This window comes from Glycine max, chromosome 17 (genome assembly GCF_000004515.6).
Source record: "Glycine max cultivar Williams 82 chromosome 17, Glycine_max_v4.0, whole genome shotgun sequence".
Lineage (NCBI taxonomy): Eukaryota > Viridiplantae > Streptophyta > Magnoliopsida > Fabales > Fabaceae > Glycine > Glycine max.
The window spans coordinates 11,912,051-11,969,709 of NC_038253.2; the positions used below are offsets into that span (position 1 = coordinate 11,912,051).

The 57,659-nt window shown below is 30.9% G+C and overlaps 4 protein-coding genes across 7 annotated transcripts; 1 reads left to right on the plus strand and 3 right to left on the minus strand.

Moving 5' to 3' along the window:
- Positions 1-7,442: 7,442 nt before the first annotated feature.
- Positions 7,443-15,335, minus strand: LOC100816564 (ubiquitin carboxyl-terminal hydrolase isozyme L3-like). Its single transcript, NM_001255682.2, is given in 9 exon segments — positions 7,443-7,693; positions 12,763-12,839; positions 13,103-13,151; positions 13,836-13,910; positions 14,039-14,097; positions 14,197-14,302; positions 14,708-14,746; positions 14,863-14,994; positions 15,207-15,335. Coding segments are annotated over 9 exon segments (711 nt in total). The 5' UTR covers positions 15,282-15,335; the 3' UTR covers positions 7,443-7,594.
- A 1,407-nt stretch (positions 15,336-16,742) lies between these two features.
- LOC100306241 (probable enoyl-CoA hydratase 2, mitochondrial) lies at positions 16,743-20,440 on the minus strand. The gene is made up of 8 exons (XM_003549887.4): positions 19,971-20,440; positions 19,710-19,879; positions 19,380-19,454; positions 18,837-18,927; positions 18,664-18,715; positions 18,284-18,387; positions 17,792-17,868; positions 16,743-17,218 (listed from the first exon to the last, which is right to left on the minus strand). Exons 1-8 carry the CDS (start codon positions 20,167-20,169, stop codon positions 17,042-17,044), a joined length of 945 nt encoding a protein of 314 aa, XP_003549935.1. The 5' UTR covers positions 20,170-20,440; the 3' UTR covers positions 16,743-17,041.
- Positions 20,441-26,139: 5,699 nt separating this feature from the next.
- On the plus strand, positions 26,140-42,268 carry LOC100818157 (AUGMIN subunit 3). Of its 4 annotated transcripts, none has more exons than XM_014769963.3 (19): positions 26,140-26,413; positions 26,526-26,562; positions 26,640-26,743; positions 26,818-27,013; positions 27,248-27,314; positions 27,753-27,856; positions 29,534-29,618; positions 30,182-30,239; positions 30,762-30,893; positions 32,148-32,217; positions 32,975-33,032; positions 33,149-33,204; positions 35,178-35,330; positions 36,989-37,100; positions 37,214-37,361; positions 38,341-38,416; positions 40,691-40,786; positions 41,683-41,823; positions 41,942-42,268. In XM_014769963.3, the coding sequence occupies exons 1-18, from the start codon at positions 26,238-26,240 to the stop codon at positions 41,812-41,814; spliced, it is 1,860 nt and encodes a 619-aa protein (XP_014625449.1). In that variant the 5' UTR covers positions 26,140-26,237; the 3' UTR covers positions 41,815-41,823; positions 41,942-42,268. The 4 variants fall into 4 exon arrangements, with proteins under 4 accessions (XP_014625449.1, XP_014625448.1, XP_040867142.1 ...); XM_014769962.3 differs by having other exon boundaries at positions 26,141-26,413; positions 41,959-42,268; XM_041011208.1 differs by having other exon boundaries at positions 26,141-26,413; positions 30,185-30,239.
- A 2,729-nt stretch (positions 42,269-44,997) lies between these two features.
- On the minus strand, positions 44,998-48,393 carry LOC106796630 (WAT1-related protein At3g30340). Its single transcript, XM_014769524.1, has 6 exons — positions 48,212-48,393; positions 47,537-47,559; positions 46,834-46,978; positions 45,823-46,226; positions 45,482-45,629; positions 44,998-45,202 (listed from the first exon to the last, which is right to left on the minus strand). Exons 1-6 carry the CDS (start codon positions 48,391-48,393, stop codon positions 44,998-45,000), a joined length of 1,107 nt encoding a protein of 368 aa, XP_014625010.1.
- Positions 48,394-57,659: the final 9,266 nt, after the last annotated feature.

Consider the following 57,659-nt stretch of genomic DNA (forward strand, 5'->3'; position numbering starts at 1 on the left):
TTAAAACTCAAGATCACTTATCTTCTTCATTATTAGATTTCTTTTAAGAGTGGAGACAGTTTACGTTATTGCTAGTTTTAGTTAATTCTTTTCCTTCATCTTTTTGTTTTTATATTTTGATGGATAAAAAAATTAAGGCTTGTGGTTTTCTCCCCCTTCATCACTTACAATTTCTCAAAGTTTCAACTTTTAATCAAATTCAATCATGGAAAATATCTTTAGATTCCTCTATAATCATTGTTGTAAGCCCAGATATATGGTGATTTTGAATTGTGTGGATTATAACATTTCTAATTGGCAACTTTTTGGCGGCTTACACATTACAACACTTCACACAACTTTCCTAAGGTTGACCACTAATGGCCGGTCTCTCTAGGCTGATCTCTCCAAGTAGAGATAACGAAATGGACCCAAACCCTATGGGCACCCGCAAAATATCCACAAGCGGAGAGGATAATTACCTGCTTATTGAAGCTGAAAATGGGAACAGGTATTTACCCATAAATTTTTGCAGGGATGGGTGTGGGTACGAGTACTATAGTACCACCCCGCCTTGTCCTGCACATCTCATATATATTATATATTAATGTAATTAAAATATGTTAAATAAATAATTTTTATTATACATATACTTTTATGTAAAAACAAAGTTATATTTTTTCCAATTCAATTGATATTTTAAATTCATGGTTCATGCTTTCCAATTCAAGTGTTGATGTTATAATTGAGATTATTTGACTAGGGATGTGTCATATTGATTTTATTTCATATAAGCACTTTTATGTTGAGACGGATGAATACAATCATGGTTTTGGTTTGTAAATTTCATATTAACACTTTTATGTTGAGGTCAATATTATCCATATGCTTTCAAATGTCATTTTGGTGTTGGATTGACTCGTAAATCTTGAATATTGTTTTGTGTAGAAGGATCATATTAGTTTTAACATACATTTTATTATATTTGCTTAACTCTATTTAAAAATATTGAATTATTATTTATTTTTATGTATAAATTTATGACTTTGTGATAGGTCTTTGAGAATATTGTCATCACATGATATTCAAGTTTAATTAGAGTTTTTGTTAAGCAATCATAACATTAAATTTAAGAATTTCTTTGTTGGATAATTATCTTTTTAATGTTATTTATTTATGACTTGAATGTTTGGAGAAATCATGTTATGCTTATTTTTTTTTAATATTATGTGTGAAGGTTTTTAATGTTATGTTTAGAATATTTAAAAGTGAATTTTCAATTTATTTATAATAATTTTTTATTTTTTAATTGATATATATTTTTTGATTCATTAACTTTATACATTAGTAAATTGTGAGTCACATGTACAAATACAAATATAGATGGATAAGTATCCAATAATATAAAAATAGGAATTAAAGTTGTTATCCACGTAAATATAGATCAGATATAAATATTTTTTAAAACAGAGATATAATAACGGGTACTATAAAATCCTTTTCATCATCATCCTTATCTTTAAAGGCTGAAATTCTTTAGGACAAACGCTAGGTCAGTCTCGATAAGAACAAACATTTGCTTATTAACTCTTTAAAAATATATAAGGTAAGATGAAGTTAAAATTGACAAAACACAAATGGTTTAAATACAATTTTGTTTTTCTCAACGGGACAAATATGTTTTCTTTTATTAGATACGCATTACTTTAACATTAACGGGACAACAAAAAGTAAGCTACAAGATGAAAAACAAGTAATAACGTGGGATTTCCTGTGTAAGAAAAGTTGAGTCCATAGTTATATTATATTCAAAAAAAGTGTTTCAATGTTGAATTATTGGTAACACGACATTATTATATTTTTCGTAGAAATGAAAGAGAGGAAGACGCCTAGGAAAAAAATACACATTATTTTTTAAAGTTAGGATTCTTATAATAATTAAGATTCTTCAGTTATAATATTATAAATGCTTTTAATATTTTGAAGAACATAGGGCACCATGTAGTTCATACTTTACTAATAAATTATAGTTAATCTCTGCATTATACATAAAACAAGAAAATAACGTTTTATTTGGTTTTTAAAATGGAAACATGGTGCCCCACAGCCCCCATACATGATACACCCCTACACTCGCCATCACGGTTTTAAACAATTATGAATTAATTGACCGATCACATGATTTTGAATAGAAGCTAAAAAGTATCTAAAAATATTTGAATTTATACAAAAATGCATTCGTAATTAATTTAAATAAGTAAAAAATATATAAATAAATTTAACTCAGGATAAAAAAAATCTAAATTTAAAAATATATATTAAGTATTTAATATTTCAGGCAAAAAAATTAATATGAAATTTTTTGAAAGTTAATCAAAGATTGAAATTTGAGAAGAAAAATTATATTTAAAAACAATCAATAATTTGAGAATGATTGAAATGGGATCTATTACGATTATGACAAATATTTTTCTTTTTAAAAACGATAAACACTTATATTGAATGCTTACACAGTTGTTGTAGTTGTATTCAACAATATACATGAATTAATCATTGTAAATATTTTAATACTTAAATATGAGTTTTATAGATAAAAAATGATTACATGATTTTGAATTGGATGAAAATACGACAAGACAACTATAAATAGTAAACTAGTAATCCTTGATCACGCACTCCGTTGGATGAAAGTTCACCCCGTATTATACCCATAAAGATATCCATTAAGTTGGTATTTATAAATTTTGTAAATATTTGTGGGTATCCACCAATATTTATCTATTTCCTTTATTAGTAAAGGGGGCTACCACCATAGGACTGGTGTTCTTTTTAAAATATAGATTTTAAATCAAAGTATAAATTAAATTAAATTAAAAAAAATAAAACCATATATTTATGGTAAAAACAAATAATTTTGAAATATACTTATCCTAAAAATAAGTTATCGAAGAATGCATGCTATGATATTCTCTCTGACACTTTTTTTTTTCTCTTTTTCATATACTTCCTCCGATTAAAATTCATTAAATATCACTAATTTTAGTAGATTTTATTTTTTTAATTAATATTTATCTCTCCTGATTTATATTAATGAAAAATAAAACCTATTAAAATTAGTTATTTTAAAAAAAATATCAAAAAGAAAAGAAAGTATCAGAAAGAAAATGTCTTAACATTTCCTCAAAATTCATAATATATATATATATATATATATATATATATATATATATATATATATATAATTAAGAATATTTAAGCAATTCTAAATTACGAGACGGGTACCTGTAGGTATTATCTAACCCCACTTTTTTAATAAATAGCTATAAATGAATCTATTTATTATACTCATAGATATTTGTTGAACTATCCATTTTTATAGTGAATTTTATTCATAATCATTTGCAAGTACATTTGTTTTTTTTTTTTTTACCGAGGATGTTTACGGGCCAGCTTGGGTTAAGTTTCCTTAAACTCATTACTCAACCTAATTAAAATCATATGGGTGGGATTAGATTGGTTTAAGAAAGTTAATTTTTAATTTGTTCTTATTCTCTTTTATTGAACAGATTCAAGAATACTCTATGAATATAGAAAGACGGGTTTAATTTGGACTTAGTTTAGCATGTTTTACATTAATTACGTGTATATAGTTGAATAATGTGTTTACAGTAATAATATAATGAATGATGCGGATGTTTTGTAAGATTTTTAAGGAATTATAAGTTTTTTTGACTAACTTTTAATTTATGTTTTTTATAAAAATAAATTTATTTGGGGTACGAGTTTAATTTGATAAACTATTTGAAATAATTTAAGAAAAACAAATTAACTTTTTTTTCAATATATTCTTATTATTCTATTTAAAATTTCATTTTTTTTTCCTTTTATTCAATTATAAAGAAAAATATTTTTTTATTTTTTATTTGAAATTTTACACTTCAAATGCTATTTTGACTTTCCAAAAAAGTTAGTACATAAAAGTAAAACAACTCTTCCTTTGTTCAAGTTCAACGTTCATTGGCGTCAGAAAACATTAATTTGGAACAAATAATTGAGGGTGTTGGGAGTTCAATTCAAACATGTATGCTTGGGTCTCAGTATTCAGTAACGTTATTTCACATTTGTTTATGCATGCTAGCATGTACTATATGAAAAAGTAAAAGTTAGAGATGGAAAATGTTGCTTCACTAACAACTTAAGAAAACAACACTTACTAGCGCAAACACGTGAAAATGACACGTGTTAAAACATACAGTACTAACACCAATATTCAATCACAATTTTTGTTTTCTTAATTCCTATGGCACCAATAAGTTATAAGTGACTTCACATTGCACTGTTTAGAAAGAATAAAGTATCTCTTTGAAAACTGTGACATATCGAAATTACTAGTAGAATTATTCATGAGATGAGGTTTGCGTCAACCGCCAAAGCACCGCACGTGGGCTCCTACGACACAGTAATTGTCTTGTTGCAGCTTATCCTCAACCTTAGACTTTCAAACTTTGACCTTGACTTTTCTCCTATGAATTATCAACGATTCTTAAAGCACAAAGGAACACTTCTCTTATATTAAAAAAGTCGTAGGAGAGAAAGCTGAAGACAACAATAAGCTATTCAATAATTTCCACCCAGCACATATTAACATGTACACACACACTGTGAGTATCCGAGAGCAGTGCTTAGAGTTAGAGTAGCTTTAAAGTATTAAGAATAATAATTAAGAATGGATTATCAATAGTATTTTAAAAACTAAAAAGGGTTTGCTTAAAAAAAAAAGGGTTGTGCATGCTAGTAGCCGCCTCTCATGTGAAGTAATGTGAGATCAATTAATCATTTCCAAATCCAACGGTGCAGACCCATGTCCAACAAAATTGATCTGGTCTGACCAAGACATAACAGAGAGTCTAGTTTCTAGACTCAGAATATTGAGCGGTTGCGAAATATGCCCATATCCTTGATTTGAGGAATCAAGCATGCAAGCCACGTCTCCTAACTAATGTGTCTAGGTTTATGCCATTATTGTGTAAAGAAGACGTACCTCGTTTGCCATGATGCTTAATATATATGGAATCTTTTAACACTAAAAAATAAAGGTTCCCCATATTTAGTTAAAAATGAAAATATTTCTACACAGGATATATATATATATATATATATACCTTTATACTAATTAAGAGGAAGTGTTTTTTCATTAATAATGATCTTATTTAATTTAAACAAGATTATCTTGTGTTTGTCACTTATAATGGTCTTATTTGATTTGAACCTAATAGTCTTTAGTGGAAACTAAAAAGTATATGTAATTAATTTCAAACAAAAACAAGAAAACAGAAAAAAAAAATTAAAGATATTAATTTTTGAATAAATGAGAATAAAAGTTTCACATAATAACATATGGAAACAAAAGTTTCTCATGATAACTAATAGTAAAAATTATTAACTTTCTTGTAGTTATTAACAGTAAATATATTAGTATACAAATTTTTGTATTGTTATCAACTAATTAAAATTCATATTGGATACAACTTTTAAGATAACTATATAAAAGTTAATAATTTTATTATGATTAAATGATAATATAAAATCATTTTTCATTGGAAGGTCATAGACTATTTTTATTTTTTTATCTATAAAAATTAAAATCAAGTACTAGAAAGTCTACATCAACTCACTCGAACTGTTTTTAATCAACTAACTAATCGCAAGTTTAATTTTAATTTTAATATATATATACACACACACCAAGTTTTGCGTAAGACTACACTTAAACGTACAGTTGACGATTTTGTTTTAAATCCGTACAAGCTGCGAGTTATTAAGATCAATTCTTAAACTGAAATTTGTATATTCAACACTACTAAGAAGTCATGTAGAATATAAAAAAATCGTTAAATTATGCTTTATTTTTTTAATAAAATATTTCATACAACTTATACACCAATCAAGGAAATTTTTTTTACAAAGCTTTTATAAAATACATAAAAAAATAAAGGATTTATCACGTCATAAATGCAATTTTTAAGTAAATAAGAGTATTTGCAGGAATATAATAAGATAGAAAAATTATTCTTAACATGAAATATAAAACAGAACTCGTCTGTTGTGTGTTGTTTCTTAAAGGGAAAAAAGTGTCATTCTTTTTGTCATTTCACACTTTTTTGGGGTCAAAATATCATTAATTGATGCCCAACTATTCTTACAAAAGCATAGAATACTACACAAATAGCGTCCCAACAATGCACAGCAAATGAACAATAACAATTCAGACAGACATGCTAAAAGCTAAATAGCTACTCATATTAGCAATTCTAAGAAATAAACATGACAGAGCTCTTAACTTTTCTTCAATTTCTTTTCCTTTGTTATTCTTTCTGGATTAGCACTTGTTCAGCAACAACCCAAGTCAAATCAACACGATCCAAAATAATCGACAACCAATCTGAGTAAATTAGTGTTGTGCTAAGGAGCTAACTTAAAGACAAGAAATTTGAGTAGAGCAGTGCTACCTAATGAAACTCTAAAAGTTTGGATACTATTGCAAAAGATGGCTCTAACAAAATTATTTTGAACAGCTAAAGTGTGTTGGAAATGAGTATAAGCCTCTAAGGGGCACCATTGAGAAACGAACAAACTGAAAAGTGAAGCGACTAAAAGGAAATGGTGGCTAGAGGAAGAGGGGCGATAGTAGTGAAGAAAGAAAAAAGGAAAGAAAACAAAAACTCATTAAGAAAATAAAAGACCCATCTAAAATGGGAAAGGACTCTCCCATGGAGAGGGTGGCCCTTGAAGTGGGCGACAACACTGAGGATTTGCACTCTGGTAGGTTTGAAGAACAGACAGGTCAAGTGTTAAAATGTTATAACTAAAATTTTAAATTTTTAACAGGTCAGGTGTTAAAATGTTATAACTTAAATTTTGAGAAAATGATACAGTTCAAATTATAAAATTTTATAAAAATATGATTTTCAAATTTATTATTGAAAAATAATGTCATGGTTCTATAAGGATGATTTGTTTTTCTTTATTTTTTTTTATTAAATATGTTAAGGTTCGATAAGGATGATTCCTTTTCTTTATTTATTTTCTATTTGTTGGAAATAAAGCAGCAAAGAAATTACCCTAAGTGAAGCTAGAAAAGGAGAGGGGATGTTCTTTTTGTTTACCTTTCTTCTTTTTTCCCTTAATCTTTTAAACAAATCAACCCACCTCCAACGCAGACGGGTTAGATGGTTATTGTTTTCAAACCATCTAAAGTGAGGCAGGTTGACCGAACCATCTTTTATGGGTCAGAACATCAACCTGTTTTACCATACTATAATAAATTTTGCTCTCAACATTTATCGCACGGTTATGCTTGCTTGAATTATTTTTTATTAAAAAAAATTAAAATCAAAACGCCAGTTAACCCAACTTTTAGCTCAGTTTGTTCTTTTAGCTCAAAGTTACTCGCACTGCATCTATTTGAAACGAAAAATGCTCAACCTGATATGCCACTGACTGAAAATAAAAATCCGAGCATACAAACATACAGGGAAAGTGAATAAAGCTGCATGGATGACTGGGGATTATACTGCAGATAACTTCAAGAATTACTTCACCCAAATAGACTGCCTTAATGTCCATCCTTGGATTTCTTTGATATTGCAATGACATTGAAGTTGAGAGAACCTGGATTTTTCTGAATCATGCTCTGGATGACTTTAGCTGCATCCTGTTGTAAATTAAGATATAAACAATTAAAAATAGCAATGTAATGAAAGAAACATGCAAAGTGAAAGAGATAGTAAACCCAGCAACTTCAGACATGATCAAATAACCAAGACAAGGGTTGAAAATGAAAGAAAAAGGCATATACAAGCCAGTGAAGGCGATGAACTATAGTGCCAAAAAGTAGGGTGCCTGTTGGCAGAAACAAGGGCGTTTGTGTTGAATTTGAAGTGATGGGCAAGTAAATTTACTTGAAAGTTGAAACCAAACTTCAATTTAGAAATAGAACGTAATACAATTGAGAAGTGCGATACAGTGTGGGGCGCTTATGCGTATAATGGGTGCCACGCACCCTAAGCAAGCACTGCTATCTCACAAACCCTCTCACGCACACAAATGAACAGCACCCAAATCCTATATTCATAGGGGCGTATGCCAGTATAAATAGGCAGAAACTCCATTCACTAGTTACTAATGGTGGTGATAAAATATATCCCGATGCTTGGAGAAATATGGTGACAGTTATAGCATCTAATACACTCCAGATTTATGCTAGTAAGAGGAGGAATAAATTGACATTCTTAACAGACTATATAAGTGACTAAAGATAGTGTCGAGATAGACTACATAAGTGGGAATCAATCCTCATCTTACAAATCGATTTTGTAGGATTGAGTTGAGCTCATAACTAACTTTCTGACAAGGTATTATCAAAGTTTATCCTAGATCCATTAATAAGCCTCCCGTGTTTGTCATGCTACATGCAGATAGTCTTGAGCATGAGGAAGGGTGTTAGAAAAGTCACCTAAATTGTGGTCACTCCTAGATAGAGGGGTGAATTGAAATTCCCACATGACAGGTAGTCGTGGGCAAAAGGAGGACATGTAGGATTGAATTAGGCTCATAACTTACTTTCTAACACCCACATCAACTTTTCTTGATAAAATGATAATCAGCTCTACCTGCTTTGTCATGGCATGAAACACCAGATTCTCTACTAAACAAATTGTCAACTAATTATTGTAATATAACTCCATCCCACAGTCAGTCAATTGATGTAGATCTTGTAGTGATTGCATAGGCCACATACACTCTTGAGCCATAATTGCCTGCTTCATTCTTCACTTCTGTACTTGACAGAGATACAGTGGGTTGTACCTTACTACACCAAGATATTACTCCTAAGAGGAGTCCTAATAAAACCTCATCTACTATTAGTTAAAATTTATTGGAAATTATAAAATCATGAGTGTGTTGATTCAACATAGTACATTGGATATTAAGGTGTGTCAAGAGTACCTTTAATTATTATATACTCCCTCTATTCCAAAATAATAGTCTCCCTAGGTTATTTCACACAAATAAAAATAAATAAATAGATAGATGAAAGAGAGTACTAATTTTACAGAATTAACCTTATATCATCATTAATTTATTTATAGATTTTGTTGTCCACCATTAATATAATAAGTGATATAAGTGAAAAAAAGTAATTAATGTTACATTGTAAAGCTAAAATGACAATTATTTTGAGACAATTTTTTTTTCTTACATGACAATTATAATGGGATGGAGGGAGTATTATACAAGAAATGTGCAAACTACAAGGTCTTAGGATATTGCAATGCTAATTACGCTAAAGAATCATTAAATAAGGACAGAGGCCTACACATTTTTGGGATTTCTAATAAACTCTAGCCAATAATAGAAAGTGTGTTCAAGATGGTGCATTAGAGAGTGTGTAGCTAGCATTTTTCTTACTCCTAATTCCAAGTTAAACATATATCCCATCATTGATCAACAATTATCCTGGTCACCAGTGTAATTAGCATTGCAATATCCTACGACCTTATATTTTGCACATTTCTTGTATAATACAATATAATAATTAAAAGTACTCTTGAGTCTTGACACACCTCAATATCCAATGTACTATGTTGTATCAACGTAAGGTAGATTAAACTACCCACTAATTCTTTGTAGGTACATCATAACATCCTCCAAAACTTTTCCTTTTGCTGAGCATAGTCAAGCATCAACCTCTATCAATGACAAGATTGGCTTGCAATCCAATACAGCATATTTCTCTAATAGGTCTAGGGATCATTTCTACTAGCAAACAAATAGCATGTCAATGGTTCTTTGAACCTTAAGTCCTAGAAAGCGCTTCTAAATCTACTAGCTAGCAAATAAATAACATGTCAATGGTTCTTTGAACCTCTAGTCCTAGAAAGTGCTTCTAAATCTCCAAACTCCTACATTAGAAGAGTACAAATAAATCACCTTTTATTTGAAGGACTTCCTCTTAGTCATCTATAGTGATAATGATACCATTCACATACACTAAAACTTATCTTATTATCCCGTGCTCTCATAAACAAGCTTGAGTCATGCAATTGAATAGTCACATTGTAATACAAGTTTAATTTTTCCATGCCATGCTCTTGATGCTTGCTTTAATCTATATGGTGCTTTCTTGAACTTGTATACATAAGTGAACCTTGCTCTCAGTATAACACCCCCCCCCCCCCCCCCTTTGTTCCATGTATATTTCCTAATCTAGCCCACTATTAAGAAATAAATTCTTGCATAAGCCAAAGCCTCCAAGACTTATTAATTGTGTGATAATAACACACACTAATTATTTTAGCCATTGAACTACATTTCTTGTCATAGTCCCACTTGTATTATGAAAATCCTCATGCCACTAAATGGGCCTTGTATCTCTCTACTGATCCATTTGGACAACTCTTCACCTTGTATACCCATTTACAAGAAATGGGCTGCACTCCTTTAGATCAAGGCCCTATTTCCCAGGTTAATTCTATTTTAATGCATCAATCTCATCTTCTGTTTTATCTATCCACTCCTTTGACAATGTTGCTTCTTCATATGTACTTGGCCTTTTCACATTATTATCTTTAACAATGCTACATTAGAATATTATGGATTTGACTTTCAAATCCTAGTAGATCTACCCTAGTTGTGATCCCCATCAAATTCCTCTATTTGACTTGGTCTCTCCTTTGGAGACCTAGTGTGTACTCCTGTCTGCCAATGGCTTTTCCTTTTATCTGGAGATCTTGCTCTGATAGAAAGAATGTAAATAAGATGATTATGGGCTAATTACATGATGTACATTATTATGTAACTATGGTATTTAGGATAATTGTAAATCTTTATTTTCATTACTCTCAGCATATATAAGTCTTTTCTGGGTATTTCAAACACATGGATTCCATCATATGCCTCGTTTCTCTCCTCTCACAACATGGTATCAGAGCAATGAATTAGAGAAGGAACTTGCATAGTTAAGAGAACGAATCAGACAACTATTACTACAACACCAACCTGAAGTTCTTCACCATTTTGGGGTGATGTGTTGTGCCTACTACTTGTTATCTTTTCAACCAGATGCTTTCTTCTGTTATTCACAACAAATGCCTCACTCTGTTTTATTTCCTTACAGATCACTCAACCTCTTTCCTCCTTAAGTCTTTGGTCCTAAATGCTTTATTCATAATCTCAATCCAGGTTTGATAAACTCTTGGTCACACTCACATTTAGAGAGTAGAGAGAAATTGGAAGCAAAAATCCAACAACAATGAATTTCTATTAGACAGGGGATAGGGCCGAAGGTTGGCAGGGAATTTGATATACTAGACATCAAGAAATGCAGGACAAGAGACATTGAAGGGTTTGCAAATTCTACTTGGGCTAGATCAACTAAAGTTAGTAAGTCCACAATTGGGTATGGGGAAACCTTGTTACATGGAGAAGAAAAATACAATCAATTGAGGCAAGGAGGAGCATTGAAGCTGACTTCATGGAAATCTTAAAAGGATTATGTCAATGAAATTGGATTGACTCCAAAAGTCCTAAAATTCTCTAGAGAAGGTCCTATTGGAGCTATGTAGTGACACTGAATCAGCAACAAGCATAGTTCACAATCCTGTCCAGCATGACCCAACAAAACATGTCAAAATTGATTGAAATTTTATCAAAAATGAAATTATTTCAGGGGTTATCAATATCTTCTACATTCCCACAGGACACCATAATGCGGACTTATTCACCATATCATAGACAACACCTGTGTTTGAATTCTTATTTGGCGAGCTAGAAATGATTAATATTCTTATTTCACCCAGGAGACCCAGGTTTGTTTCCCGGCAATGGAACCAAAATGTTAGATAATCGGAAAAAATAGAAGTGCAATACAAAAATATGGAGAACATGTCACTGGTATTGATCAACACTGAACCACCTCTACAACTGCAGGGTGATGAAAATACAATTCCAGGACCTCACAAAGAAAGAGAAAACCCTCAATAGCTACCAGCAAGTCTGCCAAAATAACTGCCCCCTCACAACCTCATTCCACCTTCCTAAAAACACCTCCTTCTCCCCCACTCATGACATGAGGGCCCTATAACTAATTTCCCTCTACACAGCATCCCCTTTTTTCTTTCTTCTCTCATACTCTCTCAGCCCCTTAGTCATATTGCTCCCACATCCATAAGCCCACTATGTTCAGGCACAACAAACCTGCCCAATTCTTTTGGGCTAACAACCGGGTCGAGGGGGAGTGTTGGAGAGGATCTTGGTCATTGTAGGAGGTAGCACTTAATGCAAGTAGCTGTAAGTAAATGTTGTATAGTTATTGTAATCTGTTGATTGTATCCGGATTGATAGGTACTGTAGGTTAGGAGTAAATTCCTAGCTCTTTTGTTTTACCTTCTATGATTAGGGTAGCTTTAGCCTATTTTGTGTAAATTCTGTATTCTCAGAAAAGCAATAAGTAAGATTTCTTTCTAAAGCCTCTTTTTCACTAACTTTACAAACTCAAAATTTAAAGCATTAACTATCTGTAATTTTTTTTCTGAAAGATGGGTGCTCCAATGCCAGAACCGCTTACCTACACAATTGTGGTCATTGTTTCTTCATCCATCATTTAAATTCAAAAGTGACAACAGAACTACTTGCATTTGCAAACCATATCAGATCCTTTTTGCTAAATGCATGTATTTAAGGAACACTACAACTATAGCCTTAACATGTAAAGATATTTACCCTCAACAAAGTACTTGGTGAGGATGGACCATGAGATATTGGTCCTGACTTTCTTCCATCAAGCTCATACAGTTCACCTGCATATTATACAATTGCAGAGAAATTAATTAGATAAAATTTAGGCAAGTGCAAAAGTAGAAGAACAACAAATTAATCTAGACATGAATATGATCCCGGATAGTTTAGTTTTATCCTTTTTATATAGGTGGTTTATGATTTAGATATTTAGGCTGCTTACTATATTGTGGTCGTTGACACAATTACATCTTGGTATATTGTTTTTCTCTTTTTACAAACACCGCACAATCAAAAAAAGTAATCAGTTATATGAAGAAATTACCATCCACACAAGCAAAGCAGATGAAATGAGTGTCCACATTATCTGATGCCTGCATTATACATATTTTTTAAAAAAATTGTAAGGAAAAAAGGAAACAATTTCGTTGTTGTAGGGGTAGGGGTAGGGGATTGTTATCTATGTTTACAATACTATCCAAGTTTTGCCACATTATGGACTGGATTTGCTATATTACTACCAACTTATGTAATTCACTTTGAAAATTTTAGAATTGCAGGTACTCCTACTTTGGCTCATAAAAGTAAATTCCTGTCTGTAAATCATGCAACTTCAATGAAGAAAAATCCAAGTAGGAAGCAGGGTTTGACACCAATGGGTTGGTATCTTTGCATAATTTTATATCTCCTGCGAAGTTAAATGGTCATTTGTTTGTGATATGTTTGCAAAGAAACTTCTTTGTAAAACTCAGTTGTGTAACAACTTAAATTTGAACATTGGGTCAAATCTCTAGTAAAAAAGGCCAAATCTAAATCCCAGGATTACTCATCATAAAAGAACCTACAAATAAAAACGATTTTATATAAAAGACCCTGCTTAAGTATCAGTTTATCATATCCAAAGAATAATGATAACAACAAACAACTAACCAGATTTTCAAGATAAGAAAGCCAAACTAAACCTTTCATCACTACATCCGTTATCTGTTTCACCAATACATCACATCATAATGCCTCCCCCAATTTACTGTTGCTTTAAATTTAATAAATAAAAGTACCACTGTATCACCAGCAGTGGCGGCTACTGAATGAGCAACTTCCATCTCTCTGTCATTCTCAAGAAATACAGCCCGCTGCAAGATACAAAAGTTAGAAAATGCCAAATGAGCATTATATTTAGCTGACCAATAGTGTCAGTTGCTTGCATTTATGAAATATGAGAAAGAAATAGAGGAGGCTTGGGTAGGAAGAAATAAATAACCTGCAATGGATCCATGCTTGCAGTAGATTTAAAGAACTTATCAAAGAATGAACCCTCAACTGGTAACAACAAAAGCAACACAAACTGAATGAAATTTAATGGTTGATACACTAAAAACTTTAACTGAGGCCGTGTGAATTGAATTGTTGAAAACCTACCAAGCTTGACTTCAGAGGTTATGTTCCCAAGTGCATGAAGCAGCCCTATTGTACCACAAGCATTACCCACGGTTTGCTTCATGAAATATACTTTACTGCTATAATCCTACACCAGAACAACAACAAAAATTCCTACTCAATGCATGCAGTTAAATAATCAATTAAAAGATATATGCTTACCAAAAATTCAGATTTATTGGACATTGTCTAATAAAAGTGTCAATTAAGCTTGTAAAACGGTCCTATAATTAATAATTAATAATTAATTATATTAATATAGGAGATATATGGCGGGTTAGATGGTTAAGAGAGAAGGGAAGAGGGGAAAGCTCATGGTTCGATCCTCTCCACTAACAAAAACTAACATTCTAACGAAATTAACATTTGGCGATAAAAAAAATTAATAATATCAGTACACTACAGTCAAACAGAATGCACAATTCTTTGAATCAGGGAAAACGAATAGTCACAGATAAATTAAAAGATTCCATAAATAGATATATCCACTCACCTTTTTTACGTTTTCCTGTTGCAACCTTTCTTCTTCAGACTGTTAAGAGATAATGAAACTTTCACAAAATCAGAAGCAACATATATGAATATGACATGACAGTAAAAATAAATAAAAATTAAAAAAAAAACTCACATGTTTCGTGAAAAACTAACCTTCGCGGTAATTGGATAAAGAAAAAGCACGGCGAGAACTGGCTTGGGAACCATTTCCAGAAGCTCTTCATCTAAGCCAAACACATCACCGCACTCTGCCTCATCCACTGGAAGGCCAAGACCCCAAAGGAACTGCAATTCACCGAAAACACTTAGAAATTATTCATTGCATGCAACCAAATAAAATAAAAGAAAAAAATTGTAAATCCAGAATGAAAGTGAGAGAAAATTCTTTTGCAGAATTTGTTAATATTATTATACGAGTATGTGTTGAATCGATACACGATCATCAACATTGAAACAATTTTGTTTGGTGTATGATGAAGAAAGAGGAGAACGAATACCTGGTTCATGACGTCAGGGTTAGCTTCGAGAGGAAGCCACCTTTTCGCAGAAGGGCGTTCGTCTAAAGTGGCCATTCTAGTTTCTTTCAAGTTCCAAACTCACTCTCAACCAAGAGTCAAATCTAAGATGGCACGGCAGTGAAATGAAGTCACTATATATAGCTGAATTGCGTGGGCCTTACTGGACCTTTACAAAGCCTATAGGTCTATGATATTTACACCTCCATTTGCACCACCTATCTTGTATTTAATAAAGATTAATTAACTTTTTAATCCTCAAACTATGGATTTTTGAATTTTTAGTCCCTAAATTATTTTTTTAAAATTTGATTCCTAAATAATTTTTCATTATTATAAATAGTTCATGTCTTTAATGTCTTCTTTTAAGTCATAAAACAAGACAGATTAAATGTCATGTTTATGTCACACAAGTTTTATTATATTAAGATAAATAATCAAAATATTATATTATTAAAATGCAAAAGAGAAAGAAAAGAGTTATTGTTGAATCCTAACGCTTCAAGTATCCATGAACATACAACAACCACTCATGAGAAGATCTGCCTGTGGAGCATTAATTCATCCTCTTCATTTATAATTTATGGTGATATTCATGACCATTAAAGTAAACAACTCAACACTTAACAGAGATTATTAACAATTATGACTATTTATAATAACAAAAAATTCTTTAGGGATGAATTTTTCTTAAAGAATAGTTTAGAGACAAAACAAATTCAAACCTCCCATAATTTCAAGACTAAAAACTTAACTAACCCATTTAATAATAACTGTATGGACACACAATATGGACCTAGTAGTCATAGATTCATAGTTCCGTCTGGTTGAGAAAGCGAACATCAGCTTCTCTTTCCTTTTTCTAGCTTTTTTGGGCCATCATGTTTGTTCTTGATATTTTTTGCAAAAATTTAAATGAAAAATGAAAGCAATTTCAAATTAATAGTAAAATTTAAATGTTAACTATAATAAAGGCCCAAAGACCTAGTTATATTAATATTTTAATTAATCGTAAATTTTTTTTTTCTAACCTGGTTGATAAAACTTCTTAAAATTTCTTCACCCTAAAATTACTATTTTCACTGAACTCAACCATTCAAATACAAAATAAAAATATAAAATAATGTCAACCTCATAATACAAATTAATTGGCATATTGCTGCCTAATGCCTGTCTAGCCAAAAATACAAACGGGTTGTATAATGCCTTTCCAGACAAGCTACAAGTTTATGTTTAGTTGTTTCGAACAAAAATTAATTTCAGCCATAATCTTGGGAGCAAAAGCAATTGTTGTTTGAAACAACTAAACATCATCAGCCTCCCTCAAAACAGAGTCACATTGTATTTCCCTCAAATGTGATACTGAAGTTGCCCAATGCTTTTCCAGACAAGCTACAAGTTGATAGCTTTATCAACCATCAACTATTGAACAGTAATATACAGGTTCTTAAGGGTTGCTTGATTATCCAAGGGGACTTTTATTCTTTACATTGAATCACCACAAGTTTATACTCCAAGTTCCCAAACAGATTAATTTATTGCCGGAAAACATCAAAAGAAAATGTTGAATCTTTACAACAATAATATAAATGATGAAAAAAAGCTCAAAGCCAGTGTCTCAAGGTGCATGATTTTGGAGACACTTTTCAGCTTCAGAAATGACTGAACTCAAAGGGGTAGAGATTGTCCCCGGCAAATTGTAGTGAAAATTCCTCATCTGGGAAGTTGACTCCAGGCTCAGATGACTCTAATCTACATGATAGACTTCCGCTCTAGCAACATAGAGACCCAATCTGGAAGTGCAAAAGACCACTCCTTTACTCACCAGTATAGCTCGGTTTCCGCTTCTCAGCAAACGCAGCCAAGCCTTCTAATCGATCTTTAGTATTCAAGACCTGATCATAGCAATCTTCTTCCAATTCCAAAGCTGATGTTAGATCAGTCTCAACTCCCTCATTAATAGCTCTTTTAGCCATTCTTAAAGCTACAGGACCCTGTTACAAGTTTAGTGTAACTGAATAACATGGAAGAACAATAGTGACAGCTAGCTTTATAAAAAAAAAAATCATGTTTTCAATATAGAGGAGGGTTATTTTATTTGGAAAATTCACACCTAAATGTAATTTCACTTTACAGTATCCAAGAAACTCCATTTGACATAAATTTTAGGCTAACATTCTCAAATACAAAATATTGTTCAATAAATATTTCTTCCAAAATACATTCTAAATTTCTAATCATAAGTTTTTTTGGACAAATAACCAAAATGTTCTCTTGATTTGCAAAATTAGATGGATCATAGGGATCAAATGCACCAACTGAATCATTTGTGGGTCTTCGCACAGGAAGTAAAGTTTTTAGTAATGTACTTATAACATAAGCTATCTTTTTCATTTTCTTAATAGATCAACTTCTTCAAATGAACAAAGTGAAAACTCAATTTAAAAATATTGGTTGCTGCCATTTATACATGGACATTCAATGGCACAAAAGGCCCAATTCCGGCGTTTCTTATAGTCATAAACCACAGTGTATCAGTTTCAGAATGATATAACCCAGGGAGATACCTTCTGATTGATATCATGAGCAATTGCAAGTGCTTTTGAATAAGCTTCACCAGCAGGAACACAGTAATTGACTAGACCTGTATCAATGAATTTTTAGGCAGCCAATCCATATATTATTTGTTAAGGAAGAAAAAAAGAGATTATGTGAAAAGAAACAGCAAGAAATTAGTTTTTTTTTTTCTGGCAAAAAAATCATATTTGTTATTGTATTGAAAGTTGCACAACAGTGGTAAAGTTTATCTTTGCTTTCCTGAAGTTCAACAGGAGATACCACCATAGAGTTGGCAATGAACTCCCAAAACAAATGAAGTTTGATAGACACACTATAACTTTATAAAGTCTTGAATATTTTTTTCAAGTGAAATTATGAGTTCACAGGAACAACGAGCATACATCATGCGTTCTCAAGATGCTCCTCCTGTACATCTCAGCACCTGATGATGTTTTTACTAATTAGAGAAAAAAAGTGATCTAAGTGACTAATCAGCATACCCAAGGACAGTGCCTCTTTGCCATCAATCTTTCGACCAGTAAATATAATATCCTTTGCTATTGCTTTTCCAACCAATCTAGGCAGTCGCTGAGTTCCACCTGCCCTGTATTAACAATAACAAGAATATCGGGCTGACCTCATTGCACATGTTCATAAAATTAAACAACAATTCAACTCCACCCTTAGATTTTCATAGGAGACCCCCCTGAACCAGTTCTATCAAATTTATATTTGTCTACATATTTTAGATATATTCTTCACAACCTATCTTGAAATTTAATCTTTTTTTATTATTCAATAGAAGACCTGAAGAGATCCATGGCTGAAATAGACAGCATTAAAGATACAATATGCTAAACAAAATTAGTGTGCAGCATACCCAGGGATTATTGCAAGTCCTGTCTCTGGCAAACCCATCAGAGCATTTTCTCCTATTCCATGAAAGAAGAAACAAGTAGAGAAAAAGTCTAATACTTTCATCGCACAGAAGCGTTCAAACAATCCTACAAACAATTAGAATCCAATTTACAAAAATACTTCATATTTAACTACCGCAAATTCGAATATCACATGCAAGAGCCATTTCAAGTCCACCACCAAGAGCTACTCCTTCAATAACAGCAATAGTTGGAACACGAACATCCTGAATAAAGAAACAAACAGTATAATAGTTTCAAGGAGCAGTAGGCAATAGAATGGGAAAATAGAGATGCTGTGACAAGCATGAAGTACATGCTGTACAGCCAGAGCAAAGAACATGAAAGAGTCCACTTAGAGATTTTCCATCACCAATATTTCTTACTACCACATGGAAGCAACAAAAAAGTTAGGTCAGATCATGAGCTAAATACCCCCTGCCCCCCAGTCCCAAATAATAACAACAATAAGAAAGCAGCAGCACCAGAAAAGAATGTGAAACAGAATAGAACAAAACACCAAAACCTATTTCATATGATGCTTCATCTATCATAAGTCATAACTTCATAACCTTATGTTGATAAGTACACAAATATATGAATGTAATCCAATAAACACAAAATACTAATATGTAATCCAATAAATACACAAGTGTCATGAATGGTGTGAACTAACAACCTCTAGAAATGAGAATGTGGAGCGAAGAGATTTCACAAAAATCTTAGCCTCTGACTGACTCATGGCCCTGCGCTCCTGCAATCCAATAAACACATAACCTTTAAAAGCAGGGATGACGACTTTGCTTCAAGAGCATAACAAGTAAAATTAAATCCACACTAGCTTACCAAAAAAGCAAGAACCCATTAGAAAATGCATCAAATTATGTCCAACTATCATGCTTTTAAAATGTTTGGTTTATGATCACAGTCACCATAGAACAAAATATACTAAACACCCGACCCCTTTTCCTTAAAGATTAAATAAAAAATACGAAATTTAACAATTAACCTTTAAATCAGCCCCAGCACAAAATACCCCAGGAACTGAACTGCTGATCATAGCAACATTAGCGTAAGATTTCTGATTAATCAACTCAAACGCTTGGTTTAGGCCTCGCAGCATCTCTTTCCCTATAGCATTTTTGGATTCAGGCCTGTCCAAGCTAATTTCAACGATCCCTGTTAAAATAAACGAAATCAAATCTCGAATAAAATGAGTTAATCAATCATAGCGATGATGAATGGAGTGAAAAAATAAATAAAAAATTACCAGAATCAGGGCCATTGAGTTTGTGAAGCTTGACGAATTCAGAAGCGGAAGAGTCAAGAATAAGAGTTCTATGGGTCTGGTGCTGATAGTGATACTGATGATGTGTGATGAGAATGAGAGTGAGATAGGGTTTGGAAGTTTTGACGTAGGAGCTGCTGCTGCTGCACACGGACCGAGTCAACACTCTCAAAGCGCACATTTTTTTTTCTTTTTGGTGAATGGTAGTTCAGTTCTGCTCTGTTTCTTCGGTGGGAGATGATCGACTTCTTCAGACAAGAAGAAGAAAATCACTGTCTCTTACTCTTTGCAACTTTGGTGTTTAATGGAGCCAATATCACCCTGCTAGAGCTAGTTTGCTTTCACGTAGTATCACCTTGAAATGCCGATGATTTGTTTTGATGGGGTGATTTTAGGAAGAAATGGAGTGAGAGGAAGTCAAATAGGATAGAGATGAAATGTTTCCTTCAGGAGTGCTAATACTCTTTAATCTATCCTATTAAATACATTTTTTATAAATTAAAATTTTATAAAATTAAAAAAAAAAATATAATGTGAGATCCATCTAAAATTAATTTTATCTCTTTTCTAAAATAAATATCATCTTTCTTTTTGGTTTGAAATGAAAGTAATTTGTTCCTTAAAACCAACGTTTTCATTTCATTCTTTTTTACTATTGGAACAGTTGCTTCAAATGAAAATTTATTTGAGTTTTAAATAAGCTGAAATGTAATGTTAGTCGTTTTATTTTTTAAAATTTTTAATTTTGGTTTTTATATTTATTATAAAAAAAATATTTAGTTTTCACTTTTATAAAATCTATCATTTAATTCATTTTATGAAATTAAAATCTTAACTTTAAGAGATTAAAGTTAAATATAACATAAATTAAACAAATAATTATGTATCATCTCACTAAATTATCTCACTAAATTAAGATACCATATCTCTTGTGATAAAATATTTCTTTTGAGTCATCTGTCTAAATAAATCTTTCCTAGTTAGTACCCAAGCTCCTCACCGGGTGTCATGGGTCTTACCCTCAAAAACTAAAGCTATTAAAATAAACTTTGATATTGTTGTGAGAGCTAATACATGTATCAATTTGGTTTGCATAGACTAATTTGGGATTTGCTTGGTTGATGCTACAAAAATGGCAGCTCAAAGGGTCTGTCCAAAATTTGTAGAAGCTTGATCAATGAGGTGAGCCCTTCATATTGCAAGACATTTTTACTTTCAATCTTTTGTCATGGAGAACTAAGGGCCCTTCAAAGGAATGTCCTATTTTGAGGACATTGTTGAGGATTGTAAATGCCTTAGTAAAGGGATTCTTCGGTTTAAGTTATTGTTTGTAAAAAGATAGGAGAACTAAATAACTTATAGTTTAGTCAATGTGACTTTTGAGTTTAGGTGGAATTTTAGGACTAGTGAATGGCCTCCTCCTTTTGGATGTAGATAATCTCTATTTTGAATGAAATCCAAAGTCTTTCCATACAAAACTGGTGTGTAGGAAAAAAGGAAAGATAAGTTCTCACCCAATGTAATAGGAAGTATGAGTCAAATAAACAAAGACAAATGTTAAGTGCTAATTAATGTTCTTAAGATATTAATTGAAGAATTAAAAAAGAGGAAGATTTTTATTGGGGTGTGTAAAATTGTGTTGTGCATAATATTTTTTATTCTTTTCTATAATTTCCACAATCAACATTTTCTTCTTTTAGTTCTTCAAATAATATTCTAAGGACACTGATTAATAAGACACATAAATAAATTAAAATAAGATACTAACGAGTCATTAGTTCAAGTTGTATTGGACTTGATCCCCTTAAACAAAGTTTCGGGTTCGAGTCTTGTAGATGGAAAAACATGATTGAGAGTAGATATTCTGTATCAATAATATGATTACAAAAAAATTTAGAATAAGATACTATACCATTAATATTAAGGCTATGTTTGGCAAAACTAATTGAAAGTTGGAAAGCTAACTAATACCTAAAAAGCTAAGCTTATTAATTAAAACGTTCGATAAAATTAGTTGTTGAAGTAGTTGAAAAATATAAAATGACATAAAAATAATAATATCATAATTTATTTTAAAAAGGTAACAAGAAAAATAAATAAATATACCGAGAATAAATGTGTAAAAAATATATAAAAAAGTTAGAGATTATGTTCGACAAAGCTAGCTGAAGCTAACTGGAAGCTCGAGAGCTAGTTAGAAGCTGAAGAGTTAACTGAAAGTTGAAAAACTAATTTATTAAATTAGAAGTGTTCGATAAAACTAATTGTTAGAATAATTGAAAAGTAAAAAATGACAAAAATAAACATATTTATATTCTACTATTTTATGTTACATTTTTTTCCATGTTAAGTATTATATTGTTAATCTTATATTATTTCTTAAAATATTTTTAATCATGTTTAAAATAATATAAGAAAATACACTTAAGTAGACATTATACTTTTATAATGTTAATTAGTATAATAGTTAAAATAAATTATCTAATATAAAATTATTCAAAAAATAATAGACAAATATAATGTTGAAATAATAAATTAAATATTATAAGTGGTATATGGATTAAAATAAATATTGTAACATAAACAAATATAAAAAATAATAACATACAAAAATAAACAGGTCATTCATCATTAAAAATGTCTTGATTTATAATGCTAAATAATAAAAATAAATAGTATAATCATTAAATTAAGAATATAATATAAAAATTATCCAAAACATAGTACACCAAATTACAAGACATAAGCCTATTTTGTTTATGAGACAAAAGGGATTATCATTACAAGACATAAGACATAAGACATGATAACCAAATTACATAAATAATGCCTTGCAAAAAGAATGAATTACCCTACACCACTAAACTCATAACTTACGGAAAATAAACAAATCTAAGCAAATAATACCTTCACTAAAAGCAACCCTTATTACGTTACAATACAAGAGTACAACTATAATTAATCTAGGTTTAATTAATCATTTAGTCTCTATAGTTTTTAAACTTATCAATTTTAGTCCCTATAGTTAATAAGTGATTTTTTTAGTTCCTGTAGTTTATCATTTAATTTCCAATAGGTTCCTACCGCTAAAATTGTTTAACACCGTTAAATTATTGTTGCCGATCATCCTTCCCCGAGCTCCCTCTCTTTCGGGAGGCCCCCGCCTTGCAATGGATACTGCACTTGCACCCCCACCCTCACCGCCGCCCGCTGCAAAATCGGCGTCGCCGTCAACCTCTCCGACACATGCAAAGGCGAGAAATGGAGAGGAAGTTTTTGACGGTACGGTGTATGGCGGGATTTTTTGTTTGAGACATAACACTCAACAATGATGACAAATGTTTTGTTTCTTTGCATCCCTGTCGCCGCTCCCTTCCATCTCATTTTCATCATAGATCTATTCTTTCAACGCCGACAACAATGGTTGCAACCACCCCTCAACCACGTATAAACCTCGAGTCCTTATTTGATTCCAACGGCAACAACAACCACAGGTTCAGATTCATCATTGTTGAGTGTTATGTCTCAAACGGAAAATTCCACCGTACACCGTGCCGTCAAAACCTTCCTCTCCATTTCTCACCTTTGCATGTGTTAGAGAGGTCGACGGTGACACCGATTTTGCCGCAGGCGCCAGTGGTGACTAGTGAGGGTGGGGGTGGAAGTGTAGTATCCGTTGCAAGGCGGGTGCCTCTTGGAAGAGAAGGAGCTCCAGGGAAGGACGACCGGCAACAATAATTTAACGGCAGGGACCTATCGAGAATTAAATGGTAAACTACATGGACTAAAAAAGTCACTTATTAACTATAGGGACTAAATAAGTAATTAAACCATTAATTTATGAAAGTTTGAATAATTGCAAAAAAAATCAAGAATAAAGGATAAATATTAAACAAAACCTATCAAAGCACAATTGTAATCAACCCCTATGTTTCTTTTTATTGTTTTCCTTTTTTTACTCATCCATACCGGGAAATTTTACAATCAAAATATTATAAAGAGAACCTATCCAAGCATTATTCGAGGAGTGAAAAAAAATTAAAAATACTATTACATGGAGAAAAAGGGTTAGTGTGCAAGTTGTGAAACAAAATGGGAGGTCTTCACGTTGGAGGAAAAAAAGAGACGAAAAACATATGAATAAGTAAAAAAAACAATAAAATCCTGATTTATTTAAAAAGTAAAGACGAAATTTGATAAAAATGCATTAAAGATAAAAAAGAAGAAAATATAAAAACCTAGAAGCTAGTGTTTTAAAAAATGTTACTTCAAGGAATGTTTCAAAAAAAAGCTACTAAGAAGATATTTAAAAAAAATTGCTTACCAAATAGTGAAAGGAACATTTCACCTAGTAAAAGAAGTTACAAACTAACTCAAATATCTTGTTGAACATAACATAAGTTAGTTAATTCTAACAACACATCTTTGTTATTGATTGAAATGCACAAAAAATTACAAATTTATATGGGTCTCATTTCTCATTTAATGGTCACCTTCTTATTTTATAATTTTGATAGAGATTAGTGGTTAAGAGAAAAATGGAAAAGAAAAGAAAATCATATATAAAATTTTAAAAAAGAAAAATCTATTTCTCAATTCAATTTTTGAGAGGCTAACTTTGAAATGCCATAAACGAAGCCATAGCCTATAACCATTGAGCTGAACCAGAACTCCACAAGCTTCATCTTTGGCCAAGAACCAGGGCTGTGTATAAGAATTTTGGGCCCTAGGCACAATTTTTTTAAAAAGACTTGATATTACATAAATGTATTAACTTTATAGCTTTTTTAATCTCAAAATTATTTATTAAAATTTTATAATCAATAAATTATATTATTTTACTCTCAATAGATACAATGACTAATTCATTCAATTCTATCCTATAATATTATTGATTTTAGATAAGAGTTAAACAGTTAAAAAAAACTTTTTCTTGCAGTGTTATCAATTGTTACATGTGAAATTTTTTTTGAAGTCTATAAGTAATTGTTTTAAACATTATTGTGACTATTAATACATTGACATGCAGAAAGACACACGTGCAAGTGACATACACACAAGCAGAATCACAAGCAAGTACATAATGCATATATGCACAAAATCTCGTGCACATCACAAGCATTTATAGAAATAGATGCATACACAAAATTGTACATACACGCACACGGCATTGCACACATAGGCAATGGGAAGATAAATTAGGTTAATTTTTTTTTGTATTATATTATTTCTTACTAATAAATAACTTTCATCATGTGAAAAAATAAATTGGTATTGTATCATTTTCAATAATATAAATAAATTAACAAAGTTTCCAATATAAATTTTTAAGTAAACGAAAAAGTTTTCCCTCCAAAATTTACCTGTGATATGATTTAGTTATATATATATAAAACAAACAATTAAAAAATTTGAGGCCTAAGGCAACAGCCTAGATGGCCTAGCCTTGTACATGGCCCTCCCAACAACACACCTCTTCATTTTGCTTATCATCTTCAAAGTAAGCCCTTTTGAAGCAAATTCTTTGAAATTGAAAGAAATTCTTATTAAAGTGGACTTCTATTTTGGCTATGAGTTTCTAATCAAATTGAAACTTCAATCAAGATACCCACTTACACTCCAAATTGAAATTCAAACTCTTTTATGTGATTTGTAGAAAAAGGAATGAATTAAGAAACCTGGATGTAGTAATGTTCGACCACGAGAATCATAGTTATAAACCCTTTTTGGTGTACTTTTTCAGCACCCAAACAAAAAATGCAAAATCTGTTGAAGATGGAGAAAATTACAAATAGTGAGTATGAATTAGGAAAAATGGTATCTAGATATGAAAGCTTTAAAGGAATTTTAGGACTGAATTTTAATAAAACTCTTATTTAATTTATTCATCAAAATCTATGTGAATTTTTTCATAATTACCCTTAAAATTAATGTGATCAATAAAAAAATATTTTTATCTATAGAAATTATATAAGAGAAATGTCTTATAATTATAAGTATAAAAGGAATAATTAAGCCTAAAAGTTAACTGTTTTGTCCGTATATAATACTAATATATAATTAAATAATAATATAAAATACTTTTTTTTACATATTTAATAAATTATATTCATTGAAGTCTAATTTTTCAAATGGGTATTATTCACTCGGAAGAAATTCAAATTTAACAGGATCCCATTCTTTGCTTCAGTGTGAAGAGTAGAAAGAAGGAAGGAGGAAAGGGGCATCGGAGAGAGAGAAAGAAAAAAGATGAGCGGTGGTCGACTTTGTACATTGCTTGGAGAATTAGGGTACGAAGGCTGGGAAGCATTGGACCCTGACAGCTTCGAATGGCCCTTTCAGTACGAAGATACTCGCCCTCTTCTCCACTGGATCTGCTCCAATCTTCGCCCCTCCAACGTCCTCTCTCTCGGAGAACTCAACCAGTTACTTTACTTTCTTCACTCTCTCTCAATTTTTCATTCATTATTTAATTATTATCTAGTATCCACTGGCTTTGCTTAATCATAATATGAATGTTTTATTTCCGTGTTTCAGGTATGAGCAGTTCAAGCAAGAAGGGAAGCTGTTAGAGGTCATGTATTTATTGTTGGAATTGAAAACTGATAAAAATTAGTTGGTTGAATAGTTAAACTGAATTGAATTGAACAGGGCGAGGATTTGGACTTTGCTTACGACAGCATCTCTGCATTCTCTGATAGGAGAGACAATCAGGAGGCCGTTTTTGGCACCGAGGAAGGATTGAAAGATATCAAGTACTTTCTGCTGCTGCTACTACGTTTAATTCAATGGATAGGGAAAAACATTGTGTTGATCTTTCTGTTTTTAGGGAGGCGACTTTGGCGTATAGAGAGGAGGCTTTGGCCTTGCAGAGGCAGCTGAGGCATCTGCAATCTCAGTTTGACATGCTTTCGGGCCAGGCCTCCACCTTGACACAAGGAAGGCGAGCACGCCTTGCTGCAACCTCTATTGTTAATGGACACCTTGCTAATATAGATGATAGCCTTTCTGTCAGGAATTTACAGGTAAGTCAGTGCTTCCATCTATAATGAATTGTTTTCATGCTCTCTGTTATCAATTATTGTGGTTCCCATGTAAGTAATTTTTATTCAATTATCAATAATGTTGTCTGAAGTCTGAATTCCTTGTTAGAAATCATGTACTTTTTAGGAAAGCCATAAGTGCAATTATAATTCTTAGTAGTTCATTTGCAGGCTTGAGTATCATCTCATGGTGTTCTGTTGTTTTTTATTGCTTAGATGAATGGCGTTCTTGAAAGAATTGCTTCCACAGCGCATGAGTTGGCTCATTACCATTCAGGAGATGGCAATATTTCCTTCCCTTGTTTCTCTCGGATGTTACTTCCTCGTTCTACTCGTTTTTATGAAGTTCATTTTTGTGATTCACAAGTGACAGTCTGAAATTTATCAGCTTTATCTTATTAGAAGCTTTGTTTTTAAACCGCATCAGCCATTGTGAGATCAAATGATATTTTCATTGTTCTATGTTTTCTGCTTTGGCTTATGAATTTGTTAAATGGAAGAGATTTGAAATGGACAGTTTCCAAGGAGATATAAATTTTGTTGAAAGTCCCATCTTGCTGAAAATTTGGTTTTCAATAATGCTCAATGGTGTCATTTGATACATGTAGCTAACCCTATCTAGTGAAATAAGACACGGTGATTGGTGTGGTATGGTATGCTGAAAACTCATATGACAAGCTTTGATCTTTCTTCTGATGAGTTTAACTACTTTGAAATGCAGAAGATGATATATATTTGGCATACTCAGATTTCAATCAATTCTTGCTTGGAGATTCATCTTGTCTAAAAGAGCTAAATCAGTGGTTTGCTAAGCAACTGGACACAGTAAGTGGCACATGTGTTTTTCTTTACTTTGTTCTCAATCTATGCTATGCTTTTGTTAGGATAAATATTGTCTTTGTGTGAAAAATTCTATTTTTCTATCAATTCTAATAAATTGATAATACACTTAGCTTAGAAGGATGAATAGGTTCCCTTTAGAGCGCAAGCCTTAGTGCAATGGCAAAGGTTGCTACCTTTTGAGTTGTGACTAGGGGCTTATTTGGGTAAACTTTTCATTAACACTTCTAGGAGAAGAAATTGAGAAGGAAAAATGAAATGAGTTTCTTCATAAGCTAAAATTAGGTTGCATAAATTAATTTGTAGAAGCTCTCATATTAGCTTCTCTAAAAGATGATTTTTTTAACTTATGCATAAGTTAATTTTAGCTCATTGAGAAACTTATTTCATTTTTCCTTATTTTCTTCTCCTAGAAGTCATGGATTTTAGTCATGGAAACCGCCTTTCCATTCTCAGGGGAAAGTTTGCATAGATATCACCCTTTCCACACCCTGTAATAGTGGGAGCCTCATGCACTTTGCCTCCTTTTTTGTAGGTTCCTTTCACCCTGTTCCAGTGGATTATGATATATCAATTTCTGATTGCTTGTTCACATTTGTAGAAGTTAAATATGTTATTTGAGATTTTTTTTTTTGTTCCCTATACTCTGGCCTAATCAATAACTATTAAATTTGAAGTTAAATATGCTTAAACCATTGAACAACTTTTGTTGGGGTTCCTTTGTTTCCATCTGTTAAATTGTTAGTGATTGAATATTCTTGTGTCACTGCCACAACATGTTTTAAGCTTTGCATTATAGTATTTTTGTGCTGAACTCTGCCTACTAGTAGAATGGAATGGAATGGAGGAAAGACTAAGAACAGTGAAAAGGAATATGGAATACAAGAAATATATGCCACATTGCCACTTCCTGACGTGGACATATAAAATTTGGTTAGTCATGTAAGTCCTAATGCATGAGTTTGATTAGGACTTAGGATTGACATTGGTAAATTTTATGAACAAGCTCTGTCCACGTCTTGCAATGTAGGGAGAGTGGCTGGTCTTCTTGTTGTGGGATTGGGTTTGATGTAATGCATAAGGCAATTTGGACTTGTGAACCTCTTCCATAAGGACCAATTCAACCCTACAAAACCAGTTTGTTTCATAAGGACTAAAGTCTTATGAGTACTAATTAAGTCCTATCTCTAGACACACCTACTCACACCAGCACAACTAAGGTGCTAAAGGTTGCAATCAAGGCAGCCTAAAGAGGCTGCAATTAAGGTGGGCCAGGGGTAACCTCAAATAAGGTGGCTTTCTAACAGTTCTTTTTCTTTTCAGACCTGTTCATGTCATATATATTGATATTTTATGTAAAATTTAAAAGATTCAGCATTCGACTCTGATCATGCAAAATGAACTTTTTTCATGTTAGTTTCCTTTGTCTTTATTTATCCAATTGATAACTGAAATCTTTAAAATTATAGTTTATACTTCCTTTTTGGTGTTAATTGTTCCTGATTCTGCCTTGTGTGATATGGCTGTTGTGGTGGACTTAACTATATCAGGTGTCATCTTTTGTTTTGTATTCTCTGATAATGATCTTTTAAACTTTTTATTCATTTATTATTTCAAGGTCTTGATGCCCTTTTTCGATTTATTTTTCTAATACATTATCAGGGTCCATTTCGACTTGTTGCTGAGGAGGGGAAATCTAAATGCTCTTGGGTGAATCTTGATGACATCTCAAATACCTATGTTAGAGGTGTACATGACGGTTTTTACAATTCACTATTCTTTTTCCTTATTCTCAAATCAATACAGTAGTATTCCCAAATTTTAATTGTGTCTGTCTGCTTCCTTACTGGCTGCAAACATGAGTTTTTTACTTTATTATTATCAATGTAAATATATTTTATTTATTTATTGTATGCATAATATTTATTTTTCTACTGATATAAAACTAGTTAACATCAGGATTTATTTGTGTTTTTGTTACTTATTTGTGACTTTATTGAAGTGGTTTAGGCAACGACTTCTTAAAAATTCTGGCATTCTGTTCCAATCCTATGCAGTGTAAAACTGTCGTTAAAAGTGTGTTCAAATTATGAACACCTTACTTCACTTAAAACCTCTGCACTGAACCAACTGACTCTGGAGTCTGGACAAAACAAAGGCTAATAAAAAATCTATCTGTATCTCTCTACAGATAAATACAACTATGCTGTGGCTTATGTGCAAAATATGTATCCTGTATGAACTAGGAATATTGTTAACTGGATCTGTTGAGCATATTTGTTTTTTTTTTTTTTTTTTTTTGTGGTTCAGCAGATTTGGAAAAATCACATCATCAACGTGTATCTGAGTTGCGACGGCTTCGCTCAATGTATGTGCTTCTTTTCTTTAACATTGTTACATTGCAGATTACTTATTTTGGTAAATCGTGGATTGATTTAATATATACCAAGTTGTACTTTGAGAATTGTAGATTTGGATATTTATCTATCTATTAGTTTATTATGATATAGGGTGGTTATCTATTAGTCAATTATGATGAGCTCCTGTCTTATAAATTGCTAGATTGTTTTAAAATATCAAACTCAAACTTGAGTTCTGCTCAGTCTGTGCTTGATAGTTGTGCCTATATTATTGCTATGTTAGACGAAAATAGTTTGTAATTTTGTTTCTTTTTGAGGTGGTTTTGAGGATAGCTGACATTAAAGCATGTTTATCCTTTGTGTAATCCTATTGTTGTAACATCTGTGATTTCATGGTGTTGCTTCTGAAGAGATACAAAACATATTTTGTAGTAGTTACAGTTTTTGATCTAGTTAGACTGGACACCAGACTCATGTTTCTAATATTTTATCAATCTTTTAGTGTTAATGGTCTGTGCAAACTTTGACAGATTTGGAGTAAGTGAAAAACAATGGGTTGAAGCACAGGTCGAGAATGCCAAGCAGCAGGCTATTTTAATGACACTTAAATCACAAGTATCATCAGATGAAGCTCATATTCATCTTGATCTTCATTCTCTTAGGTATTTATAATGTATTTATAATGTTAATACAATCTCTATTATGCCTTTATTTCCTGGGTGTTGTGTTTTTAAATTCTGACCCCCCTTATGACTATCTTCTCAAGACCATGCCATGGGCTTTGGCATTGTGTATTAGTGACCTTGTAAACTCCATTTTTGATCCCTTCATGTAAAAGTACTAAGAATATATACGGACAATCAATTTACAAGCATTTTTCTGACATGGAATTCTTTATTATGAGTAAATTACTCCAACTCCCTTCTATTTTGCACTTCTTACTTGAAGACCCCTCTATTTCTAAAACTTATATAAAACACTTTCTATTTTATAAATATGCCACACCTAAACCTCAAACCTTTGTTTTTGAATAAAATTGACCAAAAATACCGTTATTGCAGACTGAGTCATTACAATAAGCCCATCCTTATTTCTTGAACATTATGCCATCCCCCTTCTATTTTACAAAACCATCACAATTAAATCCTTATATATAGTTAAAATTTAGAATATTTAAATTTAAATACTTTAATGATTACAATTTCAACATAACATTAGAGTAATATAAAAGAATAAACAATAAAATAAATTATAGACTCATATCTTTGAAATACTAAATTTATTTTAAAATTGTTGTAGCAAAAAACTATTTTTTCATCCTTAAAAGATTATTTTTAATAAATTAGTTTTATTCTATCCTTTTGTTAATTTCTTAATTCACGTGATTAAGTTTTTATAGCAATAAATTTGAAATAATTCTTGTTATTTTGAAGATACAAAATTATGATTTGTTTTATTGTTTGTTTTGTTCTCTGATGTTATTTTAAATTTTTTATCACTTAAGTATTTACTAATTTTAATTTTTACTTTATAGTAGATGGATTTAATTGTAATATACTTATCAAATAGAGGAGGGGGTTTGTGTAATGTGTCAAAATATAAGGGTATTCATGCCAATTTAATACAAAAAATAAAGGTTGGTACAGTGGGGTATTATGTGTTGCGTACTTACAAAAATAGGAGGGATATTTGGTAGATTTTAGAAATACAAGGGGTCTTGTGTAAGAATTGCAAATAGAAGGGAGGTTAGAATATTTTTCTTTATTATTCACACTTTTTTTGTCGTCTAATCATAGGATGGGGTCTAGAATTCAAGGCATTTTGAAAGGAAATGTTAACTTTCATATTCTATTGACTATAAATGTTTTTTAAATTACAGTTTTTAATGTGATCATGTCATGTGCTGTGATATACAGGAGAAAGCATTCTGAATTGAAAGGAGAACTTTCAAATCTTTATAACCATGAAGAAAAGCTGCTATCAGAGGTTTGTTACTACATAGCTTGTATTCTAGGGTAGGCTTCTTGTATCTTCTAGCTAATGACATTATACCATTGATTTTTCCATTAAAAATGCTTGGACTTTCCTGTCTAAAGGATCATATAATTAGCAATTTAGCATTTAGTGATTTGAGTTGTATACTATGTGAATGTGAATATTGAAGGCATTGCAGTTTACTTTCTTCAATATTTTCAAAGTTCACTTTTTCTTTTGTCTGTTGTTTGGAAAGTTGGTAGAGATCCAAAGTTTTCATAAACTTATTTGAAAAATAAATGAATTGTTGGGCAATGGGGAATTTGATAAAACAGAACTCTGTTGTCGAATGAACAAAATCTCAGAATTTTCCATCACCCACCCTATGCGGTTATCCTCTTTTGCCAATTTCTTGTCCTCATTGACCCTTACCCAAGCCTCAATTCTGGCTTCCATCCCTTCTAATTTCCCTTCCAAATTATCCACTCATCCAGCCTCTCTGTCACAGGAATTCCCTCCCTCCTTTTGGTCTTGTAGGTAGGACCAAAATGATAGAACTCCAATTTGGACCAAATTACAGAAATTACAACAATCTTGCTGTTCTAGAGTTCAGAAACTCCTACAAAGGTTATCTCTGCCATGGAAACTACAAACACATGACATAATTGTCCCTTATTAAAACTAAGTCCTATATTTTCTAGAATAGAATTTCCAAATAATTGGTCTCGGGATGGTGGTCCAATGCCATATCATTTTCTTCCCTTTTCAGACTATTTCAGATTTATGCTGGGAGCTAGCTCAACTCCAAGACACATACATTTTACAAGGTATTTTCTCAACTCTCAACTATTGGGAAGAAATTCAATTTTATTTTATTCATTTGTTTTGTACTGTAAATGATTCATTCTTCTAATTTAGTATAGTTAAATCTTTTATCCTCTAGGTGATTATGATTTGAAGGTCATGCGCCAAGAGTACTACATTAATCGGCAGAAAGCAGTAAGTTTAGCCACTTATGTTGATTGTGATTGTTTTAATGAATATGTCCTGATGTGTTGGAATATGTTCGTTAGATTCTTGTGTACATCCTCCAAATTTAGATTGGTTCCCCGAGTTTGAAGTTCTTTCTATTCTCTTCTCAGTTGTAGCTAACTTTGAAAACGAGTTGCAGTTTCTTCTCTTCTATCAGCCTGTTTGGATCTGTCCTAAGTTTCTGATGAATGTACTAAATTGAAGGTTTTTGATTCAAGGGGTGTGCTAGTTGCCTAAGTTCTTTGGTATGATTGGCTGAGTTGTTTTGAATCTGGTAGTGTTCATTTTCTGTTTGAGTTTACCACTTATAACTAGCTTAAACTTGAGGATGAGTATTAAGATATTGGGTTATAGGTTGTCAGTAATTGTTGAGTTCCCACATTAACAATAGATATAACCATAGTAGAGCTTATAAAGGCTTGATCAGTCCTTAACTCAAACTAGTTTTTGGGGTTGAATTAGGCTCAACTCAAATTGAAGATGGTTGTAGAATTCATCAGAGATCTAATATTGGGTCAACCTCTATTGTCCACAACTCTACTTGGCTTTGTGGCATCCCAGTGCAATAAAATAATCAGTCCTATAGTCTCTGTGCTTTAGATGTCCAATCTTGGGCGTGAAGTGTGTTGAGATCTCACATCAACTATGGAGTATAGATATTGCCAAAGCAGAACTTTGGGCAGTCCTCATTTCATCAGTTAACTTTTGGAGTTGAGTTAACCTAGTTCAAATGTCTTCTTATTGGTGGGCTTAGTGTATATAGTGGTATTAGGTTAACTGGTTAAGGCTTTGTACATTATATAACACATTACAAATTATCAATTAATAATTTTATTTCCATGTCTTTATTTGCCTTTCCCTAACCCTAAACCTATAATTCTTAATCATTCTTTATATTATGGAAATTTTCCTTTTCTTTAAGTGTGTGTTTGGATAAAAAGTTTTAAGGATGAAGGTATTTTTTTGAAAAAATTTAAAATGATAAATTCCTTGTTTGGATGTTTGAAACATGAAATTTGAAATCCTGAAATACATTTACTGTTTCTTTTACCTAAAATGACAACTTTGAGATTCTACCATGAGATGGAATTGAAAATATCTTGCTCTCTCTTCACCTCAACAATGAGGACAGTAGTAGAAAGTCATATGCATTCTTTCACTTACTCTGACTTGCTTTCTTGATGCCTATTGTTCTCTCTTGTTCTCGTTCAATGCTGTCTTGCCGAGTAGTTTTCTAAAGAAGGAATATATGGTGGGATCCTGTTTGGGTGCTGACTGCTGAGGAAACAGAGCAACCTATGAGAAAATCTCACCTTTTCTTTATTTACCATCCCTTGATGATATTTCTTTCTCTTTTGTATTTTAACTATTTTTCACTGTTACACTTCCTTCGGTCACCATTTACCCATAATTACCTGCATTTATTTTTCATTGCAACCATGATCAAACCTCCCAACATTATCTTGGTTTTGTAGTTGTTGAATGTTTGCTGAGAAATCTCAATTTCTACTGTTATAAGTGGTTAAAGATGAGCACAAGCCATGGCCTAAAATTCAGTTGTCCAAATAAACAAATAATGACATTGTATTGCTGCAATTGAATTTCTATGTACTTTAAATTCTTTGGAAATATAAAAATCCCCATCCAAACATAATATAAAGAAAAAAGTTTCCATGAGTCAGTCTTTTAATAATTATACTTACATTCCTGAATTGACTCTTTTTTAGTTGGCCATTGTCATTAATAAAATGTAAAAGCTTGTGAGTGTTTCTTCTTCATTCTTCAAATAAGAAAATACATATGATTTTTTATGAGTTCTGTTAGTCCAATACTTGTAATCATTGTATGTGGCACTACCAACATCATTGTGTTAAATTATCTAATGTTTGAATTTTTACACTTATAACCTCTGGTAACAAACCTCTCAATTCTTTTTGCAGTTCATAAACCATCTCATCAATCTGCTTGCCAGGCATCAGTTCTTAAAGATGGCTTGCCAATTGGAAAAGAAGCACATGCTTGGAGCATTTTCGTTGCTCAAGGTTATTGAGTCTGAGCTGCAAGCATACTTGTCTGCAACTGAGGGCCGAGTGGTATGTATCCTTAGAATTTCCCATTGCACTTTTTTCTTTAATTTTGTATGATTCTTTGGTCATTGCTCTTATTTTATTTCAAATATTCAACTTGCTTGTTCCTCTTTAACTTGTCTGATTTTCTTTTCACTTGGGTACTCATGGAGGGAATACTGATTTTCTAGACCCCTTTAACTTTCTTTTAAGCGAGGAATGAGATGGAATGGGGATGAGTTAGTTATGGAGAGAACATAGGAGTCTAATCCAATCTGAGAGTGCAGGCATGCAATCATTCCTGACTTGTTGGTTGCAATTGAAATTTCTTGGTGATTAACATGAAATAGTTGGAACGTGGTTTTATTAGTGTCTTGCTAAGAATAGTTTATTAAATAAATTCTACTTTTTTTCCTTTGCCATTGAAGGACTTGGCTGCTTTAAAGTTAGGAGGTGTGGTTTAGAGGATAAAGTGCAATAATAATCATTAAATTCTAATGGCCAAATGACCTATTTGGTCATTTATCTTATTTTTTGGTTCATTTTGGTCCTTTATCTTTTAAAAAGTTCATTTTGGTCTTTTATCTTTTTAAAAAGATTCAAAATGATCTTTCCGTTAGTTTGAAGTTAACGCCATTGACGATAATCAAATACCGGCGGCTAAAAGCCTCCACAAAACAAAAAATAAGGAAGAAGCTGCAGCGTTAACAGTTTCATCCTTCACAGACCATAATTCCCTTTTTCGCAAATCAAAAATCACAAACCTCACATAATTTAATGACTCAGCTTCAGTATAACATCATCCACATAAAATTTGATGTGCAGCCTATCTTTCCTACAACCATCTGCACAACATCCTCTTTGTTTTCTCATCTCAACTCACAACCCTTTTCGCACCAAAACCTTGATGTGCACCCAAACCTGAGGAGGTCATTGGGTTCAAGAAGAACTTCGATTCTCCAATGAGATCATCCACAAGACGCCACAAGACGCCATAATGCGATTCTCCCTCATCCTTTCAACAAGAACCTGGATGCCCACCAAATGAGTCTTTTTATTCCTCTCCTCGCTTTGATTATTGATGGTCTGGTGGCTTTTCAAGTTGAATTGGTTGCGTGATTTTGGGGATTTCAATTTGGGTGTGAGGTTTGTGATTTTCCATTTGAGAAAAAGGCAAATAGGGGGTTTGTGAAGGATGAAAGTGTTGGCGCACTGTTGCTTCTTTCTTATTTTTCATTTTATGGCGGCTTTTAGTCACCGGTATTTGATTATCATTAATGGTGTTAACTTCAAATTAACAGAAGAACCATTTTGAACCTTTTTAAAAAGATAAGAACCAAAATGAACTTTTTAAAAGATTAAGGACCAAAATAAACCAAAAAAATAAGATAAAGGATTAAATAGGTCATTTGGCCTATTCTAATTAATGGTTATTATTGCATTCCTCTCACTTTAGAGGAGTAAAATCCACGACTATAATGCCATTAAGTATACCTTCTAATATAATTTCCTTCTCACCATGAGTTATGACTTCTTGAACCTAATTCCTAAAGCTATGTTGGTATATGGAATCTGCTATCTTGACATTCCTTATATTTTCCTTCATAGACCCTAGTTTCAAAATTATACTGTTTTTTTATCAAACCTCTACTTATATCTTTTGAACTTTTCTTTATGGTTTTCAGGGTCGTTGCCTGGCCCTTATCCAAGCTGCATCCGATGTTCAAGAACAAGGAGGAGTTCATGACAGTGATCATTTTTTGCATGCTATTAGAGACATGCTAAAAATTTATTCAAGTGAAGATTTACTCATCAAAATATTTATGATTTATTCAAGTTATAGTGGTCTTATTATCTTTCTAATAATCTGTTTTGCACCATTTTCCTGGCATTCTACCATTTTTTCCCAGATACTCAAGCTCAAGCTACACTGTCCACATATGTATCAGCTCCTGGCATTGTCCAACAGATATCAGCTCTTCATTCAGATTTGTTGAGCCTTCAGTCGGACCTTGAGAATTCTCTTCCAGAAGACAGAAATAGGTGTATTAATGAACTGTAAGTTATTATAAAAATCAATATACTGTAATTTATGATATATTCGTGAGCTATAATTTCTTTCCATCAATAGAGACCTTTGTTTGCCGTAGAAGTATGAATTCTTATGCTTCAGTGGCCCAGTGTAGATAACAGTGCTCTTTTTGATGTCAAAATTATATTCTCTATTGCAATTATAGGGTTGGGATATGTACCATGGAGTAAATCAAAGTCAATATTATGCCAATCCATAACTTTTTCGCTTAATGAATATCTCAAAACCCTCTAATGGATTGACAGTTTGTATCATAAACATCATGTTCATAAAATTTCATGTTAATCTAACATTGTTTTCTACTCCATTGAAATGTCTGAAAACAAAAGTACACCATACTTTTTAAAGAAACAACAATATCAACCACTTCATTAGATGCTTTATTATTGTTTAAATCTTCTAAATTTGACATGCAAGTTCTGCATAATAATAATTCAATGGTTGGACTTGGATTAATCAAAATCATTTTCTATGAAGACATTGATTGGTGCAAGTTTATCAAGGTTTTGCATTGGTTTCGTTTGATATAATCTGTAAAATCATTGGAGGCTGATATTTGTGTGAATTTAGCCTATGTGGTGTGGAGATTTAGCAAAACTTGGATAGACATGCTTATTCAAGCAAGCATTTATTGTTACTGATAGTTGTGGCAATCCTTTTTATCCTGCAGCACAAGAGGCTAAATTCAAATACTACATAACAACTCTTGTATGCTTAACTGTAAAGAATTGTTGTCGAGACATTCTATCCCTGATCATTTGCATTACTGTCAAATTTGGAGTCCATGTCCAAACAATTTTCTATTCACAATCGTATATAAAGTTTCCGCATGTTTTTAGTGAGAGAGCAATGAGTTTCTTTCACATAATTCTCAAGTTTGGATTGTCTTTTTGTTGCCGATTTAAAAAGAAACTGAGAAGTGTTCATGTCAATTTGAATCTGTAGGCGCAATCTTATTAAAAATCTGCAGAAACTGCTCTTTGCATCTTCAACAACAGCACAGCCAATACTGACCCCTCGGGTATGATTCCCAGATTTGTAATGAGGCTTCATGATTTTGCTGTTAGCATTACAATTGTTTTTCCTTTTTTCTTCTCTGCTTTTAGTTATGTAAATTTAATAGACTCACTAGTACTAAGGCTTTTGTTACAAGGTATGGGACAGTAAGTAGGGAATCAGCAAATGTGGGTAAGCAGGATATAAATAATGGGGAAATATTAAACTGCAGCAAAATGGACTGACTATGCAACAGTGGTGAATAGGAGAGAGGAGGGAATTCAGTTTGAGGGAGCTTGGAGCAAGTTAGGTTAGATGTTAAAAGCTGGCAGAGTAGGTTAGTTAAGAAATTGGTGAAGGTTTTGGGGTCCTTTTGGCAGGAAAGACCCTCAGATCACAGGTGTTTCTCTTTAATTTTCTGTCTTTCAGTGTAACCAAGGGGGATTTTCCCTACTGTAAGCAACTATACTCCATGGTTTCCTCTTGGAAAACATTACTTATGAGAGAACAGATATATGTTTCACCCAAGGGCAAGAGCAGTATTGTTCAGTATGGTACCTATATAACATGTAGGCTTTTCCTCACTGTAGATTTTAAACATCTAGGGGGTGTTTGTTTCACGGATTTGATTATATTTCTGGGAATAATATTCCCAATAATAGCATTTTGAGGAATATTATTCCCATCAAACATGTTTGGTAAATACTTATCATTCACTGGAATGTTTTTAATTTTAAAACGAAAATATTAAATAGATAAATGAAGTAGAATAAAAGGAAATTGGGAAGTTATTTTAGAAAATAACCTCCATTTCCATGGGAATATAAGATTCCCACCCCTTTACAAGGGAATAGGAAGAGAGAGAAACATGTGTAATATGGATTCCTGGGAATAAGTTATGCCTGAGAATATTTTTTTATAACTTGTAAGAAGCATGAGAATGTTACATTCTCAAACTCACATTCCTGGGAATAATTTTGTAATACTTGAAACAAACACACTCCTTAACTCCATATGATGAAACATGAAACATCACAGGCCGGCGTGAGTTTTATTTGGGCTATTGCATATTTATGGTTTGAAATCAAATGGAAGATGGTCCAGTATCTAACAAAAACTCTTCAGGAAAAACTATTGAAAGACTCTAAATGGCTTTATCGAAATTTTGGTTTTCAGTGGAGTGCAGTGGCATTGATTGATACATTTAGCAAGAGGTGGCAATATGGGTCGGGCTACTCGACCCAACTTGATGAAAGGTAGGGCTTGGGCTTATATTTTTTTAGCCCAAATTAACTGCGGGCTAAGTCCACAAAACCCATTAAAAGCCTGCAAAAGTCATGTTTTAGCAGGGCTTGGGTTTCACTATTTAGGCTTAAATTAAATCCGGATTTTTTTGCCCAGCCCATTATAGCCCACAACCCACATTGGGACGTCCCACATTGGGCCAGATAGCCCGTTTTGCCACCTATGCATGTAGCCTATGCTACCTAGGAGATAATACTTACTGTTGTTAGTTTTGTTGGCTTACTGCAGCAGTGTTACTTATTTCTTAATTGTGAAGAAGTGAACGTGTGTCTTCTCGGTGATAGTTCAAATATTAATGTTTCATTAATTTTAATTTTTAACATGTAGTCACAGAGGTTCTTTTGAATTTCTTTATAACAATTTAGTTAATTATATTTGTAATGTCTATTAACCAACCAAGGCCTTTTCCTACAAGGTGGAGTATTTGTGTCCATTGTAAAGAGTAAAATTAAAACTGTTGCCTCTTTATCAGAGGTTTAAGGGAATGGATTGCTTAGTGATGGTGTAACTGTGAATAGTGTGGACCTTATTGAAGTAAAGTAATACGACCTCTGTTCTTGTTTATAAGATCCAATTACCTAATTCACCAATATTAGGAAAAGTAGTTAATTTAGTTGATGACAATAAATATGTCCTAAATTTATATACTTTTTCAAAAATATCATTGTCATTAATGCTTCTCTCTCTTCTAAATGCATGTTAATATAACCTCTCTCTTATTTAATTAGGGGTATTTTTAGTCTAAAAATAATCAATGCATAAGACAATATGGATTGAGTCTTATATAAAGGAATAGACAAGTTTAAAAAGTTGGGTCATATAAATAGGAATGGAGGTAATATGATATTTAGATGACCTTTCTGAGAAAGTTGTAGCTTCTAGATACTAGATTATGTCTGAGTCAAAGATGTATAAAAATGGGCATATCAGTTTTTAATCTTTGTTTATATTGTGTTTTGACATTTTGTCTTGTTCCATTTGATCTCTTATTTAGCCATTAATGAAAGAGCTTGATGAAATGGAAAAGATTAACGCAAAGCTGTCTGTTGCTGTTGAAGAGGTGACACTAGAGCATGTAAAGAAGAATGAGGTAATGTAACCTGAACTTTTTATCTTGTCATCTAGGCGGTAATTTACGCCAATGATTTCTTGGAAGAAATCCTGCTTATTGGGTAGCTTCTAATTGATTTGAATCAGGGTAATAGTAAATTGAATTTTATCTAGGCAACTATAATGTATTAAAATAAACAATATTGTTAACAAGTCTCAATGCACATGCATACACTAATTTTTTTAATATTAACATGATCCATTTACTAGATTTTGTTAATTTTTTCCTAATTGTTTAGCCTTGTCCTATATTCTTGCTTATGCCATTCCATTCCCTGCTTCTTGTAGTTGAATGTTGATATTTTTTGAAGTAAGACTTACAAGAGGACCTTAACACAGGATTAAGGCACAGTGAAACGCAAAAAAACAGCATAAGCTTGACAAGTGCATTAGGTTTAAAATACTAGAATTCTTGCGTCTCCAACCCCATACAGTCGACCAGAGTTTTCTACTCTTCTCACCTAACATGCTTCTCTCTTAATAACTCCTTTTCATGATAACTAATGAAAATAATTCTTTGGTATAATTAGCGAAGAGCTTCTGGGCAATGGGGTACGAAGTTTATTATTGAATCTGAAAACCTAAAACATAAGGACAATAACTCATCAATCCTGAAAATTGACCCTTGGCCTTGGTCTTATTTGCTTAAAAAGAAAAGGATAGAGAGAAAAAAAGTGATATTTTTGAGTTTGAATCATTGTAGACACACTTGACATTGCATGCCACACCTCTTGCCAAACTTTACATGAGTATAGAACGCAAGAATCTGAACATATTTCTGTTATATCACTACTTTGATAGACACCCCCATATCAATTTCAAAGATTCTGAACCTATTTCTGTGATAACTGAAACTTTGTTTGCACTGGCATCCAGATTGTGAAACATCATAAACAAGAAATTGGACTTCAAAGGCGAGTTTTTGTTGATTTCTTCTGCAATCCTGAGCGATTAAGGAGCCAAGTTAGGGATCTGACTGATCGTGTCAGAGCTATGCAAATTTCGTAGCAATCATAAGTACTCTCTTCTCTTTTACATTCTTTCTCTCTCTGGTTGTGTAATACTGTTATTATGATTTTTCTATATGCTTATTTTTATCCATATGGATAATGTGCTAATCTTTTGTTTATACAAGTTTTTTTTTTTGTCCAGTTTACTCAAGTGTTTTAACATTTCATGCCTCCGAACCTGTGGACGAACGTTAGTAAGGAGCGTTGGCTAAGATATAGACCAGGCACTTGGAGAACAAAATTTGCAACAATATTCTTTCCTTTTTTCCCCTATTAAAAAGGAAGCAATCAAAAACTTTATTCTGGTTGTCTAGATATTTGTAAGTGTATGTTGATCATCTCCCTATGAAGTTGGAATTCCTTTTCTTTACATGTGCAAATCAACTAGTACATCACATATATGTGTACATAAAAATCTTTATATTCAAGGAATTGGCATGTGCCGCTTGACACGAGTGATTGATAAGTTAGTTCTCAAGCTATATTCGCATGAAAGTAATGAAAAATTTATCAACTATAGCTACCATAATAGCTAAGTGCTTCACTTGTAATTCAGAGAATCCTTGTTCCCCATTAGACCTTAGCTTCGAGGGAACATTTGGAGTGCTCTCAAAATTATTCATACATTCTTCACCTTCACGGCATATTGTTCTTTCTTTAACAAGGACAAGAAGTGGCACGTGATAAGAACGCAATCGGAGCACAAGTGTGTTATGTGATTTGTGAGTTACTCTTGACTCGTTGGAAGATGGTGTGCATAGCATGCTCATCCCTATAAATTGGGTACTTTAAGGTTCAGGTAATACAAATGAAATTGGTGTTCCATTTTTTGGATGCCCTTTAACTTTAACACGAGACTTTGCAAATAAGCCAGCCCTTATTTTCCAGTTCAGCTTTGTTTGAAACATGCTACGAACTTTTACTAGTGAGAGAATATCTAGAACAGACTAAAGACTTTATTTTCTAGAAGCATCCTTTATGTACAGGAAGTTTCTACATTTACTAGTCCTAGAACTTTCAAAATAATAATTATAAATTAATTATAAAATGTCCGTGGATTATACCTATATATGGGCATAGTGTGAAGCTCTTGTAATCAATCAAATGAGGCATGCCACCTCTTAAAAAAGACCCTCTCTATACTATTCCATTATTCTCACTGAAAATACTTTTACCTATTTCCCAATAGCAACCTTTGCTCATACCACAACACAAACAATAAAATAAAAACTACCCTTAGTCTGTTAGTGATATGCAAGCTACGTTTGGTCATATACTGACGTAGGTTTACCCAATTATTTTAAAAGGAAACCCTACTATATTCTACACCGTTTTAGAATATTTTTTCTTAATCTATGGCTAATACCGTTCAACCCTTATCTATTTCTATTGCTATTTTTACAGGACAAAATTATGATTTTTGGAGCCCAAAAATAAAGACATTATTTTGCTCTGAAGATTTGTGGATATTATAAAAAGAAGGATTCAAAGCTTCTATAGACACTTCAACTCTTAGTTCAGCCCAGGAAAAAGAGTTGAAGAAAAATAAGCAAAAGGGCTCAAAAGGCTTTATTTATTTTATAAGAAGCCATAGATGATAGTATTTTTCCAACAATAATGGGTGCTACAACCGCTAAAGATGATGCATGGAGTACTCTAGAAGAGAATTTCTAAGGAAGTGCTAAGATAGGTGACGTTAAACTTCAAACTCTAAGGCATGAGTTTGAATTAATAAAAATGAAAGAGTTTGAGACTACTACTATTCTAGGATAAAAGAAATAGTAGCTCGAATGAGAGCATACGAGAATGATATTTTTGACAAGAAAATTATTAAAAAATTCTAATTTTCATCATTTATAAGTATGATGTAATTGTGACTACAATAAAGAAAAACAAAGATTTGTTCACTTTTTCAGTGATAGAATTAATAGGATCAGCATATGAGCAAAGATTGAGAATGTATGATGAATGTCTTTCAATCAAAGCTCAAATTACGATCTCAAAATAAAGAATATGGAGGAAAGAAAAATAGTGGAGAAATTTTTAGAAATTTCATTAAGAACAATGAAGACAAATATCTTTCATGTGACACATGCAAGAAAACAAGTTACATGAAGAAAGACAGTTGGCATTATGGAAAGCTAAAGTGTCAGTACTGCAAGAAATTTGGACATGTGGAGAAGAAATGCCACAACAAAAATATGCATCAAGCAAATGCCATTAAGGAACATGATCACGAGCAGCACCTTTTCTATGCTACCCAAGATTCTAGTGATAAAATTGATGGAAACTAGTACTTAGATAGCAGTTGCAGCAAAATTACAAGGCTAAAGATGGGAGCATCTTCGAGGATATTAATGATCCCATCCATTTATTAGAAATGGTGTATCTCTCTTTTTCCTACCATGTATTAGGCATGTGATTGGGTAATTGATTGAGTAATTACACTTGTGTGTCTCATAGCAGACCATTTATGCTTATACACTTAATTTATCTCTAATTACAAGACTTTTTTTTTTTAGAAATTTGTTTGTTATTTTTTATAAAATCTTTTTTTAATTTCTAGATGTATTATTTTTTTCTCTATATATCCTTATTTAATGATTCTCTCTTCAAATGTCAATGAGAAATAATTAAGTGAATAAAGAGATAAGAAAAGAATAATTTTGAAATGATAATACAACTCATTGACAGATTTAATATGATTAATTATTTTTCTTGAGAAACATGAATTAGTTATAAAAAAAATCTTATAATTAGAAAAGGAGGAAATACTCCCTATAGTTTTGAAGAGTTGTATAACCATTTAGATTTATAATGCTTGGTGTTTTCCACAATTGCTTATAGAGTAGAAATTGAGGTTCTAATTTGCTTAACAACAAATGGATTTCGTAATTCCTAGGGTAATATTGTTCACAGGGTAAAATATCTCTCCCTGTGAACTTGGAACTCACGTTTTGCACGTGCATATCAAGTAATCAACTAGTACATTACATATGATTTTTTTTAAAAAAAACTAGTACATTACATATAGGTAGATAAAAACTTTGTAATTAAGAAATTGACATGTACTGCTTGACATGAGTAACTGAAAAATTAGTCCTTAGGCTAAATTTGTTAATCTCCTCTCAAGCATGAAATTCTTAAAGCTTTATCAATTTCTAGTTACAGTAATAGCTAACTACTTCACTTGTAATTCAGAGAATCCTTGTTCCTCATTAGGCCTTAGCTTAGAAGGTACATTTGGACTGGCCTCCAAATTATTCTTACATTCATCTTCTTGACTTTCTTGAGTACCCTTCATGGCACATTGGTCTTCCTCTTTACTTTTAACCCAAAGTAGAATATACGTGCCAGATATAACCAAGACTGATCCTGCAACACTGTTTATTGCAGATAGGAATGCATTAGGGGCAATGCAGTGTAAAATGGTGGGGAAAAAATAACAAAATAGTTTTACACTCACAGTGTAAAATAGAAGAACACTCTTACATCATTCAATCAAAAATCACTATTTATGATAAATTTGTTAACTTTTACAAAATTATCTTAAAAGTCATAATAATGATAATAATGATCTGTGATTAGATGACAATGTTATGTAAAATTATTTTATACTATCAATATACCATTAAACTCAAATTAAAATAACTAAAATCAAATTTCCAAGATAAATTTCCTCATGTAATATAGAGAAATCAAGCACAGCAACGAACATCTGTAGAAGAGGGGTAAATGCTGAAGTAAAAACTGGACCCCTTTGTTTCACACACCATGACATTGCCACATAGCACAAGCCCGACCCTACCAGCCTTTATGTCCACACACACACAAAGCAAAATTTGAATGCAAAATTTTGTATTGATAATTAATTCAGGCTTGTTGAATTAATCTTGCACAATATGCTAATTGATATTCAGATTTGAACTATAGGTAGTTTGAAAAGAAACTTCATAAACATTTCTAAATGATAAATTTTGTGATAAAGGATATTATATCATACTTACAGCATATACAACAGTCATTATCTCTAACTTTCCTTTGAGAATCCATTTGGCATTACTTCTATCGATGACCAAAGTCAATATTGCTGATTGAATGGAAGCAAAAAAGGACAAAATGGCAGTGCTAGAGTATTGACATGGATACTTTTTGCTAATGCTTGCTTGTATAAGAAACCGTGAAGACCACAAGAAGCATCCTGCAGTTAGAAGCAGTGAACCTATGATCCATTTCTTTAACTTGGAGGCTGATGATCTTATTGTGCCTTTGTCTGCTATGTGCTCTGGTTGTTGGTTGATTAAGGGCACTCCTTTATAAAGGATCAACATCAAAGCTCCACCAATACACACAAAAGTTCCCAACACCTTGGCCTTCGCACTCAGCTTTTTCATGTCCACTTTCTCTATCCTAGCAATTTAAAGTTTTAATCTATATAAGTAATATAAAAAATTTGCTTCATAAGATTGTCACAAGACATTTTTCGGTTTTTAATTTTTTAATTTGTCCGTATAAAATACCTTATTTTCCATTTTAGTTTTTTAAAAGATTTTTTCTTTTTTTTGTTCATGTTATGTTATGTCATCAAAGAATTTGATATAACATTCATGTATTTTTTTTTAAGTTGTATTTTTAAATTCTTATTTATTCATAACTTATCTAATTGACGAGAGAATAAAAATATAATTTATAAAAAAATTACATGTGTTTATCCCATAAACTCGCTAATGACGACGTAAGTCAATGGATTGTCCATTAATGTCGATGGACTATATAATTTTTTTTAAAGTTTTACACGGACAGAAAATAAAAGCCTTAAAGGACTGGATGTTAGTATTTTAAGTTTTTTTTTCTTCTTTTCATTCAACTCTATTTATTTATATAATTTGATTGTCCTGAATGTTAAATTTAAATTATCACCTAATTTTGCATTAATTACACCTAAAAAATTTAAATTATCAACTTAACCCTAACGTAATTTTATTTCGTAATTAAGCAATATCTATGTTTGACTTACCCCAGTGGCAGCGCCATAATAAAGGTGAATACAGGCACCATATTTAGGAATGCACATGCGAACGTGGCAGATGTATATTCTAGTCCAATAAGGTACAGGGATTGAGTGAGTGTTACCCTGAAAATGAAACAAAACAAGTAGGGTGCTATAGTACGATGTCAAATACTTTATTCATGTGAGTTTCATTAATTTAAAAATAAAAATTACTATATAAAAATAAAGTTCACGTATTTATCTGATAAAACTAACACAACTTTTATCTAATAAAAAATATCAGAAAGAAAATATTAAGAAACTTCTTACTAATATTTCTTTTCAATTAAAGCTAGCAAATGTATAGATTATAGAGTACCTACCCCACAAAATGACCATCTAATATCTTTTCTACATTCTAGAGATACTAAAGAATAAATATCATTTTTCATCATTGAATTTGTTGGCTATTAATATTTAGGTTTTTAAAAGATAAAAAACTAAAATTTTATTTTTAAATTTATAAAAAATGTAACAAATTAGTTATATCGTTAGTTTTTTTCTATTAATTCAAACAATTTTACCTACATGACACTTTGAATGATAATGTAATATGCATGTGATTGTCACTGGTCATCTTCATAATTATTATGTGATAAAAAGTTAATTTTCAATTTGATTTGAATTTAATAATTTATTATCATTTTAATTTTTAAACTTGATCATCTACTCACTTTTGAGTTCCTGAAAATACTCGACAGGTGTTCAAAATATTTCTCGGATTGGATGGATTTTCAATTAATTTCTTTAGTTTTTTCTTAATTGAATCCTTGATTTTTTATTAAAAGTTTTCCGTAAAGTTAAACAACTGAGAAAGTTGAATTGGTTTATAGAGATTGAAATTCTACAAAAATATATTATAATTGATTAAGTTGTACTATAACACATTACAAAAGTATCAGTCTATTGTTTATACTTTTAATTAGGTGTTTTAATTAGGTTTTCATAAGGGCAATTAAACAGAAAAATCTAGTTAAAAAGAAAAGTTCAAAAACCCAATTAAATGAAAGAAGTTCAACTACCTAATTGAAATCTAGTAAAAGTATAAAACCGTAGAATAATTAAACCTTAAAATAACTTCAACATCTTAATTTTTTTCAGTAGTTTTTACATTTAAATTCTTGATAAACATCAATAGTTAAACTTATAAAGATTTTTTGGGAATCAAATACTTATTTTAGGTGAAAATTCCTCATAAATTAAAAGTTAATTTGAATTGGACGAAATTAAAGTAACTTTGATTCAGAATCAGAAAGGAGACCATTTATACATGATCAGCGTTGTAGCCAAAGGCACATAACTAAATGAAGAATTTAGTGAAGTAGATGGTACCTTTCATAGAAACAAGCAATATATAGGTGTCAAGAAAATGGCTGAAATTGCTTGTCGATATGTTAGGATGGTTAAGTAGTCCACTCCTTCATTAACAATCTTCTTCAGAAATATATTGACCAAAGCCAGAGCTAAATTAACTATAATCATCACCAAAACTGGCTTCCACACTTCATGGAACTTCAACAACGTCATGGTTATTTTTTTCTCTCTTAATTATAGTTTATTGTTTGTTTAGCCGTGGAAGAATGCCATATGATGCATGATATATTCTTCACTACATATAGAGGAATTAGCTCCCAAGAAGAGAGGAACAAATTAAAAGTCACGATATATTCCATTCCAAAAATTGTTTTCATTTTTATTTCTTTGGTGGGAATTTACTATTGGGAACATACGTTTTAATTGTAACTATTAATCGGATCTCTAAAGCCTGACCACTCACGTCTACTCATTGTTGGTACGTACTGTATTATGAATGGTCTAACAATGCCCCTCACCAACAGTCTCTTGTCTTTTGGACTATGGAGTATCTCTGAGTGTTTGGAGGGTTGATAAAATTATTTTTTATTAGAATTAATTTTTTTTATTATAATCATTTAGTTTTCCTAGTTATAATAATTAGGATTATATGAATAATGATGATCTGACAAACTTCATGCATTATTATAGCTGTTATTTATCCATTGTTTTTTTTATAACTATACTTTTTTTCTAATTCAAGACATTGAATTATCAAAAGAAATAAATGAGTCCTTTAAACAATCATCCCTTACATTTTCAAGCTATGAGTATGAATTTGCTCTCTTCCAATTTAATGCTTTGTTGGTTTTTATTTTTGTCTCTGGTTACACAGACCTTTAAGAGCTGATGACGGGATTCTAATTGTGGTAAGTGTCATAAAGTGTTTCATTATAGGAAAATTAAAACAAGTAAACTCTTGACAAAATATTTTTTTTAGGAACAATTAATTACTCAAACAACTAATAACTCAATAAATTGGTGATTGTGGTTATTTATGCTAAGTCGGCATCAAATCTAATATGTGTATAGCTAAAAATGCACAAAACTTGTGGTGTTCTTTTTAGTATTGTCTTTGTTTTTAAGTGCATGGTGGGACAATTCTTTTGTTTTCCTTCTATAGTGAATTCTAGGGTCAACCATCAACTATATAATAGGTGGTGCACCAGTATATCACCATCATATAGTGTTCTTTTATAAAACTATTACCTCTAAATTAGATTGTTGAGATTGATTTAAAATGATGTGCCATACTTGTTTTGTTGATAGCTAAGGCATGATAGTCACTTTTTTTCTTGATCATCACAATGAAACTTTTATATTCATGATAAAGTTCTCCACCTTTCTTATTTATTAGTTGTAAAACTTAAAATATTATGATAACATCTAAATTTCTTGCTTTGTCGGGAAATGATTACTCTGTTCGGTCTGTTAGCTGTTCAGGCAAGATTTTGGTTGTAGCTCCATGAGGCTAGTATCATTCCATAGTTGAATTGAACATAATCTATCAATTATAAAAAAATTGTGTAGGACTCTAGATGATTTAGTTAGAATGTGATTTGACACCAATTAAATTACATAAATTCTAGTATAGTGAAGCTTTGATGAAAAGATACATAGTGAAGATAATTAATCATTAAAGAAAATATTATATTTGGATTGATGTAATGAAACTATACATATATGTATTTGATTCTAATATATTTTTTTGTTATTCGAATCTTTATAATTATGATTTTGGTCCTTATATATATTTTTAAAATTTGGTTTTTAGTGCCATAAGTTTATTCATTTTAAAACATGATCTAATCTGCCTTTAGATTTGTATGTAAAACAAAATAATATATATATATATTAAAAAAGTATGTGGTTAAATAAATATAAGTTTATTTTTAAAATATAATTTTTTTATCACATTTTGAAAGATTTTTTTTTATTAAAATAGACGGGTTAGCGGACGAGGTGTAAGCACAAAATCATACAAACCGACAGCAATGGAGACTGAAAGACGTGGATGGGGTGGTGGACAAGGCAGAAATACATCATTACGCTCTGCAAGTGGAGATTTGATTGCAAAGACTGTACGACATGGAAGGTGTGCGTGGTGGAAGGCAGGGTACACTTAGCCACCCTACTCAAAAGAAGGCAGAAAAATTGCATTTTGTCATGGTTGATGACTGTAAAATTATTAAGGAAGATGAACTAGTATTCTATAAGGAACGCACAGTGGAAAGGAAAACAGGAAGAACAATCTTTTTTTTCTTTTCTAAACTACAAGTATACTCTACTAGAGTGAATTATGTTTGACTATATGCGATAAAAAGGGAATGGACAACTTATTAACTTGTGCCTAATAGAAGGCACTATGACGTTTTGAAGGGACAAAAGCAGTTGTTTACAGTTATGAGTAATAGCTCCAAATTCAAAAGTTGGAGCCATTTCTATCTAGACAATCAACAATAACATATTTGCAATATAATAACATGTTGCATGTGAAATTGACGAATCTAAGAGAGAGCTTCCAACAGTGCCACTGCTTCTACTTCATGTGATGGAGGTTGTCCTGAGTGAATAACAGACTTGGCAGTAACAATATCTTCTCTTTAATCACGAATACAAAAACCACATTCATATCGATTCTGATCATTAAAGTTTGCTGCATCTACATTGCACTTGAAATGGCCCTTCATTTGGTTTCTCTCAAACTTCACGAGATGTTCTTGGCACACATTGCAAAACCTGCAGATTATTAATTTTCCGCTTGCTGTTTTAGCATGACAAAATATCGTTTTAGCAAATCCAGCATTTGTAACACAATCTATATTTATCGTTTGAGAATGTTGTACACTCTTGTAATATCGGGGTTGGCTTCATTGTGGACACACCTCGTGCTTTAATTAAGTTTTTTAATAAAAAAATTAATTTAAAAAAAATATAAATATTTATTATTTTTTATGATTAATCTTTATTAAAAAAAATACTCGACTGACTATTTTAAGTGAAATATTATTTCTTAATCATATTTTTTACTCAAACATAATACTTTACACTACAAAAAAATATATTTTTTGTGATGAAAAAAAGTTGTGACTAAAAACTTAAAAAAATATCACTAGAAATATTTAGTGACAATATTTTGATTTGTCACCGGTCATCACTAATATGTGAGTCATTGCTATAAGAGTGACGATATTTTTTGTTGTCACAAAAATACTATTTTATTATGAAAACAAATATTGTCACTAGTATTTTTATATAATCGCCACCAATATCGTATGAGAATTTATGATGACAAAATAATTAATAATAAAATAATATTATTAGTGTCAATTTTTCGTCACAACTAGTTGCTAATTATAATTAATATAATTTTATTACTATTTTTAAATAAAATATTATTTTATTATCACTATTATTTTTTAAATATATCAATAATACATTGAAAATTATTTTTAAATGCTGGAATAATTATCATTGAAATAAAAGTAAAAAATCAAATAAATCAAAGTTTACGTTAAAATATAACAAAGTCATTATATGTTGAACGATAAATTAAAATAATAGTATCCAAAAATACATAAATCAAATACATTAATGCAATATTTAGATTTTCATAGAAACAATAAAGTCAAGTACAAAACCTATAATATTAAAGTCTCGACATCACAATAAAAAATAATATCTTCATAAGTTTCAATCCCAGAACTACATAAGTAGTATCTTCATGCATTTCAATCTTGCAAATAAATATAAAAAAATAAATCAAATTAAAATAAAATAAAAAATTGGTATTTTGGTTTTAGAAAAAATGACCACATAATAAGTCTAAAAGAAAATATTCAATAAAAGAACTTCGTATTACTAACCTGAGCACTTGAGTTAGTAGGTTATTCAGAGGTCGACCATTTTTCCAATATGCCTACAATTTGGCGCTTCACTTCATTTTCAAGATTTTGCTTCATTTGTTATCGATTAGTTTCAATCAACTCTCGTTGGGATTGTACTTCCATATGAAGTTGGGTAATGACATCCTCTTGCTTTTTTGTAATATTTGTCAACTTTTGCACTTCCAACTCCAAATTATTTGCTCGATTTTGCGTATTTTCAAGTTGATTTTGAATAATGTTTGTGTGAAAACTTTTTTGTTATTGGTGCACTACCAACACCTAAAGAATGGTTTGACTTTCTTCCTAATACCATGACAAAATGTTCAACAAGTGGTACACGAGCTTTTGAAATTTCCTCTTGATATATATCACCCACATTCTCCAAAGCTTCCTATACAATGTGAAAAAAATATGTCTAATTTTCGTAATTATATTAAAATCTTCACATTATCAGTTGACAAATGGAAAGAAAAACATTTCACAAAATATAACTATATATGATATCATAATACAATTAATGTCTTTAACTCTAATATTGACATCAAGACTTTAAAATGAATTTTTTTCTTTACCATGATTTATTTTCCTTTTGGAATGCACCAAGTTTCATTAGATCTCATGTGTGTGGCCTTCCAAACTTCCACAGCTGGCCATTTACCTAATATTGAATTTTCTTTCTATTAAAATTAAATATAGTAAAAGATAAATTAAATAATATAAAAATAATATAATCTAATGCATGATGCCTTTATATAAATTTCACCAAACTTTCATATATCATATAAAAATAATCACAAAATAAAAAATGAGTTATATAACTTATAAGAAAATGAATATAAAATATTAAAATATGTTACCATTTCAAATGCCTTTTGCACAATTGATTTTGTGCCAATAATTGATTTTATTTCTTGCTTGCTTCGATTAGGTTTATTTGTCAAGCTTTTTTCCTACATCAAAGTATAAATGATTTTATATTATAAGTATAAACCTATTAAAAAAAATTATTCAAAATAATAAAATAACTTTACCATAAATTTTGAACCACTCCACTTATTTTTAATTAGTCAATTCCAATCTTCTGGAGATACGTATTTTGGTCTATCCTTTTCTTTAAGATAAGTTTGATGCATCCTTATATCATTTTCATCAGAAAAAGTAAAAATTAAATACTATCAAGATACATTATCAAACTAATTTGAAGATATAACTAATATTTAAATATATAAATAAATTAAATATAATTGACCTAATTATATACTAACCTTCATATGTCGTCACATTTCATCTACATAATCCTTACTAATTTCACTTCAACCATTAACTTGTAAAGGAGCTTTCTCGCGAATTCACACTTGTGCCTCAGACTTGAAATATTTTGCATGTTTTCCGCAAATCTTATAAAATGGTGGAGGAAATTGGATGTTGATACTTTTTCCCTTTGCTATAAGATTTTCCTTTTTCTTTTGAAGTTTTGTATTTATTGTATGTCCACGTCCCTTCCTTGTGACATGTTTGCCTAAAATAAATAAGATAAGTTATAACATTTTCAATGATAATTTTTTATTAAAGATTATTCTATAAAGGTACCTGTATTTGATTCAACTTGTTCTACATTAGTCAACTCTGAGGCATGAGATGCATTATTAGGTAAATACTCTTTCACTTCTTTATCAAGAGAGTGGTGTATGGATGAATCATTGTAGACTCTTTTAGAATTCAATATCGATGATTTTATCATCTATCAATTACAACGATTAATCACAAAAATAAGAAATAAAATACAAGTTAAACTTGTGTATAATATAAAGTATAATTATAATAAATCAAGAAATTCTGAATATTTAATGGATAAATTATATTGAAAAAATTTCAAGAGTTACCTTTCTTTTCTGTGACTCAAGATCATTTGTAGCACTAAACTCATCATGTCTGTCGTTCTCGTAATTTTTACTTGAAGAATTTGACCCAAGTCCACCTTCATATTCAGGAACATAGTTTTCATCATCATCATTGACCTTCTTTTTATCTTTTTTCTTAGCTTTTTGAATTCTATCCTTGAAAATGGTGGCCAATTTGAACAACCCTAAAGCTTCTATTTTTGTTTGATTCTCCGCATTCTAAGTTCCTCGTACTTGGAATCTTCAACTTTTGACATTATTTTCTCTTTCTCCACTATGAGGGAAGATTTCTGGTTCCAATATGTTCCTTAACTTCTTTGTGTGAGGAAACATTTATGGTTCCAATATGTTCCTTAACCTCTTTGTGTGGGTGCGTTTGGTTTGGACGTACGTAGGTGGAAGGTTATAGGTGAATTTTTTTTTTTTATAATTACGTAGGCGGATGGATGGTTTACTAAGAGAGTGGGTGAGAGAGGTTAATTAATAATAGTAAAGTTATAACTTCTTGGTTTGTTTTGTCATCTAATTATAATATATGGTGATGTAGTTGGACAAAGAATGGAGTTCACGTGATCTTTAAAACAAACAGAATATTTTCATTTGAAACAAATATTCATAAAATTAAATTCTTTCATTAACTAGCATGAATGGCAGCATAAATTTATAAAATTAGTAAGGCATAGACATAGTTCTAATTTTATAAAAAAAATTAAATATGCTTTTAGTCCATAATAAATTAGTTAAATTTTCTTTTGGATTTCCAATATTTTTTTAATCCAGTTCCTAATAATACAAAAATTTTATTTTTAGTTATTGTTATTTTATTTTAGTCCTTATAAAATTTTGTTCATTTTCTATTAGTCCCTTTGAAAAATACTCGATAGAGACTAATAGAAAATGATCTACATACTAGAGAGACAAAAACGAAAAAATAGATATATTAGAAGGATTAAAACATAAAACAAGGACCAAAAATTAATTTTCTTATTTTATTAGGGACTTAACGCAAAAAATAATTTTATTAGGAACCAAAAATAAAATTTGTTAATTTATCAAGGACCAAAAATATATTTAAGTTAAAAAAAACTCTAGTTTGGTGGATAAATTTTCCTTAGTTTTCAATTGTAAGTTATTAGTGTAATTAGAAATCCATGTATGGTACATGCTCTAGGTTACAAGGAATTTTCAAAATTTAATTAACTCGAGAAAAAACTACTAGAATAAGTATTATTTTAAGTTTAAATTCAAACTATCTTTTGTTAAAAGTAACACAAAATAAAAAAAAATAGTAGGAGAGAGAACAAAGAAAAAAACAAACAAAAGCAACTACAAATGTGGAAGTTGGATTCCCACTTGATGATTGAAGTAAATGTGAATATTAGTAGTTGTTTTGTGTTTTTTGTAATCTAAAGATTTAATTTGAATTGTAAATAAAGATAAAATGACCATTTAAAACACTCTTATAAGATAAACTATATAAAGAGGAGACTAATAAAATTATATAAAAAAAATAAAGAAAGCATTAAATTCTATACAAGCATAAAAAAATATAAGATACTTTATATGTGTGATGTGTGTGTATGTGTGCGCGTGTGTGCAACGACGTTGAATGCTCAAAGTGCACTAAGTTCAAAAATTATCATTGTAAATTTAAATAATTAAATAAAAAATAAAATTGGACTTTTAGTCAGTTTACAAGAAAAGAATAATCCATATCATGATGGAGCACTAAAGGGCAATTTGCTTGTCCTTGTTGTAACATGGATACATGGTTACTAAATGGAGGAAAATTTTCTTATATGAGAAGTCGTCGATTTTCCTCACATGATCATTCTTGGAGAAATAATGCAAAAGCATTCGATGACAATGAAGAAAAACAATTTGCCCCTAGACTATTGTCTGGGGATGATGTAATTGAACAATATCAACAATTTGACCAACCATGTGTATATTAATTTATTAGTCGACACTCATTCAAATAAAATCATTTTAGAGTTATTTTAAATAAAATTTATATTCACTTTTAAATTAACGGCAACAAATTAGTTATATTAATGTATAAGTTTAGTTATCTATTATATTTATCTATTGAAATAAAATTATAAAATTAATGTAACTATATTATAACTTGTGAATTTCATATCAAATTAAATTCTTAAATTTTATAATACAACAAATAACAACAATAAAAACAAAATCGTATTTCATTAAATGAAATTACCTATATAGATCACACAATATTATTTGGCTCAGTTGAAAATCAACCATTTCTCAATTTTTTTATAATATTTATAATTATAATTAATTATATAATAAAAGGTAAGACTCTCTAACCAAAATTTGATTTTTTTTAATTTTATAATAGTTTGAATTATAATTAATTATATGATAAAAGATAACTCTAACCAAAATTGTAACTTTTCAAAAATTTATAATAATTAAAAGTATAATTAATTATATAATAAATAAATTTAAATCTTGTTAGCATAATAAAATTTAAACTTACTTATTATACTAATCCTTTCACCATAAATTATTGCTAGCGTACTAATTCTCTTTAGCCATAATATGTTGCTAGCGCATGATAGAAGATAAGACTCGCTACCCAGAATTTGATTTTTTTTTAATTTTATAATAGTTAAAATTATAATTAATTATATGATAAAAAATAACTCTAACCAAAATTTTAACTTTTCAAAAATTTTATAATAATTAGAATTATAATTAATTAAATAATAAATAAATTTAAATCTTGTTAGAGCAATAAAATCTTAAATTTACTTATCATACTAACTCTTTAATCATAATATATTGATAACCTAATAAAATTCAAACTATCTATTTCATCAAATTAAGTTATATTAATTTAAATTCATTCAAAATTTAATTTTTAAAGTATTGACAGAAGAATAACGCATAAATCAAATTAAAAGATACTAGGCAAGAATTTGTGCCTCTCTAATTTTTTTAAATAATAATAATAAAATGAAAAAAAAAGTTAAAAAATTAAAAAATATGGAAAAGAATTAATAATGGGTGGTTATAAAAGATAGAATAAGGATAGAAATGTGGACACTAAAGAGTGGTTGCACATTATCCCCTTTTACATTGTTATTGATAATACAAAATTATTTAATATTATTCATTTAAAAAAATGAAATTTAAACTCCAATAAATAATTTAAAAGATAATAAATAATTTAAAGTGATTTTACAACAAAAATTTAAAAATTCAACGATTAGTGATCTTTAATTAAAACACAGGAAATTGAAATTGATGAAGTTTGAATAAATTATGTAATAACCAATATATAATTGAAAGATAATGGGCATCGTAGCTGGTGATAGATATTTGTATTCATGACTAGTAAATAGTTTTAAAATTTACAATTACAAGATAACTAATATTTCATTGATTACATTTTATTATTTATATTTGGATCATTATATTTTTTTATTATTTATATGATGTTATTTATGTTTTCTTATTTATATGTTATTATTTATATTTTCATCATTATATTTTTCTATTTATATGTTATCATTTATATTTTTATTTATTTTTATTATTTATATTATCTTATTTATGTTTTGTTATTTATAAATAATAAAATATAAATAAAAAATAAATAAGATTTTATAACTAAAAAATA

What these genes read in the sequence shown, in the direction of transcription:
- LOC100306241 (XM_003549887.4), bottom strand. Translation starts at nt 20,169, where the DNA reads ATGTGCGCTTTGAGAGTGTTGACTCGGTCCGTGTGCAGCAGCAGCAGC. An exon ending in GTGCTGGGGCTGATTTAAAG is followed by an intron (nt 19,455 to 19,709) that starts GTTAATTGTTAA and finishes ATTGGATTGCAG; the next exon opens with GAGCGCAGGGCCATGAGTCA. An exon ending in ATGTGATATTCGAATTTGCG is followed by an intron (nt 18,716 to 18,836) that starts GTAGTTAAATAT and finishes TTCATGGAATAG; the next exon opens with GAGAAAATGCTCTGATGGGT.
- LOC100818157 (XM_014769963.3), top strand. Translation starts at nt 26,238, where the DNA reads ATGAGCGGTGGTCGACTTTGTACATTGCTTGGAGAATTAGGGTACGAA. An exon ending in TTTCTGTCAGGAATTTACAG is followed by an intron (nt 27,014 to 27,247) that starts GTAAGTCAGTGC and finishes TTTATTGCTTAG; the next exon opens with ATGAATGGCGTTCTTGAAAG. An exon ending in TTGCGACGGCTTCGCTCAAT is followed by an intron (nt 30,240 to 30,761) that starts GTATGTGCTTCT and finishes AAACTTTGACAG; the next exon opens with ATTTGGAGTAAGTGAAAAAC.
- LOC106796630 (XM_014769524.1), bottom strand. Translation starts at nt 48,393, where the DNA reads ATGACGTTGTTGAAGTTCCATGAAGTGTGGAAGCCAGTTTTGGTGATG. An exon ending in TTGACACCTATATATTGCTT is followed by an intron (nt 47,560 to 48,211) that starts GTTTCTATGAAA and finishes ACACCTGTCGAG; the next exon opens with TATTTTCAGGAACTCAAAAG. An exon ending in CATGAGGAAATTTATCTTGG is followed by an intron (nt 45,203 to 45,481) that starts AAATTTGATTTT and finishes ATCTGCAATAAA; the next exon opens with CAGTGTTGCAGGATCAGTCT.